The following is a 65,371-nucleotide window of genomic DNA, read 5'->3' as shown; positions in this document are numbered from 1 at the left end:
TATTTGCTGGAAATGTAAAGAAAAAGAAGGGACCTTTTATCATATGTGGTGGACTTGTAAGGTAACAAAAGCTTTCTGGGAGATGATATGTAATGAAATAAAAAAAAAATGCTTAAAATAACCTTTGTCCAAAAAACAACAACACAGAAGTTTTTTTATTAGGAATCATAGGTTCCAAAGGAGCAGAAGAGACTTTTTATGTATGCGACAACAGCCAATCGGGTGCTAAGAAAGAGTCCCTGCCAGAAAGGAATGGCAAACTAAGCTGATGGTCTATGCCCAGATGGCAAAACTGGAAAACTCAGAAATCAAGAGGACAATAACTTTATAAAAGAATGGGGGGAGGGGTAAAAATTATGTAGAAGAGCACTGTAAGCAGATGGAAACATTAGCAGGATTTTGATCATGCTTGCAGTGTAACAATTACCATGGACAATATGGTTTGATGTAAAAATCGGAGTATGGAAGAATATGCAGTAATAAATGCTTAAAATGGGACTCCATGGAGGGGGTGGGAGGAAGTCCTGAGATTTGGAGGAATCTCTTTTTATGGATATTGTTATGGTTATATGGGGTTGCTCGTGAGTAAGTTGCCGCCACTCCTGGCTAGGTAGCCTGGTAAAACCTTTCCTGGCTGGACAGCCCTTCACTTTGTGGCTGTTCAGTCGCTAGCAGAATCCGTCTGTGGGCGTTTCTTGAACTTCTTCCAGCAAAGAAGTTCTTTGACGCCAAGTCCACGCCTACTTTCCCTGCGCGGAAGTCTTCTGCGCAGGGTGGGTGTGGGTAGCGGAGGACCTGTGCTCTCCCCGCTGGTCTCCAGTGAAGAGTTCTGGAGCCCCCTCTCCGATTCCCCCATCCGCCCCCCTTTATCCCTGGTGTTACGCTGATTTCCTTCCCCAGCTGATGAGTCCCCTCTCTCCCTGCTTGGCCCTTCTCCGGCATCGCTTGGGAGCCCTGCCTCCACTTCTGGCTCCAATGTCAGTTCCCTGACAGATATGTTTGTTTGTGTGTGTGTGTGTGTGTGTGTAGAAGTTTGTAAAAAAGTCTTCGTAAAACCAAATAAAAATGTTTCTCCCCCCAGAAAAAGACAAATAAAGCTCTGGAGGCAGGGCACATATTACACAGCCCAGTGGGCTGATCAGAGGGGGGCAGTTTTCCCTCCAATCTGCCCCAGGCCCTCTCCTACAAAGAAGCCATGCACACACATTTTGCTTTGAGGGATATATTGTGCCTTTCTTGTACCATATGTATTTCTCTGCATTATTTTCCATGTTTTTCTTTGAGTGTTCTTGCATGCTCAGACAACTCCCCCATTCTAAGATGCCAGGCTCGTCTTATGTGATATGGGAACCACCAGGCACATTGCATTGCACAACCCAGTTGCAAAAGCACTCCTTGCTGAGTATTTCATAATAAGGAAAAGTGATGTTGCAGAACTCACTTGCCCTGAAAGTGCTCTTTGTTTATGTATGAAAAACACCATAAAGCACCAGTACGGCATGTCAGATTGTGTCAGGAAAAACAGGTTATGTTCCTCTGAAATCTTCCACCTAAAGATTTATTTATAGAGTGGATTCCTTCCATCCAAGCAGCAGGGCTGATTGTCAACTATATTGTAGAACAACAACAACAACAATTTTATTATTTATACCCCTCACATCTTACTGGGTTGCCCCAGCCACTATGGGCGGCTTCCAGCACATATAAAAATATAATAAAGTGTCAAACATTTAAAAAATTCCCGATACAAGACTACCTTCAGATGTCTTCTAAAAGTTATGTAGTTGTTTATCTCGACATCTGATGGAATGATGTTCCACAGGGAAGGTGCCACTGCCGAGAAGGCCCTCTGCCTGCTTCCCTGTAACTTCACTTCTCGCAGTGAGAGAACTGCCAGAAGACCCTCAGAGGTTTGGGCGAGAAATGGAATGATACGTGAGTTGCCATGGAATGTCATAGTATAAGTGGGGAGCTAACATTCCCATTGGGACATGGGTGGCGCTGTGGGTTAAACCACAGAGCCTAGGACTTGCCGATCAGAAGGTTGGTGGTTCGAATCTCCGCAACGGGGTGAGCTCCCGTTGCTCGGTCCCTGCTCCTGCCAACCTAGCAGTTCGAAAGCACGTCAAAGTGCAAGTAGATAAATAGGTAGGTGGGAAGGTAAACGGCGTTTCCATGCTCTGCTCTGGTTCGCCAGAAGTGGCTTAGTCATGCTGGCCACATGACCTAGAAGCTGTACGCCGGCTCCCTCAGCCAATAAAGCGAGATGAGCGCCGCAACCCCAGAGTCGGCCACGACTGGACCTAATGGTCAGCGGTCCCTTTACCTTTACCTTAACATTCCCATTGGGGAGCATTCTGTACCTTACAGAATGATGTACTAGTATCGTAGATATGTATTATCAGCTAGTTCAGCTTCTTAAAGGTGAAATACCATCTACCAACTTGGACCATCGCTCAACCCATTTAGGCTACAATCACAAAGGATCTGATAAATATACCCTCTTAATTTTGAGATTTCCATACTGTGCCATGCAGAAAGGCATCTGACTTCTCAGGATGCCATAAATCTGCCCCCAGAAGAAAATATACATATCCCTGATCCCCAAGTATAGTGATCCATCGGACCTGGAGCACAAGAAAAACACATCTAGCAATTGTGAACAAAGGACATTAACTGGGCCCTTCCCTCAAGTTAACATCGTGGCCCTTCTTGTAGCAATTCCCGATGCCTCAGAAGAAAATGAAAACTTTTCTAGACCAGAGTGAACTGCAGGGGGGGAAAGTCACACAAACTTTCTGAAAATTGATACTACTCTTGAATCTGTTCCAGCTTTCTTTCAGTGTGTGACGCTTTTTAGCCTAAAGGGATTAACAGAAACTTATAGTTAGTTGCCAGTTTTAATACTCGATGATTACTTTAACCTAAATAGCTCAGCCCATCTTTTAAGTGTTTTATTTTTAATGCTCATGGTTAAATTCCTGCCACTGATGGTGCAAGGAGCCGGCTTACAAAGGATGAGGTCACTGCCCTATCTGTTGTTTAGTTGTGACTGACTCTTCGTGACCCCATGGACCAGAGCACGCCAGACCCTCCTGTCTTCCACTGCCTCCCTCAGTTTGGTCAATCTCATGCTGGTAGCTTCGAGAACACTGTCCAACCATCTTGTCCTCTGTCGTCCCCTTCTCCTTGTGCCCTCCATCTTTCCCAGCATCAGGGTCTTTTCCAGGGAGTCTTCTCTTCTCATGAGGTGGCCAAAGTATTGGAGCCTCAGCTTCAGGATCTGTCCTTCCAGTGAGCACTCAGGGCTGATTTCCTTCAGAATGGAGAGGTTTGATCTTCTTGCAGTCCATGGGACTCTCAAGAGTCTCCTCCAGCACCATAATTCAAAAGCATCAATTCTTCGGCGATCAGCCTTCTTTATGGTCCAGCTCTCACTTCCATACATCACTACTGGGAAAACCATAGCTTTTACTATACGGACCTTTGTTGGCAACACTGCCCTGTCTAGCCTAGTGCTATAAACTCACTTGTAATGGCCAACCTGACTTCTGGACAGAGGTCCATATTGTACAACTATTTTTAGACCCCAAACTGGGACATGTGTCTTCTGGGATGCGCTCCCAGGTGAGTCACATAACCCGTGCCTCACTCTCACCCCGAAAACCTCCTTTTTCGGGTTGAAAGTGCTACACGAGAGCAGAGCATCCAAAATGGCTGCTGTGATCTTGTGCTGAAAAATGGGATGTTCCATTTTTTCCAGGGCACTTGGCAGATACAGAGGTCTTTCCTAGTCTTGGTGCCACATTACTTCACCTAGAAGTTCCCAAGATTGAATCTGGAACCTTTTCCATGCAGAGATTATGCTCCATCACTAAGCTGTAAAAGAAAACGTTCAACCTCCCGGTTCATCTGGCAGAAATTTCATTCAGCTTCTGACATTATTCACAGTGCCGCAATGCTAAAGGCAGCTCTTCAGAGGCCACCAAGCATACATGCACAGAAACACAGATATCAAAGGTATAAGAAAAACAACAGCTCTCTTCCAGGAAATTTCGCACATAAACATGACCTCACACCGGATCCTAACGTTGCACTCCTCTCTAATTTTTATTGTGTTTCCGACTGCCTTCCAAAGATTTGATTGTACATCCTATTGCAGTGGCTAAATTAACCATTTCCAAGCACTGGAGAGCTTAAAGTTTGAACTTTGGCTCTAATGGGGAAACTGACTTGTGAACTTTGGGCAAGAAGAAATGAACACCCAATAGACACATTTTGCGCCTTATGGTCATATTTTATGTCAGATGCTATGACAAAGGAGTATGGTTTTCGCCCATAGGTGTTCTGCCAGATTGACCATGGAGAAGGAGGGAGGGAAGCTTCCTTATGTTCTGTACTTACCTGTGGAAGGAAGGAAGGAAGGAAGGAAGGAAGGAAGGAAGGAAAGAAAGAAAGAAAGAAAGAAAGAAAGAAAGAAAGAAAGAAAGAAAGAAAGACCAAACTCCAAAATCCACAGCTGGGCATTGCCTTTATTATGACCAACCAAAATGTTACAAAATACAAAAAGGAACTCTTCAGTAAGCAAGATGTTACACAATGCAGGAGGTGAAGCAAAAAGCAAGAAAAGCACAACCATGTTAAGCCATGAAGTCTGTTTTTATAAAGAGTTAAAAGTAAAGGGACCCCTAACCATTAGGTCCAGTCGTGGCCGACTCTGGGGTTGCGGCGCTCATCTCGCTTTATTGGCCAAGGGAGCCGGCGTACAGCTTCCGGGTCATGTGGCCAGCATGACTAAGCCGCTTCTGGCAAACCAGAGCAGTGCAAGGAAATGCCGTTTACCTTCCCGTCAGAGTAGTACCTATTTATCTACTTGCACTTTGATGTGCTTTCGAACTGCTAGGTTGGCAGGAGCAGGGACCGAGCAACGGGAGCTCACCCCGTCACGGGGATTCGAATTGCCGACCTTCTGATCTGCAAGTCCTAGGCTCTGTGGTTTAACCCATAGCGTTAAACTGTGTTTATACTCAGTCTCAAAAAGGACATTACAGGGGATGGTATCCATGCCCTCCAACATCCCTTAGATGAAAATAGGGAGATTTCTCACCCCCCGATGGCTTCGCTCACAAGGGTCATAGGAACGTGCAAGCCCAGTCACCACGACAAGGTGATGATCCAGCGAGTGAGGGCTGGAATGTAGCCTACTGCACAAAGGCAAGCGTCTCACAACCTTGGGTGTATCCACTTTTTCCTGCCCACTCGTGACACAGAAGATTGCCCAAGAAGCAAAGCAGTTGTCATGCAGGGGAGGGGGGGGGAAGATTCCCCATCCCTGCCTTAAGCGAAGTGCACAGCTTCCTGGTTAAGCACAAGGCAGAGATTTGATATTCGATTGGCAACAAGCACTTTGAAAGTGAAGGTTAATCTAATTCTTTTTGTGCTGTTGACAGGGAGCCAGATTTTGGGCTTGTAATCTATAACTTTAACCTTGTGGCTTGTAAACCAACATTTCTATTTCAATTTAAAAAATGGCGATTGACCGCAAAGCAGTGAACACTCCTTCGCTAAAAACATGTTTTATGGATTGTGGCTTGTGGCCTGGGTGTCTAGGCTTTTATTCATTCTAAATATAATCTCGGTGGTCCTCCGTGTGGTTGTCAGTTGAATAAATAACAGGCAAAAAGGCGCAGAATCAGGATTTACATCTATGAATTAGAGAGGACAAAACAGACACCCTCTGAATTACAGGAGAAGAAGTCTATTGAAGAGTTATTCTGGTGTAAGAACAACAATCCCAAAACAAAAATATGGGATCAAGCTTTACACATTGCATGCGAAGATAAAAAGAAACGTCTGTGAAACTAGAACTGATAATTTATTGTATTTGTGCTTTATTTGTTTTCTGCATTTCTTCAGTTACAGATAGGTAGCCGTGTGTGTATCTGAAGAAGTGTGCATGCACACGAAAGCTCATACCAAGAACTGACTTAGTTGGTCTTTAAGGTGCTACTGGAAGGAATTTTTTTTTGTTTTGCATTTCTTCAGATACTCTTGATAAGAGAGCAGCTTTTTGCATGAGGGCAGCCTCTGCAACTGAAAACACACAGACTGTGATCTAGAATATCTGCAACTAATTCATTTGTCTCCTATGAGAAGAGAAACTTCAGCATGCATTTTGGCATTCTCTTACTGAATATTCCAATGTTTCATTCAATCAAGAAGCACACAGGAGTCCAGAGTACAATATACAAGTGTATTGACTGCCCTTACACATGAGCAGGTTTTTATTTATGCAATTTTTTTGTGACAGTACTTAGTGGTAGGCATTCCAGGCTCCCTCTTGTTTTTGCTGCCATGGCAGCTGTTTTGTGCTGGCACCCATTGGACCTTTATCAAGATATAGAATCATAGAGTTGGAAGGGACCCCATGGATCATCTAGTCCAACCCTCTGTAATGCAGGAATCTCAGCTAAAGCATCCATGACAGATGGCCATCCAACCTTTGCTTCAAAACCTCCAATGAAGGAGTGCACCACCTCCTGAGGGAGTCTGCCCCAAACACCTTTTCCTGTCAGAAAGTTATTCCTGAAGTTTATTTGGAATTTCCTTTCTTGTAACTTGAATCCATTGGTTCCCAGAGGAGGAATAAATAAGTGTGCTCCATCTTCCACGTGATGGCTCTTAAGATATTTGAAGATGGCTACTGGCACCTCATTGAGTTGAGGAACTGTTAAGTTCAAAGAGACCCAAAGGGTCATTTAGCGCAACTACATACATGCAAGCTCAATTTAAATTGATTGGGGTATTATTTTATGCAGACAACATGCTTGTATCATTTGAACACAGATGGAAGCACGTGTGAGAAGAGGGAGTGTCGGTCAGTGGCCAATTAATGTATGCTGGCCAACAAACTTTTAAAAACTTCTCATGCTAGGCTGGTTTGCCCAGACCATGTATTTTGAACCGTGTTTTTTACTCAAAAGAAGGCTGCTTTCTTTCAAATGCTGAATCTCATTCTGATTGGCAAGCCCAAAAGGCTCGTGGTTTAGACACCCGCTAGGTGATGTAAGGTGAGGCAGATCTGGGCCATAAGAAGAGGGAGTCTCTTTGCCACCTCTCGTACTCTGTGTTGAAACACGAAGAGACAACTTTGGTTCTCATCTGTCATGAATTAGGTTAATGTTTGCTCCATGAATTGGGTCATGCAGGCTGATAGCTGCTGCCGTTTCAAAAATGGCATCAATCATAACCTTAGTTGTCTCTCAGCCCTTTAGGCAACTTGCTGCAGAGCCCCAGCAAGTTTGCCAGGCTTTGTTTCATTAACTGGGACAGGCGAGAGCTTTCATAATGTACATAAAAGGCATGTGGTTAATTGTAACAATAATCAGGCAGCAAAGCACTTCAGCCTTATTATATAAACTATGTTACATCAGCTTGTTGATAGCTCGGTTTAGATGGGGTTTTACACGGTGAATAGAAACGACGCTCAGAATTGTTCTCATTACAGTCAGCCACAAGCACAAAAATAGCAAGAGCTGACAAAGTCTTTATTGTACAATAGAAATGTTATCACTCTGTAAAATCCCGATCTGCAAGCCATTTGCACAGGAATATCTGGGCCAGAGCCAAGCCAATCTTCTTGACTTCAATAGGACTCCGATTCAAACTGGCTCCCACTCAGATACTTTTTCTTAGCGCTTTGCAAGCATGATCTCTGGCCTTGCACAGTTACCCCTCTCCCCTACCTCTTTAAAAAATAATAAAATAAATCAAATTCCACGTTTGTTGTGTTAGAGCTTTGTTTGAAGTTGTCAGATGACACAATATCTATGTTGATTGTGTTCCAAGTTTCTATTTTTGGACAGTTGGCAAATCTTTCGTCAGACGTAGGTGTGGTGAATTTTCAAGGAAGCGCGAGAGTTCTGCTTTTATTAAACAGCTTTAGGTTTCGTAACAGAGAACTTTCAACTCACTTTAAAGGTCTGGCTGCTTTAGGGTTGTTGTGTGGTGTGTTTTTTTGCTTCTTTATTGCTGGGAGGGTTATGCAACACGGTTTGCGAAAAAGGGCAGTGACTCATTATTCCCACCTCATTTTTTAATTCTTTCACTTACATAACTCTTCTCCAATTGAAACGAAGAAAAAAGCTAATGTTTCAGATGTGAATTTTTTTCTTTTTTCTTTTTACAAATGATAATAAGAAGCATACTTTTTTGCATATAAGCAAACACGAGAGATGTGTTTTGAATTTCTATGTCTTTTTCTTAGCTGAACTGTATTTTGCTGAGTCATTTTGGCTTCTTGTTTCAGAGATTTCTTGCCGTTAGGAGTGTTAAAGTTAAGCAACAGAACCAAGAGTTTCAGATATCCCTACCTTTGGCATATACAGTGGTACCTTGGGTTACATACGCTTTGGGTTACATACGCTTCAGGTTACATACGCTTCAGGTTACAGACTCCGCTAACCTAGAAATATTACCTCAGGTTAAGAACTTTGCTTCAGGATGAGAACAGAAATTGTGCTCCAGCGGTGCGACAGCAGCAGGAGGCCCCATTAGCTAAAGTGGTGCTTGAGGTTAAGAACAGTTTCAGATTAAGAATGGACCTCCAGAACGAATTAAGTACTTAACCCGAGCTACCACTGTACAGCACCAATTGCAGCTACAAGTACCCACAGAAAGAATGCTCTTTTCCTTCTGGTGTTTCTTCATTTGCAGTTACTGGCATTACAGTGCTAATTACTAGCCATTTGGGGCCTGTCAACACATTTGGGATTTTGAGAGTGTCATGGTCACCCTGGCAACCCCTGGTTGCATCCATGCCTCCGCTGCTGCCCTGACCAACAAGCAAAGTGACACACACGTTCTTTACTTTTCCACGAGTTTGGGTAAAAGTCAGATCCAACAAAATTAAACACATTTGTTTGAACGTACATAGTGGCAGACTTGGGGCTTTCAAATTTCAGGGGTGCCCTGTGTGACACCCAAATTTGGGTTCCCTTCTCCGTCATTGTTGTTGCATCTTTCGCATCACCCCCTTGGCTCAGCACCCAATACGGGTGAACCAATCACATTCCCCTAAGTCCACCTCTGATTTGATTGATCCCCCAAATCTGATGCTTGTTAGCAATGCCACAGACACATCAATGCAAGGCATGAATCCTCAAGTTTTTAAAATAGGCTAATGGTTGCGTATGATTGGATGGTGGTTTTGCAGAAATCCATAAGGGTTTTGTGGAGGTCCATAAGGATTCATCTTTTGTGCCATGGGAAGCACCAGATCTGTGCTTTGTGTGCTTGAGTCAAAGATGTGATCCATGCTTTAGGTTTGCAGTTTCAAATGGATATCTTTTACTAGATCCAGCCTGCATGTGTGTGTGTGTGTGTGTGTGTGTGTGTGTGTAGCGCTTTCTGCTCTCTGCCACCCCTCTGATCACTCTGATTTTCTTTCCCCAGTTTCTCAGATTCCTCACCTTTGGCTCCTGCCTACTAGGTTGTTCCACTTTCTGCTCAGCTTCCAATCTAAGTCTTGGAGACTGTATAAAAAGGAAGGTAAAGGGTAAAGGGACCCCTGACCATTAGGTCCAGTCGTGACCAACTCTGGGGTTGCGGCGCTCATCTCGCTTTATTGGCCGAGGGAGCTGGCGTACAGCTTCCGGATCATGTGGCCAGCATGACTAAGCCGCTTCTGGCGAACGAGAGCAGCACACAGAAACGCCGTTTACCTTCCCACCGGAGCGGTACCTATTTATCTACTTGCACTTTGACGTGCTTTCAAACTGCTAGGTTGGCAGGAGCAGGGACCAAGCAATGGGAGCTCACCCAGTCACAGGCATTCGAACCGCCGATCTTCTTATCAGCAAGTCCTAGGCTCTGTGGTTTAACCCACAGCGCTACCCGCGGAAAGCTCTTCCCAATTCCTCTGCCAACTCTATGTACTTTCAAGGGGGCTGGGGAGACAGGGCCGGCCCTACAATAAGGCAAAATGAGGCAGTTACCTCAGGCAGCAGTGGCTGGAGATGGGACGTGCCATGAGCCCTACACCACTAGTCTGCGGCCCTCAAGTACAGTAGAAGATACTGCCCTTTCACCTGTTAGATTCAACTGTTAATCCAGTTGGCATCTAGATGTGCCTCGAGAGATGGGCACCATCCTATCCTTTACTTTAGGCAGCAAAATGTCTTGAACTGGCCCTGGGGGAAAGTTGTCATTGAAATTCTACTCAATATGGATCCAGAACAGATTCCAACATATAGTTGGCAGAGTAAGAACTTAAACACGTTGCAGAATTCAAAAAAATATATATAGACCAGAGGCAATTATATTTCACCCAGCAGAGCTTTGCTGCTACTGAAGGCAAATGAGCATAATGGTCACAAATCCAATTCATTCAAGATTGGCCCTGTCCGTAAGAAATCCAGTTGCAGCAGACTTAATTAAACCTACAATAACTTATAATAAGTCTAAACCTTAACACTAAGCATACTATGTACAGAACACCACTCCAGAAGGAAAGAGAGATAGGAAGAAAGTGAAACCCAGGCTCCTTTTGGCCTTATTATTATAGTCAGCATGACCTTGACTGAAAGAGAAAGCAGAACCAGTTTAAGCCAGCTGTACTCAGCTTCTCTGAAGGAATAACCCAAACATCATGAACCTTCTGCTTGCTTCTTTCACACAGAAAAGCTTCCAGAACCTTCTTGAATTTAATAGAATAGAAAAGATCAGATCAGTACTTTCTGTACTATGAAATGCAAACTGACACCACCTCATGATGAAAGGAGCTATCAATATTGTGGTGGGGACAGAGAGTTTGCAGGCACTTAAAGAAGTCCTCAAGGGCACTATTGGGCCTACATGGGCCATATTAGAATTAAGAACTCTTCTGAAAACATACTAAAATAAGATTCTGGAACACAGAGCAGTGTTCATCATCCTGGTGCCTTCTAGTTGCTTTGGTATACAACTTCCATCAACCCCCACTAGCACACCAACGCCATATGAGATTGAGGGCAACTGTAGTCCAAAAAATTTGGAGGTATCAGGTGGCAATGTCATTATTTGGATTATTGTGACTCGAGTGGCACCATGTCTGTATATTTATAGTCCATCCTGTTCTGAAGGCCTAGGGTTAGCAACATATGGTGGTTACATGTTCCTCCTCACTAGAAGCTATGCAAGATAATCACTTTTTTTTTTTAATTTTCTGTTTTACAATTTCAAATAAACATTTTACATGCTTAAAATATTGATGACTTTCCTTCTTCTCTTTCCTTGATTCATTTTACATATCATACTCCCTGCATATTTTACTATAACCATTCAAAATCAGTTTTCTACTTTTACAGCCACCAAAAATTATTTACTCTGTTGAATTTGTCTTAGTGCTACCAGTGTTTTCAGCTGTACACAATTATTTTCCATATATTCAATAAACGTTTTCCAGTCTTCTTTAAGCATATGTACTTCTTGTTCTCTTATTCTATATGTGAAGTCTGCAAGTTGTGCATATTCTGTCAACTTAAGTTGCCATTCTTCTTTGGTTGGGACCTCGCTCATTTTCCATTTTGGGGCTAACAAAACACAGGCCGCAGTTGTTGCATACATATGGTAAATAACCTTTTCTGACACCTGGGAATTTAAGTCTGAATTTTCCCCAACAGAAAGGACTCTGATTTTGGGGGGAAAGTAATTTTAAACATTTTTTTCAATTCGTTATAAATCATATCCCAATACTCTTTTACCCTTTTACAAGTCCACCACATATGAAAAAACATTCCCTCCTCCTCTGTACACTTCCAGCACTTATCTGATTCTGTCTTGTAAATCTTAGCAAGCCTACCTGGAGTTAAATACCATCTGTGAGATAATCACTTTTATATCTACTTCACAGACCCAGAAACCTCAGCCACAAACCAGAGGCCACCCATTGTCTGTGGCTGAGTCAAGCTTTGAATCCGAGTGCCATTTGCAAGGAACCAGCCCACACAAATCTGGGATTAGGGAATTCTTATTCCTGCAATCAATGGCAAAATATCCACTTTCACTCCTCCATCTCCCTTTTAGATGCTAGCAGGTCAGGCTAGTACTAAGTATGTTGCAAATACTCCTTGAGTATGGCAAGGAGACAGGGACATTTTTTGCTTGGGGCTTCAGGCAACTCGCCCTGATAAAATTACAGACATTCTTGACGACACTTGGTGAACAGGAGGTCATCTCTATTTGCATCGCTTCGTGGAATCCTGTCTAGTTTGGTCCAGGTTTTAATAGAGCTCAGATAAGGCGGCAGATAAGCTACAGCTGGAATGTTGGTTTCTGCGTTTCATTCGTTAGGTATTACTCAATGGAACCCGTGCAGAAGAACCACACCTTTTTCTAAGCACAAAGGCAGAAGCAGTCTTGAGCTACCCGCAGGCTTCCCAGCCCACTTGAACCCGAATGTAAACTGGTTTAGCCGCTCACGTGCAAGAAATGCTTGGGTCATGAACCACATGTAACTGTTAGATCGGGTTGGTGCACACCAATGAGTCAAAGTATCTGGAGAGCCATGCACTGTCCGAATAACTGCACTAAACTGCTTTACACCTAAGGTGGTCATGTGTTACAGACAACAGTGCTTAAAGGAGGACTCTGTTTGAGAGAGTTTGACGTTTGAGAGACTTTGAAGTTCAGTTAGTGCAGAATTCAGCAGGCAGGTTGCTCCCCAGAACAAGACAGTTTGAGCATATTACACCGATCCTGGTCCGACTGCACTGGCTACCAGTTAGTTTCCGGGCCCAGTTCAAAGTGCTGGTTTTGACCTATAAAGCCTTAAACGGCTCAGGACCGCAATACCTCAAGGACCGCCTCTTTCCATATGAACCTACCCGGACCCTGAGATCATCTTCTGAGACCCGTCTTCATGTGCCTCCTTCCAGAGGTCTGGAGGGTGGCAACACGAGAACGGGGCCTTCTCTGCAGTGGCTCCCCGTCTGTGCTCTCCCCAGGGAAGTCCGCCTGGAGCCTTCATTATACACCTTTAGGCACCAGGCAAAAACATTCCTTTTTAACCTTTTTAACCAGGCCTTTGGTTGATGTGATTGACATCCTATGCCCATGTAAAATGTAAAATGGGTTATTGGGTTGTTGTTTTTATTTTGATTATATATATATTGTGGTTTTTATGTTGATTTTGTTCTGTGAACCGCCCTGAGACCTCCGGGTATAGGGTGGTATATGAATGTATGAATGAATATTGTTCGGTCCAGTTTAACGTCCACATCAAGGGTTGCATTCAACATAGCACTATCAGGTGTCAGCAGATTTTTTCAGCAGGGACCGATCCACTGTCCCTCAGACCTTGTGGGGGGCCGGTCTATTTTTTTTGGGGGGGGGTGAATGAACTAATTCCTATGCCCCACAAATAATCCAGAGATGCATTTTACATAAAAGCACACATTCTACTCATGTAAAAACACCAGGCAGGCCCCACAACTAACCCAGAGATGCATTTTAAATAAAAGTACACATTCTACTCATATAAACACACGCTGATTCCTGGACCGTCCGCAGGCCGGATTTAGAAGGCGATTGGGTCGGATCCAGCCGCCGGGCCTTAGTCCGCCTACCCATGCGCTAAATGGATTGTTACACGAGTGCAATAATTCCTCCTTGCTCCAAGAAACACTGCTGAACAGGAAAGGGTAACCTGAATGTGTCCCACCCAATTTTTGGCAAATCGTCCTTCTCTTGAAATCTTCAACAACATCCCATGGTGTTGAGGATGGTCTCCTGACATTCTGGGGATCTTGGGGGGGGGGGGTTGGAGAGGAAGGAGGAAAGGAGAAATGCTGCAGTCAAAGTGGAAGGAGATCTGGGTGTAGAAGCAGGAAACTGTATGCAATCTCGATGCATATGCAAATGCAGATTCTGCCCATTCTGGGGCAACCAATCACAAATAAGTCGGTGTGACAAGAGCTGGATAGCAATCATTTGCTACAGCGTTTAAACACCATCAAGAAAGAGTTAGGCTGCATACACAATGACACATTCGACCCAGAACGAACTCTCCCCGTTGCCAGAACTGCCTACATCATGCATAGGCAAACTCCAGCCCTCCAGATGTTTTGGGACTACAACTCCCATTCATCCCTGACCACTGGTCCTGTTAGCTAGGGATGATGGGAATTGTAGTCCCAAACATCTGGAGGGCCGGAGTTTGCCTATGCCTGGTCTACATCTTGTCTTCAAACAGACCCGCTGCAGAACCAATCCTGCAATCAGTTTAATTTTTGAAATCAAACCAGTTTCTCAATCAGCATTTTTCAGGGGCAAAAAAAAAAAAAAAAGCAATAGATCTAGATTGTTTGTGAGCTACGGAGAAAAAAATAGGCACTTTGTGTGCATTGATTCTAGAATGAATGTTAATGTGTATACAGCCTAACTAGAAGTTAAATAAATAAGAATAATGAAATAAATAACTGGCCATGGAAATGAACATTATCGCTGACAACACAGCTGTCAGAATACAAGGATGCTATAGCCATCCTTCCATTCATAGGGATACTTTGAACTGAGAAATATAAAGTTAGACTGCTCTTCTTTCACAAAGTTTAACTGGACAGAGCCTCATTTAACACAGTGGATCTTAACTCTCCATAAATATGCATAAAGAGAACAACTTAGCCTACTATATTTAATACTGGAGCGACTTGATTATACAGTATACCGAAAGCTATTAGGCTTCTTGATCATGTTAGAAAGTCAATACTCATATTTGCATAACATTCTCCATTTATGGCTTTAGTTCATGGGAACCGAAAAGAAAAGCCATTTCAAGCCCTCTTGAGAATGTCACAAACAAGAAAACACTCGCATATAAAATGTTTGAAATATTTTTCTTCAAAAGCCAGACGTAGTAGCAATTAAGCTAGGATAATTAAAGGAACAGTGCTAATTTTAGTGGAAATTAACAGTGCATTTCTCCAGGCAGTCAATCATGGAGCTCAATTGTCTCTTTATATTATGCAAATATGATACACGTTAGTCAAACATAAGTGGTTGAAGGCTCACGTTGCCAAACGCCTCTCGAGAAAGAGACATATAATGAAGAGTTTGCATTGTTGTTAATTCAAATTAATCCTACAAAGGCAGTACAGGCAGAGAAGGAGACAGTGGGAGTCTCATGTGATCTGGTTTTATATTTATTGATTGGTCATTTACTGGAAGCCAAGTGTTTGTTCAGTATAATTGTACAGCTAATAGCCTTGGCTAAGCCAAGCAAAAATTGTCAACTGTTCGCTTATCTATGGCACAGAGTGATTGTATGCACTGAGGGTGGGAGAGTCCTGTGATTTGCATTTTATTATTTGCATTTTATATTGTGTTCGGCTCTTTGTAATATATTAAAGACTGGTATTCAGGATCTATCATTTTTAACCCAACAGCCACAGGCTACCTTGAATTGCTCCTGTTATTATCACCATGATTAATAATTGCATTCACTGGACTGGTAACATATGATGTTTTATTCTGTTTTTAGTCTTTTGGGAGCCACCCAGAGTGGCTGGGGAAACCCAGCTGGATGGGTAGGGTATAAATATATTAATAAATATATTAATTTATTATTATTATTATTATTATTATTATTATTATTATTATTATTATCACCTTTTGGTACACATTATGATATAAAATACTATTTATAAGATTTCTAAATAGTCAACAGGTGTTCAGGTAAGTTATTGTGTAAAATTAAACCAAATCAAATAAAGACCATCAGTAGTGATGTTAATATATATATAGTGGATGCTCGGGTTGCATAATATCAGCAGTGACATAACATGGTGGCAGTATCCTGCCCCAGAGATCAGTCAAACCTCCCCATCTTGAACTTGCTACAGCTTCTGGGCCAACCTCAAGGGCAGCCCCGCATGGAGTATACTGCAGTAATCCAACCTGGCCATTATCAGTGCATGGATTACAGTGGCCACAAACTGCCATAGCTGTCTCAACAACCTAAGCTGGTAGAAGGCAAAAGGTAAGATAAAAGACCCCTGGACAGTTAAGTCCAGTCAAAGGCAACTATGAGGTTGGGGCAGTCATCTCACTTTCAGGCCAAGGGAGCCGGTGTTTGTCCATAGACAGCTTTCCGGGTCATGTGGCTAGCATGACTAAACCACTTCTGGCACAATGGAACAACATGACGGAAACCAGAGCACACAGAAATGCCGTTTATATTCCCACCGCAGTCTATCTACTTGCACTTGTGTGCTTTCGAACTGCTAGATTGGCAGGAGCTGGGACAGAGCAATGGGAGCTAACCCTGTCACGGGGATTTGAACCACCAACCTTCTTATTGGGAAGCCCAAAAGTCTCAGTGGTTTAGACCACTGGGCCACCCGCTTCCTGAATAAACAAGCACACAATCACTGATAGGTCCATCTGCCACTGTGAGGCTCAAAGCAATGACGTTGATGCCTCCCCAGCTCTTGCCATTGGCTGTGGGTTTCTTGTGATGTCACAAAAGCACTTGGCAACTGAGTGGATATAAAGGCAGGCCAAGGGGAAAGCCCTTTTCTGTTTCCAGCAGGACACACCTGGCAATGGATGAGACATTCAGCACTGCCCAGGTTTCTTCCACTTGGAGGAGGCAAACTGGTGAATGGAAGGAGGCAATCCTCTGGCTAGGGAGCGATAATAAGGCAAGTTTTCTTGCTTGAGGGCTGCTGGTATCCATGGTTGGAAGCTGGCTGATATCTCATGATGGACCTAAGAGAAGCTGGCAGATGTTGGTGGATGGAAACCAGTGGCTTTTGGATTTGGAAGTTGGTGGAGGCTACAAGGCTAAAGCAGATGGATGTTTGTGGATGTCGGCTAATGGGAGTTCACCTTTGGAAGACAGTCAACAGAAGCCAGTGGATATTTGTGGATTGCAGCCAGGGCACGAACGTGAATGGATGTTGGCTGGAATATGTTTGTGTGAGTAAATGGGAAGTTTCAAATGTGGTTGAGGCAGAATGGTGTTTGCATGTGCACAAATGTGATGTGTGAAAGTAGATATTCATGAATAGATGGAACCCAGGGGAGGGGGAATATTGGTTTCATGGAATCAGAGAATCAGGGAATCAAGTTTGGGAGGGACCATGAGGGTCATCTAGCCCAACCCCCTACAATGCAGGAATCTTTTGCCAAATATGGGGCTCAAACCCACTGGCATGCTTTTGAACTGCTAGGTTGGCAGGAGCTGGGACCGAGCAACGGGAGCTCACTCCATCATGGGGATTTGAACTGCTGACCTTCTGATCGGCAAGCCCAAGAGGCTCAGTGGTTTAGACCACAGCTCCACCCGCATCCAACTTTGACTAGAGATATCACCTCATTGACAAGAGGAACCCATCCCAGTTCTACCATAGAGAATTATGGTAAATATTAAACAAGACCCTACAGCTGAAAGAAAGATTTTGCAACGGAAAGCAGCTGGCATGTTTCAAACAAGAGGAAGGGACTCGTTTTGGGGAGGTTTCAAATGTGTTTCTGAGAGACTCCCTAGAAAGCACAGGCTCCAGTTGAGCCACGATCTTGTTTTGCAAAGTCAAGTTGAGCTTGGAAGGATGGAAATCCCACGGATTTCCTTTTAACAGGGAATGCTGACGTCGCAGCACCTCTTCCAAATTGTGGACATAAATTAGCCTTGCATTAAATAACCGCGGAGCTTTTGGGGAAGGGGGGCTGTGAACGTGCACCCGGGCCTTAGAAGCCAACCGACATGTCCCTTTTCTTGAGCCCTTTGAGCTTTTGTTCAAAGTTTGAAGGCTGCTCGCTGACAAGTGATTTGTTTCCATTAGAACATGCCTCCTTCCAGCCGTCCGTGACCATCTTGTACTTAGGGCTTTATAAGCAGCACGTCTCAACATTCCTAAAATCCCAGGGAGGATCTGAAAATAGAAAAAGAAATGAGCATTTAAATTAAAAGCAACGGCCCTTAAATAGAGCTGCCATGTTTTGAGGCAAGATAGTGTCTCTTTCCCCCTCCTTCTCACTTCCCTCCCCCCTCCCACGGGGTTGCAAGTTGCTTTTTCCAGAATACAGTGCAAAGCCACCGAGATTTGCATTCCCTCTTCTATTTATAGGAGCCTCTTTTAAAATGAAACAGGTGTCAAGTTGAATGAGACTGAAGCTGGCTTACATGTCCTATATGGCTGGAAAAGCAAGAGCTGGGGTGTGTGAGAGAGGAAACAGGGCGACTTGGGTGATTGGCAGATCGGTTGCTGAATGGAGCGAGCAGCCGAATGGGGGAGAGCTTGAGCTGAGCTGTTTATCTGCAGGGCTTCGGCCATCTTTAATTCAATCGATTTAGGAGAAGTTAATGACAGGGGAAAGGACCAGCTGGCTTTCACTGCAGAATTAAATCCTCCAAAGATCGAGAGAGAGAGAGAAAGTGAGAGTTAACTGTGCAATGCAAATCCCCTTTGGGTGGAGAGCAGCATTGGGCAGGGGGGCAGCCCTGGCAACCTTCGCCAGCTCGCCCCATTGCCAGCAGAGTGTGCCAATCCACCGGCACAGAGCTCCCCCTTCCACTCACTGAACAGGCAGACAGGAGTGATGTTGTCTGGGACACTGCCAGTGGGAACCATTGGAAAGCCCTGGAATGGGGCATTCAATGGGCTGGTGGGAAGGCCAAGGGTCCAGATAATGGATCGATTATTTGCTTTGGCTAGTGTCATGCTTCCCCTGAAACAGCAAGTTAGTAGTCTGGGGGTGCTCCTGGGTGCATCTACCTCTGTGGCATTCTACCATAGTCGCCTTTGAGTGGACTTAACTGTGATCCCCTTCATGGATCACTGCCTTGCTGTGGCGAAGGGGCTTGAGTAACTCAGAGAAGCCACCCAAGATGGACAGGTCATAGTGGAGAATTTTGACCAAACGTGATCCACCTGGAGCAGGAACCGGCAAGCCACTCCAGTATCCCTGCCAAGAAAACTCCATGGACAAAGACAAAAGGCATATAAAACTTATGACGCTGGAAGATGAGCCCCTCAGGTCAGAAGGCGTCCAACATGCTACTGAGGAAGAGCGGAGGACAAGTACAAGTAGATTCAGAGCTGATGAAGCAGCTGGGCCAAAGCCGAAAGGACGCTCAGTCGCGGATATGCCTGGAAGCGAAAGGAAAGTCCAATGCTGTAAAGAAAAATATTGCATAGGAACCTGGAATGTAAGAAGAAGACAGGAGTGCCTGGCGTGCTCTGGTCCATGGGGTCACAAAGTGTCGGACATGACTAAATGACTAAACAACAAACTGTCCAGGGGTCCTTTCCCTTTCCCTATCTCTAGTCTAAGGGAGAAGGCAGTCCAGTCGTTAAGAGAGTCTGATGTCCAGAACTTCAGATAGATCTTGGCCTCAGTCATTGTTTATTTATTGCAATAGGGAGATTAGCAAGTGTCATTTTAGCACTGTTTTGGATCACGTCCCACTTCTAATGGATGCTCTTCAGTATCTTCCTAACTTCAGTGACAGAGTTGACTATTGTAAACACTGTTCAGGAGCCCCCTGGGAGAGGCTATTGCCAGTAGAAGTGGCAGGTGAGTGTGGGCCCGGCTTTTGAGGGTTGGGCCCTAGGTCACATGATTGAGCAGAAGAGGGTTTGTTGTGTCCCGCCCTCAGCTCTCTGCTACAATGTCCCTTTGGGGGACTTATACTGGTGCGAGCTGCACAGATTTCAGTTGTCCCAGATGAGCTGCAGTGAGGGACTTCAGGCCAATGTAGCTAGGAAAGCCCAATGTCAGCCAAATCCAGGCTCTCTCATCCTGCTGGATCTTGGGTTTGGATTGTGCTGTTGCCTCTGTATTAAATGAACACAGTGAGATTTTTAACAGTGAAACTAGGATGTGGCCTGATTTTGCATGGAATTATTACTATTATTATTATCATCATCATTACTTTATGCCTCTGTGTGTATGGTTTTTCTGCACATACCCTTTAGTCTGCCCCAGCAGATTTTCCTTCCTACTAGACAGAAGTACTGTTTTTGGGGGACAGGAGGCAGGCAGATGTGGGGGACTCCCTGGTCCTGAATGGGGTAACTGTGCCCCTGAAGAACCAGGTGCGCAGCCTGGGAGTCATTCTGGACTCACAGCTGTCCATGAAGGCACAGGTCAATTCTTTGTCCAGGGCAGCTGTTTACCAGCTCCATCTGGTACACAGGTTGAGACCCTATCTGTCCGCGGACTGTCTCGCCAGAGTGGTGCATGCTCTGGTTATTTCTTGCTTGGGCTACTGCAATGCGCTCTATGTGGGGCTACCTTTGAAGGTGACCCAGAAACTACAACTAATCCAGAATGCGGCATCTAGACTGGTGACTGGGAGCGGCCGCTGAGACCATATAACACTGGTCTTGAAAGACCTACATTGGCTCCCAGTATGTTTCCAGGCACAATTCAAAGTGTTGGTGCTGACCTTTAAAGCCCTAAACGGCCTTGGTCCAGTATACCTGAAGGAGCGTCTCCACCCCCATCGTTCTGCCCAGACACTGAGGTCCAGCACCGAGGGCCATCTGGTGGTTCCCTCACTGTGGGAAGCGAGGTTACAGGGAACCAGGCAGAGGGTCTTCTTGTGGTTGCACCCGCCCTGTGGAACGCCCTCCCACCAGATGTCAAAGAGGAAAAAAACTACCAGACTTTTAGAAGACATCTGAAGGCAGTCCTGTTTAGGGAAGCTTTTAATATTTGATGAATTACTGTATTTTAATGTTTTGTTGGAAGCCGCCAGAGTGGCTGGAGAAGTCCAGCCAGATGGGCGGGGTGTAAATAAATTATTATTATTATTATTATTATTATTATTATTATTATTATTATTATTATTATTATTATCATCATCATTATTATTTTACTCATCAGCAACCATAGTCTGTCTTATTAAGGCACCTTTTTAGTGCCGTGTGTTTGTGTGTGTGTGTGTGTGTGTGTGTGTGTTTACGCAAACACCCTGGTCTGTTCCAAACAATTTTTTATTTTTTGAAAAATTATAATCAGCCTAGCCATAGTCAACCTTATTAAGTTGTTGTTAATTTTAACACTATTTCTTCTTAGTGTCTCTGTGTCTGTATATGTGGCTGACCCATCTGAACCTTAACTGAACAGCATTGTTAGTACTGAAGTGACTGTCATACATCAGCTCAACTGGTGACTGGGGAGCGGACGCTGAGACCATATAACACTGGTCCTGAAAGACCTACATTGGCTCTCAGTACGTTTCCGAGCACAATTCAAAGTGTTGGTGCTGATCTTTAAAGCCCTAAGCAGCCTCGGTCCAGTACATCTGAAGGGGTGTCTCCACCCCCATCGTTCAGCTGAGATCCACCTCTGAGGGTCTTCTGTCAGTTCCCTCATTGCAAGAAGTGAAGTTACAGGGAACCAGGCAAAGGGCCTTCTTGGTAGTGGCATCCACCCTATGGAACACCCTCCCATCAGATGTCAAGGAGATCTGAAGGAGAAGACATCTGAAGGTATAAGAAGGTTTTTAATGTTTAATGTTTTATTATGTTTTTGTATATGCTGGAAGCCACCCAGAGTGGCTGGGACAACCCAATCAGATGGGCGGGGTATACATAATAAAATTGTTCTTATTATTCACCCAGTGTGAAAGGGATTGCCCTGCAGGTTGCTTATGGGAGAGGTAGGCCAAAATTGATGCTCTTTTTACAGAAAATGTGGGGAGAGAAGCACTCTGCTTTGTAAGTGTTGTCTACCATATTGAAAGTACACCGATAAAAGAATGAAAATGGTTTATTGAATATTTACAGATAAATTGGCAGGAATATTGTAATAACCTGCAGTTTCATAAGTGTGTGTATTTAAAGAAGATGAATAAATGAGCAAATTAAGTTAATTTGGATATGCCGAAGATATTTAAAGCAAATTTAAGGAACCGCAGAAAGAGGGGGAATGGAGTAAAGTTTTGAAATGTTAAAATCAAGTGCCTCCAATTGCCAATATTGGTCCCTCTGGCAAAGACTGGCCGGCGACTACTTGCCAACCACATATGCTTGATATATTGGAGCCCTGCCATAATGTCTCTGAAGTTTCACCAGCTTCCATCTGCAGTAATCCTATGGTCATCATGACCACAGTTGCGCATTTGATCCTGTGATATATCTGACCACTGTTCCTTAAATCCTTTTTAGAGGTGGCAGCCTGGCTGTGAATCACCCTGTGGAAAAGATGTCAGGCAGATGAACCTGAGTTACCCAGCATCACTCATTGCCAGAGAGTCTCAGGTTGCAGCCGTTCCTCCTCGAGGCTGCAATCATGCGCCCATCAGCCAAAAGGAAAGAATATCGTGAGCAAATCAGAAGGAAGCAGCATGGGGTATTTGGAAGTCTGTCCAGAATGCCAGTTTGGGCTGTTCTGGCTGTCCCCAAGTACCCCAAGCTGTGTGCAAACTGCTGGCTGTCATTCTCTTTCTCATACAATTGCATACAATTCCAGGATAATCAGGTGCCCATGGAATACTTGCCGGTAGTTTTTATTGTGATACCCCTCAACCTCCCACTTGTCCATTGGGTCTCTTTCTTTGAAATTCATTCCCATTGCTTCCCATCCCTCTAGCTTTCAGTTGATACTTATGTTTATTTGTCAGGGCATTTACCGTATTTTTCGCTCTATAGGATGCACCGGACCATAGGACACACCTTGTTTTAGAGGGGGAGAACAAGGGGAGGAAATTCTCCCCCTCTCTGCTCAGCGCCCCTTCAGCGAAGTGGCAGGAGAAACGGAGCCCCTTCCATTTCTCCTCCTGCTTGGCTGAAGGGGCGCTGCGCAGCTCTCCCTCTCTGCTGAAGCTGGGAGAGCAAGACTCTCCCGGCTTCAGCAAAAGGAACCTGAAGCCTCCAGAACACAGCGGGAACTTGCGCTGCGCTCCGAAGGCCTTCAGGCGGCTATCCCTGATGCCTGGAGAGTGAGAGGGGTCGGTGCGCACCGACCCCTCTCGCTCTCCAGGTTTCAGCGAAAGCAACGCGAAGCCTGCGGAGTGCGGAGGGAGCATTCCCTCTGCGCTTTGGAGGCTTCGCGTTGCTATCGCTGAAGCCAAGGAGCCTGCATTTGCTCCATAGGACGCACACACATTTCCCCTTAATTTTTGGAGGGGGAAAAGTGCGTCCTATAGAGTGGAAAATACAGTATTTATTTTGAAAAAGAGGTTCCAGAACTTGTTGGCTTTTTTTTAGGGGGACCAGCCAACCAAACTTTGTTGAGCATGCAGTTAAGGTTGTTGAGCTATTTTTTTGGAGGGGAGAGATTGTCCCTAAGTAATCTCTTCTTCACCCACTCACCCTACCAACGGTTTTGGCACCTTATGATGGCTCCCTCTTCTGCACCACACCAATTGCCGTGCTGCTGTGCTGTAATACTACAGAGGTGCTGGAATACACCAAAGAGTATTCCACCCGAAAAAAGCCTTGCCTACACTCACCTTGAAGGTGCAGCATTTTAGACCAGGTCCTCAAGGTGGTTTTGAGTACCACCTTTGCTTCTAGCAGAATGTCCTCCTCATCAGTGGTGTAGCATGGGTTGCCAGTACCCGGGGCCGCATGGCGAGAGGGAAATGGATGGAGTACGCATGCGCATTCAACTGCCTAATGACATCCATGTCACCCAAGAGATCGAAACTGCAGAGATAGGAAAAGAAGAGTCGTTCCGCTGTCTGCAGATGTTACTTCCTGGTTCGCATGGAGAAGCCGTTTTGAACAGAGCCCAGTGTCGGAAGCACACAGCTGTATTGAGGCAGCATCGGATGTTGAAATTTTGCACCCCTAACAAATTGCACCTAGGGAAACTGCCCCTCCCCCCCTGCATGCTATATTACTTCTCCTCATGATGGGGAGCTGTTCCAGCTGCTCGGTTGCCGCTTTGCTTAATGACTCTTTCCAAAATTCAGGATTCATGCTGGTCAGTTGACACGATGCCCAAGGGTAAAAAAAAGAAATCCATTTGTAATCAGAAAGCTCTCTTGGGGAGGACTGCACAATAATGTGAGTTAACAAAGAGCTGGTTTGCAAGCATTGAAGGAGGGATTGATTGAGGCTGGAGGAACATGGCTCAATTGATAGAAAAGCATTACCAAAATCATTTTGTTGGGTCTCTTTACCACTTCCACCCAAAATGATATGTCAAAGGTAGCCTAGGGGAATGGCATAGGTTTCAAAGAAATAGCTTCACTGCAGAGTGCTCTTTCTGGATGCTTTTCATTCACCAAGTCTCATCTTGCATATTGACAGCACGTCGTCTCGTTCAAGACTCATTGCAGAGCATTCCAGAGGAATATTACCTTACCCACTGGAAACTTGGACCAGTGAGTCTATCATGCCTTACAGTATTGACAGGGTTGTCTGGGTCACTTCTGCCTTCTTTGCTGGCCTAACAGTACGTGGAGAGATGGTTCTTGCAACCTGTGAGTGCTTTGTTGGGAGGGCGTTTTGAATACCAAGGTTTATTCAACTTACGAATTGCTTCCCACAACAAAAAGTCCTGGTGCAGTTTGCAACAAGGATAAAAGGCAGTAATGAAAATACATAACCATATTAAAGACATCATCAGAGTACACACACACACACACACACACACACGGCATTCAATCACTGATGCAGCCAAAATGTTGGGGAAAGCAAAAACTTCTTTGCCTGGCACCAAAATAATGACAAAATTATGCCTGATGGGTCTCCCTGGAGAGCAACTACAGAAAAGGCCTGTTCTCTCATCACCACCCTCTGGACCGTCCTCAGAGGTGGCACACACAGAAGTGCCTAAGATGATGATCTCATAGTCCACACTGGATCATAAACTTGGGTACTACCACAAAAGGCCTTTGCTTCAGCCACCACTCACATGGTAGAAGGTGGGGCTCTCAAAAGGTCTCGATTGATAGGCTCAGGTGGAAGTAGACACTCATTTCAATACCTGGGCCAGGCCATCTACAAATCTGAAGGCAAAACCTGGCATCTGGAATTGAACCTGGAAACAAATTGGCAGCCGGTGAAGCGCTTTCCATTCTGGTGTGACATTTTCTCAGTTGTGAACCACAGTCAATCTGTCCACCACATTTTGGACCAGTTGAGGGTACGGTTCACAGATGCTCTTCTGGGTCAATCCCATGTACTGTAGAGCAGCCAAAATTCATGAAAGTCACTGCAAACTGTTAACACCACCTGAATGCCCAGTGCTGGACTTAGTGATATCCTCAAGCTGTGATCTGGGTCAAAAGACGAGATTCTGTCCAGAGCCAGGCTTCCTAGTGTTCCTCTCTTGCTCCCAATAGCATAGAGCCCTTCTTCATCTTAAGCATTGTGAAGTTTCTTTGGTTTCACCATCTCTTTTTGTTTCTTGAAGTCTCCTCCTTCATCTCTCCATTGTGTAGTCATCTTTCTTAGCATGCTGCCTACTATGGATTCTTCCTTCAGCATTCTCACTGCTGGTTTGCTGTCCCCTGAGAGCCAGCGTGGTGTAGTGATTAAGAATGGTGGACTCGTAATCTGGTGAACCGGGTTTGCTTCCCCACTCCTCCACATGCAGTAGCTGAGTGACCTTGAGCTAGTCACACTTCTCTGAAGTCTCTCAGCCTTACAGAGTGTTTGTGTGGGGGAGGAAGGGAAAGGAGATTGTTGGCCGCTTTGAGACTCCTTAAGGGGAGTGAAAGGCAGGATATCAAGTCCAAATTCTTCTCCTCCTCCTCCTCCTCCTCCTCCTCCTCCTCCTCCTCCTCCTCCTCGTTTCCCTACATCCCGGGACAAATGCCCATAGGACATCCCTATTTTCATTGAAATGTTGAAAGGTATGTAGCCATCAGGGACGCAGGTGGCGCTGTGGGTTAAAGCCTCAGCGCCTAGGACTTGCCGATCGAAAGGTCGGCGGTTCGAATCCCTGCGGCGGGGTGCGCTCCCGCTGCTCGGTCCCAGCGCCTGCCAACCTAGCAGTTCGAAAGCACCTCCGGGTGCAAGTAGATAAATAGGGACTGCTTATCAGCGGGAAGGTAAACGGCGTTTCCGTGTGCGGCTCTGGCTCGCCAGAGCAGCGATGTCACGCTGGCCACGTGACCCGGAAGTGTCTCCGGACAGCGCTGGCCCCTGGCCTCTTGAGTGAGATGGGCGCACAACCCCAGAGTCTGTCAAGACTGGCCCGTACGGGCAGGGGTACCTTTACCTTTACCTTTATGTAGCCATCATCTGGGTGAAGTTTAAATCCTAGCCAAACAGATGAATTTCCCTCCCCTCATAGAAGCTGGGCTGTACATTGTCTTGTTCCCTGAGCAGCTTCTGAGTTACCCATGAGTTCAGACTAGTCAGCATCAAAAGCTTTTTGGCCATGTGTGCAATGAAACAGAGATTATTTCACCCATTCTGCGTCCATATGGGACGTGGGTGGCGCTGTGGGTAAAACCTCAGCGCCTAGGACTTGCCGATCACATGGTCGGCAGTTCGAATCCCCGCGGCGGGGTGCGCTCCTGTCGTTCAGTCCCAGCGCCTGCCAACCTAGCAGTTTGAAAGCACCTCTGGGTGCAAGTAGATAAATAGGGACCGCTTACTAGCGGGAAGGTAAACGGCGTTCCGTGTGCTGCACTGGTTCGCCAAATGCAGCTTGTCACACTGGCCACATGACCCGGAAGTGTCTGCGGACAGCACTGGCTCCCGGCCTCTAGAGTGAGATGAGCGCACAACCCTAGAGTCTGGCAAGACTGGCCCGAACGGGCAGGGGTACCTTTACCTTTACTGAGTCCATATAGAATCAAGTCTGGGATCAGGCTGGTCTAGTGTCTAGCCTCCAGATAACCTCCTCTTTCATTTTGGTAAAGATATATTTTGTAGTTCACGTGATTTTGCTGGCACTGTTTTTGGTTTAGACTCAAAAACCCAACATGGCCTGGGTCAAGACGTTCAGTGTCCAAAGGATGAGATTGCTCTATACAGTTCCCTTTCTCCTTCTGGTTTTTATTGTCAGTTGGTTGAATAAATATTCTCAATTGTTTCTCCAGAATGACAAAATTTCAATTCTTTGTTTTGAAACCAGAATCTGTTGTGGATTTTAAAATGCTGAGTATATTTAGCCCTGGCTGAAGTGTTAACCCACAGATGCAAACAATAAATTCCAAGATTCACCCAGCATAAGACAGAATACATAGCAAAAAAAATAAAAATAAAAATCCTCTTATGTGGTCTATAAATGTACCTGGTTTGCTTTGGGGGCTCAGTTCTTCCAGTATGGTGAACAGTCTTCTTATGTAAGTTGTGGTCACTGCAGAGGGTGGGTTGGGGTAAAGGTAAAGGTAAAGGTACCCCTGCCCGTACGGGCCAGTCTTGACAGACTCTGGGGTTGTGCGCCCATCTCACTCAAGAGGCCAGGGGCCAGCACTGTCCGGAGACACTTCCGGGTCACGTGGCCAGCGTGACATCGCTGCTCTGGCGAGCCAGAGCTGCACACGGAAACGCTGTTTACCTTCCCGCTGGTAAGCGGTCCCTATTTATCTACTTGCACCCAGAGGTGCTTTCGAACTGCTAGGTTGGCAGGCGCTGGGACCGAGCAGCAGGAGCGCACCCCGCCGCAGGGATTCGAACCGCCGACCTTTCGATCGGCAAGTCCTAGGCACTGAGGCTTTAACCCACAGCGCCACCTGCGTCCCGTGGGTTGGGGAGAGCCTCTCAAATGTCCTTAGAAAACATTGTGGACTATTTAATATCTGGCTTGGTAAGCACAGTAGTTATGAAACAGCTTTTTAGAATAATTTTGGAACTCTGCCTCTGTTTCTGTTTATTTTAAGGCTTATTTGCAAGGGATAGAGTGACCGTGTCCTAAAGTATACCCCATGCGAACCCTCTCAACCTAACAAATTAATACCCTACCAATAAGGTCATTCCTTGAAGCGAAGACCCAATGTTAACGATGCCCACAACCGTTGCCAGCGTTTTCATCATCCATATAAATTTACTCTCAATTTCAGGAGGTGAGATCAGGACATGGTGGACCAAAGAGGCAAGAGGGGTTCACAAGGGTCAGTCTGCCCTCAGTGCCACATATTTAGGAGACCCCAGGCAGGTCTCCAATACTTAGGTCACAGTTCTCAAATGTCAATAGAATGAAGGATCTCTGGGCTACTTTGCTCCCTGCCTCTGGAAACTTCTAGGTAACGATGTTCCACATTTGTGTTTTAACGCTTTGTAAAAATGTATTGCCAGGTTTGTTTACATGTTTATAATGTGTGTCATTTGCCTGTTTTGGCTTCACGAAATTAAGACCATTTGCACAAACAGGGCAAAACATTTGTTCTGGAATACAAAATTGTTAAGCTCAATAGCCTTAACAGTGCCTGCTAAAATAATCGAAATAAGCTTCAGAAACCTGGGTTCCCTGACACAATTAAATATTCTCTTGTTTTGTTGTTGTGAACCTTTTGAAATACGTACCCTCTCATTTTTCAAACTTGCAAAAGCTTGAGGCCTAGAAACAACTACATTATTATTGTTTTTAAAAATTCTTACAGTGATTCCAAAAGCCACATGTACTGGCTGGGTGTTGCCAACCAATTTCTGAGTTTGTGCAGTAAAAGGAAATGGTTTATGGTTGTGCTTATACAACATTTATGGTTGTGCTTATACATGTGTCCTACAGATAAAATGACACAAAAAGGTCCTTACATATTTATGGCAGGTTCATTATCCCTTAGCTATAGAAAGCAAAAAGAGAGCTGATGTAGCATAATCTTGGATTATAAATAATCCCTATGATATGGGTTCTTTCTTGCCACAATGTCTGTCACAGGATTATTTTTTGTTGTTGTTCTTATCACCGTTAAAGATTTTATTTGTTTGCTTTCCGTAGAGGTTGTACCAGGCTCGTGCAGTTGGGCATTCCTGCCTTACTGAAGCCCCATTCTTGCGCAAATCTATGCTGCGCATTAATACAACAGCACAAGGGGTAGAAGGAGAACCAACTTGCTTGCTAATTTATTTGTGACCTCAGGTATTCAAAATACACACTTGTTAAATGTAACAAGTTGCTCCCACACTGATTCTTAAGTACTGTCTGTATACCAGTGCAACAAGGCAGCATCTAGTTATGTGAACTTCACTCAACTCAAAACCTTTCTCTTGCCAGAGGAAACCCAGTAACCCCAGATCTTTTAAACACAAGAACTAGGGACATTGTGTCACAACTATGTATTCATTTCACCAGTAGAGCCAGGCGGGGAAGTTTGGAAAAGTGGTACTTTCCCATATCTGTTTGCTGTGAAGGTACACCCTGTTGAGTGTCTTGGGACATCATGTGCAGTGCCAGAAGCAAGTGTGAATTCTTTCCCTGTACTTTGCAGGAATGATGGCAGGAACACGAGAGGCTGTTGCAATGGAGGAAAGAATGTGGTAAGAAAGACTCAGTACGGTCCGTACGCCAATAAAGGTTTGAGAATCTGACTCAGTACAGCTTGGCCATTCTTGTTCCAGTTTTGCAATCCCAGAGGTACTGCTTGCAGAATTAGCTAGCTGGAGCGTTGTTGCGCATCACTACGAATACTCAACAAATGGCTACAAATCAATTTTGCCTGTGTCGGTGTAGGGGACAAGCCACAGAAAAGGAATGCTTGTGAATGTAAAAAGGTGAAATGCTTCTAGGAGATGATATATAATGAGTTGAAAAAAATGTTGAAATATACATTTATAGAGAAACCAGAAGCATTTCTCTTGGGTATTGTTGGAAACGATATAAATAGAAAGGAATGTAAGCTTTTTCTATATGCTGTAACAGCAGCAAGAATACTATTGGCCCAAAAATGGAAGCAAGAAGAATTACCAACGATGGAAGAATGGAGGATGAAATTAATGGACTATGCGGAACTTGACAAACTAACAGGAAGGATCCGAAACCGGCGGGACCAGAAGTTTACCAAGGACTGGAGTAAATTTACGGATTATTTGAAAAGTATTTGTGACGACCAGACGATGTTTGTAGGTTTGCAAGACGTTCTGTGAGGAATAATATTAGAAATATTGCAAAGATGGAGAAGGAGACGTGACATGTTAAGAATGTAAAGGCAATATTAAGTTAGGAAATGCGTAAGAAGTGATTAAGACGGAGGATTATCAGAGGTGCTGATGGAAGTCCAATAAGAATGTATTTGTGATAAATTGTGTGGTATGTTTTATAATTTTGTATGTTAAAAACCAATAAAAATATTTTAAAAAAGAAAAGAAAAGGAATGCTCGCAATAACAGGTTGTGAACTGTATACAACAAACGACTTCCATTAAATAGGTTTAACAAGTCAGCCAGTCCCTACGGAATAAATGACACAGGATAGTGGGAGAGGCTGTGATTATGTAGCCTACAGGGATTGGTGTCTGTTTTTAGAGCAAAAAAGGCACAATATCCCAGTGCCAGATACTTCAAGTACCAGAGTCCACCGGGGGGGGGGGGGGGAGTGGACCGAAAGTGGGAGAGAAGCCATGCACCTCTTTTGCTCTAAAAGTTGAGTCCTCTCATCCATTTGGTTAAGTCAGGTCTTGTTGGTCTAAGACGACAGCCCCCCACCCCCAGTGCTGGGACCAACTCAGTGCCTCTGGTGTGTAAATAGAAATATAAACCAATCTGTCTTTTTAAATAATAATAATAATAATAATAATAATAATAATAATAATAATAATAATTTTTATTTGCTTTTACAAGTGTAAAGATACAACAATACAAAATACATATTTAAAGATTTCTTGGAATCGCCAGACTTCCCATCATACCTTCCCTGGATCCGATTGCCAACGTTTTCAGCTACATATTATTTCTCATCCATATTTTATATCTCTCCATATTGTCCATAGTAGTTGTTACATTACAAGTGTTATTAGAATCCTGCTAATGTTTTCATCTGGTTACAGTGGTCTCCCTTAAATAAATTATAAATATTTCCCATCCTTTCTTGAAGTTTTGGTCTTCTTGGTTCCTGAGCTTTCCGGTCAGTTTTACCATTTTGGCATAATCAAGCAGCTTGGTTTGCCATTCCTCTCTGGTCGGGGACTTTATCTTCTTTCCATTTCTGGACTAATAGCATCCGTGCTGCTGTTGTCGCACACATAAAGTTTTTTGTGCTCCTTTGGGATGTCGGTACCTACAATTCCTAACAGAAAGGATTCTGGGTGTGTTTTTTTACAAAGTTTATTTTAAACATTTTTCCTCAGTTCATTATATATCATTTCCCAGAATGCTTTTATTACCTTACCCGACCACCACATATGATAAAAAGGTACCTTCTTTTTCTTTGCATTTACAGCAGGTATTTGTACTTGTCATATATTTGCACTAACTTACTAGGAGACAAAAGGGATGCGGGTGGCTCTTTGGGTTAAACCACAGAGCCTGGGACTTGCTGATCAGAAGGTCGGCGGTTCGAATCCCTGCAATGGGGTGAGCTCCCGTTGCTCGGTCCCAGCTCCTGCCAACCTAGCAGTTTGAAAGCACACCAGTGCAAGTAGATAAATAGGTACTGCTCCGGCGGGAAGGTAAACGGCATTTCCGTGCGCTGCTCTGGTTTGCCAGAAGCGGCTTAGTCATGCTGGCCACATGACCCGGAAGCGGTACACCGGCTCCCTCGGCCAATAAAGCGAGATGAGCGCTGCAACCCCAGAGTCGGTCACAACTGGACCTAATGGTCAGGGGTCCCTTTACCTCTACTAGAAGACAAATACTACAAATACATCATTTTCATACAATTTTCTTTCAGCATACAACATGCCGAGAATTTCTAAAGCAATCTGTCTTTATTCTCCAGGGGGATGTTGGATGGGGGGATTTCAGGGACCACATCTGGCCTGCAGACCAGGGGTTCCCCACTCCTGATCTGCTTCATGGCACCAGACTGCATAGGCTGTGTCTGTTTCGTAATGTTTAGCCCCAGTGTCCCCAAACAGCATGTGTTGGGGTCAAGCCGGTTTACTGTTCAGGCTGCCTCGAAACAGAACCGGAATGGCGCCAAGTCATCAATGGAACCACCCAAAGCTGCATTTCTGCCACACAGAAAAGCCCTTCATGTGTTCCCATCTTCTCCTAAAAAAAACCCCCAGAGCCAAAAGCTACCACATCAGTCAGGCTTGCTATAATGAACTCCAGCTTCTCCTCTGTTTGGTCCTGGCAGCGATGCTATACATATCATAGGAAACCACTAACCCCAACCACAAGACGAACGCCTCCGTTTCTGTGCAACGTTTTCCTCCTGCAGGGTGCTCACATTATCAGCACTTGGGTGTCACAATGCAGACGCTATTAGAAGGCACCTGTTCGATACAATGGAAAGGCAGTCTCCTGTGATTAAAATATCTATTTTATGACAAATGCCGCACAACTGTTTGGCTGCAACTATAAAGCAAACGGGCTATTTGCATATGAAAGGGGATTCTTATACATTTGGGAGTGATGGAATCGGATCTCTATGTGGCCAAGGAAGCGGGGATAGGAACTATTTTCTCTCTCCTTTTATTTCCATGGATGTTGATAGGGAAAGGCCACGGTTTTGCATCCGCTGTTCTGGAGCTATTGATCTGGGCAGCACTGATTGCTGGAATGTTAAGTCTGTCGTCTCAGCAAGGAATCAGAATTATGCAAGATGTGCCAAGAGGAAACTTACTTTCCAGTGTGTATGTGTGTTCGTGTGTGTTCGTGTAATTTGATACCAACTGAGCAAATACAGCAAGTGAGAATTTGAAGTCTGGAAATAAACATGTATATTCTTTGTGATGTTATTAGCAGTGAATACTTGAAAACAAGCTGGGTTTCAGTTCAGGATCCCAGTATGAATTTAGTGTATTAGGAAGCCCCACAGATATCTGCCGCGTACTCTGAAGGACATATGCACGCACACACGAGCAAGTAAATATACAAGCAGAACTGCATTTGGTTTGTGAGCGGGGACACTGCTTGCCCCGTCTTAAGAAACTGTTCTTACTTCCACTTTCCTAATGTAAAGATCAGCATGCCATTGGGGGTCTGGTACTGAGCATGGATGCGGGTGGCGCTGTGGTCTAAACCACTGAGCCTCTTGGGCTTGCCGATTGGGAGGTTAGCGGTTCAAATACCTGTGATGGAGTGAGCTCCTGTTGTTCTGTCCCAGCTCCTGCCAACCTAGCAGTTTGAAAGCATGCCAGTGTGTATAGAAGGTAAATAAGAATCTGCAAGAGAAGATATATACTAAGAAAACCGAGGCAGGGAAGGAAGGAAGTCTGGGCGTGAATTTACGCAGTGTAAATAAAACGACATAAAATGATGACTGTAAAAGATTAAGTTTTATTTATGTTTGTGAAAAATTCAATATAAAGCATTTTTAAAAAAGAAAAAGAAAGCATGCCAGTGCAAGTAGATTAATAGGTTCTGCTGTGGCGGGAAAGTCGTCGGCAGCAGTGTCTGGTGTAAATTGGTGAAAATGTCCTGGAAAATCCATGTCTATGGCAGCCTGTGCCAATTTTGCCGTTTACCCCTAAAAAAGCTCAACAACGTTTCTGTCCGGATTTTCACTGTTTGAAATATGGCAATCCCAATGCACTGGGAAGTGTGGAATAACGCTTGCTTTGATCCAACACCTCCTAACTTCCCTGCAAAAAAATCAAGAATGGATGCTCAATATATAGGTCATCTGGAAGCCCCATGTTGCTCCCTGCAGCCCCTGTTTTGCATCTGGGTCCTGTTGGTGGACTTTAAGGTTCTGGTAAAGAGCAAAGTTGATCCTGCAAACTAGAAAGCCATTCGCCCTCCTTCAGCATCTCTTTGGGATTGGGTCTTTAAAAATAGTGTTCCATGGCAAAATCTGTTCAAATGTAATGTTGATACTTGTTAACAGACTTGAGTAATTTTATGAAAGAGGCAGGAGATCAAGAAACAAGACTGTCGAGAACTTAGCATAAAGGCTAATCCAACTGTGTACTGAGAACCGATCCAATTAAATCATACATTTGCTATTCATCCCTTTTAATTAATGCTTCCCTGCCTCGTTTACGCCCACATTAAACCATCCCTGAATTATGGTTCTTGGCTCATGCAAGTTTGCATGACACAAGTCTCTATTAACCTTGCAAAGATGATGGTGGGAGGAACAAAGTGGGATTTATGTAACAAGGAAACACAGAACTCGTAAGTGAAGATTTAGCATGCTGCCTCACCCAGGCATTCCACATCACCATGCCTTCCAACCTTGGTTGGAGGAAAACTGTTACACTTTTTAAATGGGCAAGAAAAGCCCATATTAGGTAAATAACAGGAGCAAGAACAAGGATCTATTTCTAAAGCAAACAAACAAACAAACCAATCTACATGTGCATTTCTGCACTATATGGAAAGACAAAAATTACATTTAGGATTTGCAGGCTCAGTGGGCTTGTTCAGCTCATCTGAAGGTCACAAAAGTCAGTGACACCAAAAATTGAGCTCCTCTGCTGATCCTCATCCCATCTGAAATGGTGGGTGAGGATCTCCAGTTATCTATCTGAAGATGTGCTTTCTCTGGACCACCCCATTGACTCTGTTGACCAGTTTTGTCCATCAGGCTCCTCCTTTCATCAGCCCCCAGTTTTCCACAAGGCTGCAGCAGAGTGAGAGAGGAGAAATAGGAATAATAATACAGTGGTACCTCGGGTTAAGTACTTAATTCGTTCCGGAGGTCCGTTCTTAACCTGAAACTGTTCTTAACCTGAAACACCACTTTAGCTAATGGGGCCTCCTGCTGCTGCTGTGCCGCCGGAGAACAATTTCTGTTCTTATCCTGAAGCAAAGTTCTTAACCTGAAGCACTATTTCTGGGTTAGCGGAGTCTGTAACCTGAAGCGTATGTAACCTGAAGCATATGTAACCCGAGGTACCACTGTAATAATAATAATAATAATAATAATAATAATAATAATAATAATAAATGTATTAATATTATTTATACCCCGGCACTCTGGGTGGCTCCCAACAGAATATTAAAAACACAATAAAACATCAGAGATTAAAAACTTCCCTAAACAGGGCTGCCTTCAGATGTCTTCTAAAAGTCAGATAGTTGTTTATTTCCTTGACATCTGGTGGGAGGGCATTCCACAGGGTTGGTGCCACCACCGAGAAGGCCCTCTGCCTGGTTCCCTGTAACCTCACTTCCCAGAGTGAAGGAACCGCCAGAAGACTCTCGGAACTGGACCTCAGTGTCCAGGCTGAACAATGGGGGTGGAGGTATACTGGAAGCTATGCTGAGAAGCCAGCTAGTTTCTCACAGCCCACAGCCCCCGTCTAGCCTCCATTAAGGCAAGGAGGAGGCATGATCAGAGTTTTAAGGACACATTTCAGCCAGGCAAACACACTCCCAGAGGGTCTGAAGCAGGACTGGTGAGAGGGGTGGCCTGAGGAGAGAGCCTGTGGAGCTCCAGTGGCCAGACAAAGAAGTCCAGAGGTTCCCCACCCCTGCTTTGAATGAACAAATAAATACATTGTATAATGTTAAATATAGCAATCAGCATGGAAGCAGCCGCTGCATCACACCTCACAAAACGTACTCCATCAGTGCTCTTCCCTCCCTCCTGAGGTGACCAGGAGTCTCATGTTGACCCATGAAGCCCTAGTGGTGGCCAAGAGACTTATAATGATGAACTGGAAGAACAGAGATATGATTCACCTTAACCAATGCCTTGACAGCATGACAACGTTGGCAACATATGAACGGACAGCTTATAGATGCAGACTTTCTTTGGATAAATACAATGGTATCTGGAAAGAGTTTACACAGAATATCTTTCCTTTTTTGGTGATTGCTCATAGCTAATAATAATAATAATAATAATAATAATAATAATAATAATTTTTATTTATACCCTGCCCTTCCCAGCCAAGGCCGGGCTCAGGGCGGCTAACAAGCAATAATAAAAACAAGTTGAATGAATACAACTTAAAAACAAGATTAAAATACAACAATTAAAATATTGAAATATTAAAATATTAAAATGCAGCCTCATCACTGGAGGAGAAAGTAGAATTGTCTCCCATGAACATGGTCTTAACGGTGAGTCCGCAAGTGACTGTGGAGGCCAATTCTGGATCCACACGTCCTTCCACAGTGGGGACATAGGTTCACGGTGAGGGTTTTCCAAATGTGCCTTTCTCTTAGCATATTTCTCATCCTGGGTCTGAGCGTCTTCAAAGTCCATGACACCTTTGGTAAAGGTTGTTCTCCAATTGGAGTGCTCGCAGTACAGTGTTTCCCAATTGTCAGTGTTTAATTTTTAGATTTGCCTTGAGGGAGTCCTGAGGGAGTCCTTTAACCTCTTTTGTTGACCACCGGCACTGCGTTTCCATTTTTTAGTTGAGAATAGTTGCTTTGGAAGACAATAATCAGGAATCCGTACAACATGACCAGTCCAACGAAGTTGATGTTGAAGAATCGTTGTTTCGACACAGAATGTATTAGCATATGAACAGTTATATTAGGTTCTTGAACATATTAGGTTATTGACTCTCCTTCCTTTAAGGTTTTAAAGCACAGGTTAGATGGCCATCTGTCATGGATGCTTTAGCTGAGATTCCTGCATTGCAGGTGGTTGGACTAGATTTGAATAGTCTGATTTGAAAATACGAAAGAAAGAGAGAGTAGGGAAGGTCTTGAAATTGCCTCCAAAACAGCACCCGGGCAGCAGATTCAGCAGGTACACAAACCACCCGGCTACAGTCTCCCCCTTGATGGTTTAGGTGTATGGTGCTTTGATTTAATTTATAATAATTGCTTCTGCATTTGCATCTATTCATATGCAAGGTTTATGCAAAATTCATACCATACACAAAATTTATGCAAAAATGATACCTTCTTTTGTCCTCATTTGCTTGTTTGGTGATGCGTTCATACCCACTTCTCTGCCAATGTGGATCTACGCACCTCAGATTTGTGCTTACTGAACAGCAACGCAACACAGCAAACTGAGAGGAGTGTAAGGTAAAAGGTAAAGGACCCCTGGATGGTTAGGTCCAGTCAAAGGCGACTATGGGGTGTGACGCTCATCTCGTTTTCAGGCTGAGGGAGCTGGCATTTGTCCACAGACAGCTTATCAGGTCATGTGGCCAGCATGACTAAACTGCTTCTGGCACAACAGGACACTGCGACAGAAACCAGAGTGCACGGAGACGCCACTTACCTTCCTGCCACTGCGGTGCCTATTTGTCTACTTGCACTGGCGTGCTTTCAAACTGCTAGGTTGGCAGGAGCTGGGACAGAGCTCACCCCACTGTGGGGATTCAAACCGCCGACCTTCCAATCGGCAAGTCCAAGAGGCTCAGTGGTTTAGACCACAGCACCACCCACATCCCTAGAGGAGTATAAAAAGTAGTGATGCCTTTGGTGCCTCAGACGGAATCCTAAGCATCAGGTTCACCAAACTGAGTTCCACTGGAATCAATAGGATTTGTGGCCAAGTAGGCAAATATTTTGACAAACCTAGACAGCATCTTAAAAAGCAGAGACATCACCTTGCCAACAAAGGTCCGTATAGTTAAAGCCATGGTTTTCCCAGTAGTGATGTATGGAAGTGAGAGCTGGACCATAAAGAAAGCTGATCGCTGAAGAATCGATGCTTTTGAATTATGGTGCTGGAGAAAACTCTTGAGAGTCCCACAGACTGCAAGAAGATCATACCTCTCCATTCTGAAGGAAATCAGCCCTGAGTGCCCCCTGGAAGGACAGATCATGAAGCTGAGGCTCCAGTACTTTGGCCACCTCATGAGAAGAGAAGACTCCCTGGGAAAGACCCTGATGCTGGGAAAGATGGAGGGCACAAGGAGAAGGGGGGTGACAGAGGACGAGATGGTTGGACAGTGTTCTCAAAGCTACCAGCATGAGTTTGACCAAACTGCGGGAGGCAGTGGAAGACAGGAGGGCCTGGCGTGCTCTGGTCCAGGGGGTCACGAAGAGTCGGACACGACTAAACGACTAAACAACAACAGGCAAATATTTCCCCCACTTTACTGAAAACTCCCAGTGCAGTCCTCGGAAGTAAGCCTCAATGGGTTTGACAGCACTTACTCCCTGGTGATTGTGTCTTGGATTACAGCTTCAGCATCCCTTCTGCCCCCCCATGCCCCTGAGGCAGCAATCTGAACACCGAATCCACTGTGGTCAAACACTGTTATCTCAAAGTTAATAATCTGCTTTTACAAAAGCACTTGAATAGCTTACTGTTTCTGTAGAGATGACGGCGCAAGAGCTATTTCACCCAGTAGGTCTGCAAGAAAAAACATTCAGACATTCTCTGTAATGGAGCATTAGATTATTCTTTTCTTAAAAGGGAAACACTATTAAGGAAAATTTAAGCTATGGAACTGTTAAGGTCACCGTTGGACATTAGATGCCTTTTCTTGGAAACACAAACTCTGCGAAAGCGTCTCTCCAACAAAGAAGGGGAGAAAAAACAGCGTTTGATGGACTTAGATCTCAGTAATTTAAAAATCCTTCTGAACATGTCAGTGTGAGTTCAAAGTAGCTAAAATAGCTGCAAATGTGACGTGCTAGGAATCTGTGGCAGGGCTGAAACAATCAGAAGAGCAAACAAGTAATGAGAGCAAACCTCTAATCAGAAGCATTATACGCTGCTGTGTTTCTCCTTGTAGCTGCAGGAAAAGATGTTGTAAGGGATCTTTAAATAGAAAACCTGAGGCTAAATTCCACTTCATCTATCAAAAGCAGCTGCTAGGAGATGACCTAATTTTAGCAGCTTATCAGTTCCTTAGTGCTTGTTGGTTGATGTAACTTTGATCCTCTGATGCTAGATGACTTTTTGTGCTGAATATAGCTAGAATTTAATGTGAATCTTTTGGATGGCTGCCCAGCCAGACTGCATAATCCAAACAAAGTGGGTGGGTGCGTGGGTGGGTGGGGGAGAAAGAGCAGGACATGATTCGAGCTACTCACGTGTACAATAATACAGCCCTTTACGTACGCACACATGTGCACACACAGCCATTCATGTCGCCGAGCACAGATTTTAAATATAGTGTTCTCGGTTGGTTTCCTCTCCCCTCCCAAAGAACGCTTTGCTTTTCACATGGCAAAGACCTGAGCGTTTTAGGATTTAGCTGCTGCCAAGCTGTAATGATAATTGCAGGATGCCTGTAATGAATGTTTTCCAACCAAATCATTGTCATTTCATAGGGCTGTTATTTCTATTTATGTACAGATTAGCCAATGCCTTATCAAAGGGAGAAAGGCTTTGTTTTTGCTTTTTCCCAGTAATCTGCATTGTGAAGTTCCTTTTGTCTCCCTTTCTGTCCCCCCTCCCCTTTTCATGTAGATTCTCTAACTTGTTTTTCTGTTCTTTTTCTGGCTCCTCTATAAATCCATCTGGGGCACACATGCGACTGGCTGGGCATGTAGCCGATGCTTCGCACCGACTTACACACCCTCCCTGGCCTTATTTGTTAGTCATCAGGCCAGAGGAGGAGTTTGGTGCCCTATTTTCCCCCTTAACGTTATGAATAACACTATGTAAAGGGGGGGGGGCGGGTGCAAGGCTGAGGTCAGCCTGATTCATCGCTTTCCCTCAGACCAAGGAGGCAGCTCTCTCTTCTTCCAGGATCTCTCAGGGACCCGGGCCATTTTGGGGCATTGTTGACACTGAAAAGGCCCATGACTCACTGCGTTACCTTGAGCAAGTGAGCTATTACTCATTTACGTTTCTTAGTTAAGGCATGCAAATACAGTGGTACCTCGGGTTACATACGCTTCAAGTTACATATGTTAAGTTGTGGGTGAACATACCAGACGACACAGCGATTCTTCAAACAGCTCTTGTTTATTCACAGGCCAGGACAGAATTGAACTGAAGGGTTCAGTCAGCCTGCTTATATAGAGCTCCAGTACAACAGTACTGTAACAACTTTCTAAAACTATCCAATCACTGAACGTCACTTTTGATCCCTTCTTTGCATAACTATCTACAGTATCCCCCTGCTGGCCCAGGGTGAGAACATAACAACATACGCTTCAGGTTACAGACTCTGCTAACCCAGAAATAGTGCTTCAGGTTAAGAACTTTGCTTCAGGATGAGAACAGAAATCGTGCTCCGGAAGCGCAGCAGCAGGAGGAGGCCCCATTAGCTAAAGTGGTGCTTCAGGTTAAAAACAGTTTCAGGTTAAGAACAGACCTCCTGAATGAGTTAAGTACTTAACCCGAGGTACCACTGTATAGAACTATGAGGGAACTGAAGCTCATGCAGTCCAACCCAAAACTTTTACCTGATCTGCATTTCAGCACTCCCATGAGAAAAGTTAAGGATGCAGGTGGTGTTCTGTTCTAAACCACTGAGCCTCTTGAGCAGTTCGAATCCCCATGACGGGGTGAGCTCCCATTTCTCTGTCCCAGCTCCTGCCAACCTAACAGTTCAAAAGCACACTCCCTAGCATCCCACTGTCAGAGGATTGCCTCCTTCCATTCACCAGTTTGCCTCCTGCAAGTGGCAGAAACCTGGGCAGTGCTGAATGTCATATCCATTGCCAGGTGTGTCCTGCTGGAAACAGAAAAGGGCTTTCCCTTTGGCCTGCCTTTATATCCACTCAGTTGCCAAGTGCTTTTGTGACATCAGAAGAAACCCACAGCCAATGGCAACAGCTGGGGAGGCATCATCTTCATTGATTTGAGTCTCACAATGGCCTCACAATGGCGGGGGAACCTATCACTGACTGTGTGCTTGTTTATTCAGGAAGCGGGTGGCCCAGTGGTCTAAACCACTGAGACTTTTGGGCTTCCCAATAAGAAGGTTGGTGGTTTGAATCCTCGTGATAGGGTTAGCTCCCGTTGCTCTGTCCCAGCTCCTGCCAACCTAGCAGTTCGAAAGCATGCCAGTGCAAGTAGATAAATAGGTACTGCTGCGGCGGGAAGGTAAACAGCGTTTCTGTGCACTTTGGCTTCTGTCACGGTGTCCCGTTGTGCCAGAAGCAGTTTAGTCATGCTGACCACATGACCTGGAAAGCTGTCTGTGGACAAATGCCAGCTCTCTCAGTCTGAAAGAGCGATTTGCACCGCAACCCCACAGGGGTCCTTTACCTTTACCTTTTTATTCCCATGAGAACAACTCACACAGCGTGTGTACTTCATGAGAGTGTGTGGGGAGAACAGTCTTCTCTATGCTATTGTGCTCCAGAGATTTGTTGGGTAAGTTACATTTTATTTTGGTATTTTGTTTTACTGTTATTTATTATTTTTTGTTAATTTTTTATTATCTATCTATATCTATCATCTATCTATCTATCTATCTATCTATCTATCTATCTATCTATCTATCATCTATCTATCTATCTATCTATCTATCTATCTATCTATCTATCATCTATCTATCTATCTATCATCTATCTATCTATCTATCTATCTATCTATCTATCTATCTATCTATCTATCATCTCTATCTATCTATCTATCTATCTATCTATCTATCTATCTATCATCTATCTATCTATCTTTTGGTACTGTACAATTACCTTTCCCCTTTTGTCTTCCTATGGTAGCAGCAGAGCTAAATTTCATGACCACCATTGAATTTTCCCAGAATGCCACATATATTTATTTTTTATTCACCATTCCACATGTGTCTCGTGATGTGCAAAACTCAATAAAACAGCTTAAAAAACCCCAAAGAAAATAACATGATATAAAATTTAAAGCAGCACAATGTAGTCTCTATTCTCTCTCTCTTTTAGTTTATTTATTTGGTTTTTCAGTTTAAAGTTTTACAATCACATACAACATAAAAACAAGATTTCAAAGAATCACCTGGACTTCCCTCCTCCCTTTTGCTAATCATGTCCTCCTGCATCTTTTATGATAATCCATATATTTTACATCTCCATTATGTCCAAAATTCACCATTACACTACAAGTGTTATTCTAATCCTACTAATGGTTTTTCAGATAAATTATAAATTTTCCCTATTCCTTATTAAAATTTTGGTCTTCCTGATTTCTGATTCTTCCGGTCATTTTAGCCATTTTGGCATAATACATCAGCTGCATCTGCCATTCTTCTCTAGTCAGGACTTTATCTTCTTTCCATCTCTGGTCCAGTAACATCTGCACAGCCATGGTCGCACACAGAAATAGTCTTTTCTCTTCCTTTGGTATTTTGGCACCTAAAAAGTAGTCTCTATTCTCTCCCTTTAGTGATGTATGGAAGTAAGAGCTGGACCATAAAGAAGGCTGATCGCCGAAGAATTGATGCTTTTGAATTATGGTGCTGGAGGAGACTCTTGAGAGTCCCATGGACTGCAAGAAGATCAAACCTATCCATTCTTAAGGAAATCAGCCCTGAATGCTCACTGGAAGGACAGATTGTGAAGCTGAGGCTCCAATACTTTGGCCACCTCGTGAGAAGAGAAGACTCCCTGGAAAAGACCCTGATGTTGGGAAAGATGGAGGGCACAAGGAGAAGGAGACGACAGAGGACGAGATGGTTGGATAGTGTTCTCGAAGCTCCCAACATGAGTTTGACCAACCTGCAGGAGGCAGTGGAAGACAGGAGGGCCTGGCGTGCTCTGGTCCAGGGGGTCACGAAGAGTCGGACACAACTAAACAACTAAACAACAACAAATTTTCTCCCCTGGCTCTCTCACACAAAAAGATGCTGGGCGGCCATCTGTCATGGATGCTTTAGGTGAGATTCCTGCATTGCAAGGGGTTGGTCTAGATCAGGGCTGGATTTAGGTTTGATGAGGTCCTAAGCTACTGAAGGTAACGGGGCCCTTTATATGTCCAGCTGTCCTTTGTCAACAACAAATTGTCACTGTTTTTTGTGTTGAATATATGCTACATGGTAATTTGCGTGGACAGGCGGAGTCCCCAGATCCCGAGCGGTCCCCCCCCCCCGTCATGTGGAATAACGACTCAAGACAACGTGCTATGGGATTAAATTGGCCACAACTGTATTAAATTTCAAATGTTGGTAGACCTTGGCTCAAGCATTGGCCATTCTCCCTCCCCAGTCCCCAGCCGGGGACCTAGGGAGCATCAGGGTTATCCAGTTTGTGTGGGGGGGGATGGGCCGGCTCTGGAGAACATATGTTCAAGCAGAGATAGCCGCCCCCGTTACGCCGCCGCTGCAGGGGAGAGCAATGATGACCTTTCAGCGTATGGTCAAAGTCTCCCTTCAGAAACCCCTTTAATGGGGAACCCTGGTATCGCCGCCGCAAAGAGGAAGATGGACTAAAGGATTCAGCCCAAGGCCTGATACCGCCAAAGTTGTGACGTTTTGCTACGGGAAAGGCGAAACTTGCCAATCCAGGGAAATTCCTTTCCGGCCCTTTAACAGCGACCTTAACGTCACAGCACGCGCATACCTGTGAAGAAAAGTTAACCTGCAAAACCTGTGAAGGAAAGTTAACCTGCAAAATAAGACATTAACTGAGGGTGGGAGAAGCTCTGGAACCAAGTGAGGATTCCCAGGTAAGATCCTCCCTCTATTGTGTGGGCAGGTAATCCCTCCCCTACCTGGCCTGGTCTCCTTGGCAACGCTTCCCCCAGGTGGGATTGGACAACTGACTGAGGTAGGTGGAGACCTCCAGGTATCCCACCTGAGGGAAGGCAAAGCCAAGCCTATGCTGTTGGAGCCGCTCCAGATCCAGGGGCTGTGCGCGTCCATGCAAAGGGCGCCCCCCGTTTTATGTGGGGAGCGGTCATTATGGACCTAGTAGGTATCTAAAGCCATTTGCACATAACAAATAGGAGCCTACACAACACAAAACAAAACACTGTTGCTGTATGTAGGTTTTGTTTTATTTGTTTTTTATCTTATATTTTGAAATGTACATCCAGGTGTGTGTGTTTTTCCTTTACATTTTTGGGGGGACCCCAAGAGAATGGGGCCCTGAGCCATAGCTTGTTTAGCTTATGTAAATCTGGCACTGGTTTAGATAACCCTTGGGTCAAACTATATGATTCTCTAGTTCTATGTCCCAAAATGATGCAATGTTTGGGGCATTTGAGGGGAATAAAGCAGCTCTGTTATTGTTGCTGCTTGGGATAAATATGCTGTAAATGAGAGATGACTAGAAATTATGCACCTATTTGGTACTCAATGAATTCATTGAAGAACAAATAAAAATGCAGCCACAGGGGCCCCGTTCAGTTCCATTTTTTATTTGTTTCGAAATGAATGCAAACACCTCATTATATGTGCCAATGGCTATCAGAGCAAATCTAGGGGATGCTAGCGGCAGCACAAAGCCTTACTTTGAATGCACAAGTTTTCACAAGTTTGGAATGGCAGCTTTGCACACCGAGTCTAGTTCAGCTCACTGTGAAATTGCCTGTTGATTCACCTGACCTGCTGCCCGTGTTACCGCTGTTGTTGTTGTTTAGTCGTTTAGTCGTGTCCGACTCTTCGTGACCCCATGGACCAGAGAACGCCAGGCACCTCTGTCCTCCACTGCCTCCCGCAGTTTGCTCAAACTCATGCTGGTAACCTCGAAAACACTATCCAACCATCTCATCCTCTGTCGTCCCCTTCTCCTTGTGCCCTCCATCTTTCCCAACATCAGGGTCTTTTCTATGGAGTCTTCTCTTCTCACGAGGTGGCCAAAGTATTGGTGACTCAGCTTCAGGATCTGTCCTTCCAGTGAGCACTCAGGGCTGATTTCCTTCAGAATGGATAGGTTTGATCTTCTTGCAGTCCATGGGACTCTCAAGAGTCTCCTCCAGCACCATAATTCAAAAGCATCAATTCTTCGGCGATCAGCCTTCTTTATGGTCCAGCTCTCACTTCCATACATCACTACTGGGAAAAGCATAGCTTTTACTATACGGACCTTTGTTGGCAAGGTGATGTCTCTACTTTTTGAGATGCTGTCTAGGTTTGTCATTGCTTTCCGCCCAAGAAGCAGGCGTCTCTTAATTTCGTAGCTGCTGTCACCATCTGCAGTGATCATGGAGCCCAAGAAAGTAAAATTTCTCACTGCCTCCATTTCTTCCCCTTCTGTTTGCCAGGAGGTGATGGGACCAGTGACCATGGACATCTACATGGACATCTAAGTCTTGATCTACAGGGTGGCAACTGCAGTGATCATGGAGCCCAAGAAAGTAAAATCTCTCACTACCTCCATTTCTTCCCCTTCTATTTGCCAGGAGGTGATGGGACCAGTAGTAACACTTAATATAGCACTTTGAATTCAAAAGGCCGCCATTTTCTGCTGATTTCTTCCATACAATACATACCTGCCAAATACACTCTTTATATGTATATAGCCGTAATCTTAATAATTATGAAAATGATGATGATGATGATGATGATGATGATGATGATGATTTATATCCCACCCATCTGGCTGGGTTTCCCCAGCCACTCTGGGCGGCTTCTAACAAAAGATTAAAAATACATTAAAGGCTCAGTCATTAAAAACTTCCCTAAACAGGGCTGCCTTCAGATGTCTTCTAAACGTCAGATAGTTTTTTATTTCCTTGACATCTGATGGCAGGGTGTTCCATAGGGTGGGCGCCACTACCAAGAAGGCCCCCTGCCTGATTCCCTGCAACCTCACTTCTCACAGTGAGGGAACCAGAGAAGGCCCTCAGAGCTGGACCTCAGTGTCTGGGCTGAACGATGGTGATGGAGACGCTCCTTCAGGTATACTGAGCCGAGGCTGTTTCAGGCTTTAAAGCAGGGGTAGGCAAACTAACACCTGGGGGCCGGATCCGGCCCAATCACCTACTAAATTTGGCCTGCAGACGGTCTGGGAATCAGCATGTTTTTACATGAGTAGAATATGTGCTTTTATTTAAAATGCATCTCTGGGTTATTTGAGGGGCACAGGAATTTGTTCATTTCCCCCCAAAAAATATATTCCAGCCCCCCACAATGTCTGAGGGACAGTGGACCGGCCCCCTGCTGAAAAGGTTTGCTGACCCCTGCTTTAAAGGTCAGAACCGACACTTTGAATTGTGCTCAGAAACGTACTGGGAGCCAATGTAGGTCTTTCAAGATCAGTGTTATATGGTCTCAGCAGCTTAGGGCAGCCTAGGGCAAAGAGAGAACCCAAACTCAGACTTCCTAACTCCCCTCTGCCTTGGCCCACTTTGTTTTGCACTGCTTAGGGCAATTTCATTTTAATTCCTAAAATAACCGGAAGGTGTGAACCAGCCTATAAACTGCACATTTTAGCAGTTGTTTGCCCAGCTGGCACGTATTGGTTAGGCACATTTGAACCTGGAGAAAGGAATGAGGGCTGCATACCTCTCTCCTGGCCCACTGGAAAATGCTGCTAGGCAACATGACTAACTAGTTCAGTTGACAGATTTATACAATAAGCTGGCAAGAGTGATTTGGTAACCTAGATGCATCTCATTAACCTCAATGCAGCAGCTATCATTCTTCCACTTATGCTTAACCCAGAGACTTGCTATCCAGGTCTGTGGGTTAATTTAGAAGCTTCCAAGCCCTCCCTGTGGATTAATCTGCAAAGTGCATTTACAGCCATGGGCGTTTATGGCTAACTGAACATGGCTTTTAAAAAATGCTAACCAACCAGACAAAATGCATCCTATTGATACAGACCAGGTCCAAATAATTCTAAGGGATAGATTTTCTCTAAATCAGAATAATGTCCATAGAGGCCTGCACTCCATATGGATATTTAGGAACCCATGTGGCGTATCTGAGAGCCTATCAGCTTTAGAGATGAGGCATGTTAAAAAATGGTCAAAAAACATGAGCAATCAAGGGTGTTGACTGGTTGTAAACTGGTCACAGCCTGTCCTGTACTGGGATACCAACACAGATATGGTTACAATGAAGTGTAGAGACTAGGGGCACCAACTTGCACCCCCCCCCCCAATTGAGGGGGCCTGGCCACACGACTTGTCACATGACGCCGCAAGGTGGGTGCGAGATGGGTGGAGGGTGATCTTCACCCTGGTGGGGAATGTCATCCCCCTCAATATTGGCAGAGCTCAACCCACCGAGAATGCCGAATTCCCTTTTGCCCACTGTAGTTGGCACCCCTGGTAGAGGCAGCTATGCCAACAGAATGTCACAAAACAATATCGCACCACTTTTGTGGGAAGCGACTTTGGAAATGGGGTTAGGAAGGTGAAAAGTGATATTAGAGTTTGCATGGGTTGGGAAGGGGAAGTTCTATGGGGTTAAACTGGGGTGAATGACAGGGGGGCTAGTGAGCCAGCTGAGCAGGGGTGCAGCCCCTAACATGTTTATATTTGCACACTGTGTTCAGTTCAGGGCGTCTTCATCTGCAAAAGATTTGCAGCCGAGTCACAAAGAGTCTTCTCTTGCTCACAGCTTACAGTATTTGCAGTTTGTCTGCTTGCAATGACAATTTTTTTTTTTTTTTTTTGTAGAATTCATGGTTTAGTAATGGAGCATGAAATACGGGCACTGATATCTTTGGCACATTCTTTTGTTTTGTTAAGTTTTCAGCCCCGGTACACCATCTATTTAAAGACCTTGCCATAAATATATCTACTGAGCAGAAATATGCTGCAGCAGACAAATGACTGTTGCAGCTGAGGGAAGGCAAAAGAACATTTCCAGTGTCAATATAAATAAATGGAAGAAAAGGACTGCTCCTTCTTCTGCCAACTTACAAGGTTGACACTGGCTGGAGCTACTCATTCTGGCAATAGAAACTGTGTCACTGAAGAGAAACAGCCAGCCCTATTTTGCTCATAGCATGGCTAGAATAAATTCAGATGAATCCAAAAGGTGTAACTGAATGAGTAAGCCCCTACAGTTCTTTAATTTCAAAAGATCAACCGTGTCTGAAATGACACATTAATGGGCAAGTACCACTGACTTCAATAGAATGTATTCATTGTGATAGACCATAGCTCAATATTAGATAATATGCATTGCATGATAAATGTGTGGGATAACCAGCCTCATATAATCAACATGCTTAAGTCTAATTAAAGTATGAAGGGGTTAAGACCATAGAGCAAGCTGTCCTGCCTTAGCTCCCCTTGAGGAGGACTAGGCAATCAAATCTTTGGCTCCTCCCACCCTGTGAAGCTCAACGTGTGAGGAGATCTGAGCAGGTTATCCCCGTGCAGACCACATGGCACTCGCAAGCCACTCTTGAGTTTGTACACCGATAATTTAGGAACTTTCACCACTTTGGAACTAAACGAAGCTTTACTGCCTGTGCAACTTTTTCTGGATGCTGCATGGAAAAGCACATGAATTTGGAGAGCTTGTAAGTAAACATTTTTTCAACTTTCCACATTTGTGGTCTTTTTCTATGCTAGGTGAAGAGGGAAGGTTTTGCAACTCATGCTTCTTATAAGATATTCACCAGCCAATGCTATTAATGCTCTGCACCTGCCTACCGCTACTGCCGCCACCTCTACCTGCTGCCACTGCTTGCTGTCAAGTCCTCCACACCTGCCACTGCCTGCTCCTCTGCAACCTCCTTTTAATCCATTCTTCTTTTGTTGGTACTTCTCCATCCTTCCATCTCTGGGCTAGTAGCATTCTCGCTGCCATCTTTGCATACCTGGGCAGAATTTTTAATTTAATAGTTAATGTCCGGGTGTTTCTCTATTCTAGGCCAGAAGCAGAAGTGCTGTGGCGAAGTCGCTTCATTGTTGGCCCACTTGTTGGTTGCCTCTGTTGTAAACAAAAAATGTCCTTTTCCCTTATGGGGTATCCAAGAGCCCATATAGAGTCCTAACATAGTTCCCTATTGGTAGGAGAAGATAACAGGCCAACCAGAGAATATTGAGAAGCAAAGCAGCTAGTAAGCTTGATCTTTATTGATCTGTTACAACAGGGTGCTCCCCTCACCCATAGGAGAGGAGGAGGAACCCAGAAAAATGGTGCACGAGGCCTTATAAAGACTTTTGAAATTGCCACCCTGTAGATCAAGACTTAGATGTCCATGTAGATGTCCATGGTCACTGGTCCCATCACCTCCTGGCAAACAGAAGGGGAAGAAATGGAGGCAGTGAGAAATTTTACTTTCTTGGGCTCCATGATCACTGCAGATGGTGACAGCAGCTACGAAATTAAGAGACGCCTGCTTCTTGGGCGGAAAGCAATGACAAACCTAGACAGCATCTTAAAAAGCATAGACATCACCTTGCCAACAAAGGTCCGTATAGTAAAAGCTATGCTTTTCCCAGTAGTGATGTATGGAAGTGAGAGCTGGACCATAAAGAAGGCTGATCGCCGAAGAATTGATGCTTTTGAATTATGGTGCTGGAGGAGACTCTTGAGAGTCCCATGGACTGCAAGAAGATCAAACCTATCCATCCTGAAGGAAATCAGCCCTGAGTGCTCACTGGAAGGACAGATCCTGAAGCTGAGTCACCAATACTTTGGCCACCTCATGAGAAGAGAAGACTCCATAGAAAAGACCCTGATGTTGGGAAAGATGGAGGGCACAAGGAGAAGGGGACGACAGAGGATGAGATGGTTGGATAGTGTCTTCGAAGCTACAAACATGAGTCTGGCCAAACTGCGGGAGGCAGTGGAAGACAGAAGTGCCTGGCGTGCTCTGGTCCATGGGGTCACGAAGAGTTGGACACGACTAAACGACTAAACAACAACAACAACAGATCAAGACTACTCCCAGAAACATCATACATACATCACAGAAGGGATGTAACCTAAGACAACTCCTCAGATACATCATACCTACATCACAGAAAAGGCAGTCTTAAAACAGAAATTTTAATGTTGTTTTTCTCCTGTCTGTTTATCTCCTGTCTGGCAGGTTACTTGATTGGATACCCTGGGTAGCCTGGCCAGTCTTTTGTAATGATAAATACTTAGTTCCTGGGCCAGGTCACAGGCTCACACCCTATTCATATCTTAAATGTGCCCTTAAGACAGGATTTGTGAGAATTTACAATGGGAGGTTTCCCACTTTGACCTTGCAGAGAAAACATTTGCTCAGTTTAGGAATCAAAATGGCTCCAGGTTGGTCTTCCTGTGCTGATTTATGTACGTGCTTGGTTGGTACACTTATGAACATTACCATATATCTAAGACCATAAAATTCCTATCACCCCCCCCCCCCCCAAAAAAGCACAACAACTTTGGAAGATCGCTCAAAAAAAGCTCAGCAACTGTGTCTGGATTTTTACTTCTTGAAAGATGGCAGCCCTAAAGCTGTCTGCTGGAATGTTGAAGCCACGCCTCTTCCTATGCTCTGTCTGTTTATTTGCCATCAAATATCCCGCCGGACATTTATTACGGTCGTAGATCAGCACGATGCAAGTGAAGCCACGTGTAAAACATTAAATGAACTCAAATATTACAAGATGCATTAATGGACCTTCTTCCACAGGAAACCAAACCGGGGTAAGTGTTGCTTGCCTAGAATTCCCCACCACTCAGAGACATGAGATGAGCAATGTTGTTTCTTTGAAGGCACCTGAGAGGAAGCCATGTGGGCAGATGTGCCCCCCTTCCTTCTCCCTCCCCAACCTCCCAGAGGCCTGCTCCATATCTGAGAATAGCATTAAGTTGAAGAGATGAAGGCAAGAAGCGATTGCTATGCTTTTAAAAGTCCGAGATGAGACTTCTAACACGGGCGTCTAAGAAGCCAACTCGTGTGTGTATGCTTCCTTCACTTGCTGGTTTCACAGGCAAGATCTCCTTCGGGAATAATGATGGGAAAAGAGCAAAGCACTCAGGCAAGGAAGGACTATATTCACACTGTAACAACCGAATCGTGCTCTTTTCCTGTTTGGTCTCTCTACACCCACCCTACTTTTGCAGATATGCATCAGTGTCACTTCCAAAATCTAAGTGTGCAGGCTGGCTCATCTCATGGCTGGGAATAGCTACAAGTCTGAGACCTTTTCAAGTACAGTATGTGTATCTTGTTTCACTTCGTTGCTCTGCTTCATTACTATGGTAATCTCCGTGAGTGTTTATATAAGGCTTGTTCCCTAGGTTAGAAAGCAAGAATTGCTTTCATTGTTGGGCTTCCTCCAATATCTCCATCATTAATTATAAACACATTTTCCCCGTCAAATCTTTTCACACCCTTTGATCTCCAGCTAGCTATTTAAAGACCTGGGTAACAGTACAACACCAGCATTTGGCAAGAGCCATGACGTCTGAGTGAGGAAAATGTCCTGGATGGAAATACTTATCTTTTTTAAACATATTATTATTCTACAGCCACCTCATACACCTCACACTGGGTTTCTCAGTGGTTTCTGACCATTCCTCTGAGCAGTTGGATTTTTTGTTGTTGTTATCAGGAGATTTCACACAAAGCACCCTGATTTGGCAGAAAGGGCCCATGGATAAAGTTGGGTGTGTATTAAGGCTGACTCTGTGTGCTCCTGGGAAGTTGTTTGCTGCAATCAGATGGAAGCAGAATTTAAAGTGCAAATCTATGCATCTCTAGTCAAAAGTAAGCCCAAAGTGAGTTCACTGGTGTTATGTACTGAAGTTCTCACCCTGGGCTAGCAGGGGGATACTGTAGATAGTTATGCAAATGAAGGATCAAAAGTGCCGTTCAGTGATTGGATAGTTTGTGTGCAAATGACGGATCAAAAGTGACGTTCAGTGATTGGATAGTTCTAGAAAGTTGTTACAGTAACAAGGTACTGGAGCTCTATATAAGCAGGCTGACTGAGCCCTTCAGTTCAGTTCAGTTCTGGCCTTTGAATAAACAAGAGCTGTTTGAAGAATCGCTGTGTCGTCTGATATGTTCGCCCACAACCTAACAACTGGGACTGTGAGCACATCATTTATTTAAATCACACACCTCTCCTCCTCAAAGAAACCTGGGAATTGTCGTTTGTTAAGGGTGCTGGAAATTATAACTATGTGAGGGATAAACTACAGCTCCCATGATTCTTTGGCAGTAGGGATTATGCTGTCAATGTACACAGCCTTGGGCTTACACCCAGCTAAGTGTGGACAGTAGTGTCTTTGTACTTTAACAGCTTGGCTCCAGAACAAATCAGCTCCCGAACGCCACAAACCCAAAATAAAGTGTTCCAGTTTGCAAAAGTTTTTTGGAAGCTGAATGTCCAACCGCTGTATAGGTGAATCATAAAATAGTAGGTTTAGAAGGGATCACAAGGGTCGTCTTGTCCAACCCCCTGCAATTCAGGAATCTTTTGTTCAACATAGGCTCGAACTCACGTGTGTTTGCTCTACCAACTGAGCCACTGGTTGGGATGGTGCAAAGCTTGAAATGGTTGCATGGTTCACAATTGCAATTCAAGGAGGAGGAGGGGAAGAATTAACGGGCAGTTGCTCTGGCTGCGACGAGGAAACCAGTAATTAAAGCACCCCCTAAGTAATTACAATTAAGACTCTGTTCAAGAATGCCGAGGCAACACAAGCTGATAGAAAGAAAGTAATTAAGACCAGAAGCTGTCTTAAAAGAAAGGGGCAAGGAGGAAATTCCTAATAAAAGGGTCAGTAGTGCTTTGCTGAAGGGATGCAGGTGGCGCTGTGGGTTAAACCACAGAGCCTAGAAGGTCGGAGGTTCGAATCCCCGTGATGGGGTGAGCTCCCGTTGCTTGGTCCCAGCTCCTGCCAACCTAGCAGTTCGAAAGCATGTCAAAGTGCAAGTAGATAAATAGGTACCACTCCAGCGGGAAGGTAAACGGCGTTTCCGTGCGCTGCTCTGGTTCACCAGAAGCGGCTTAGTCATGCTGGCCACATGACCCGGAAACTGTACGCCGGCTCCCTCGGCCAATAAAGTGAGATGAGCGCTGCAACCCCAGAGTCGGTCACAACTGGACCTAATGGTCAGGGGTCCCTTTACCTTTACCTTTACCCCTGCCCAGAGAGAGAGAGAGAGAGAGAGAGAGAGCGAGCACATGGAAAACACTAGAATGGAATGGGTTGGCATCTATGTTGTCTGGATTCCCTGTAAAAACGAATGAACAAATGATTTTGGAGGAAATGGCTACAGTCTCATCAGCCTTAAGATTCCCAGCTTCTGCTCCAGTGGCTGACTCTGGGCCAACCAAGTTCTGCCCAACATTGCGGGGGAACCCGTTGCACACGTGTGATGCCTCACGCATTGACACACAGTATCATGTCATGATTGCCACACCGCCTGCCACGGGATATAGTAAGGTCTGCTGCTGTGAGACTTGGCTCCTCAGGATTGATGGAGCTCAACCCCATCCCAACAGACTTTGGCGGGGGAAGGGGCTGAAGACATCTCAGTTCTATGGAGTTGGCACCTATAACTGAAACTAGAGTACTACCACTGTGTTTTTCTTGCTCGTTCTCCAGTGGTGGGGTGCGGGTGGTGCTGTGATCTAAACCACTGAGCCTTTTGGGCTTGCTGATCAGAAGGTCAGTGGTTGGAATCCCCGTGATGGGGTGAGCTCCCGTTGCTTTGTCCCAGCTTCTGCCAACCTAGCATTTTGAAAACACACCAGTGCAAGTAGATACAGTGGTACCTCGGGTTACATACGCTTCAGGTTACATACGCTTCAGGTTATAGACTCCGCTGACCCAGAAATAATACCTTGGGTTAAGAACTTTGCTTCAGGATGAGAACAGAAATCGCGCTGTGGCGGCATGGTGGCAGTGGGAGGCACCATTATCTAAAGTGGTGCTTCAGGTTAAGAACAGACCTCCAGAACGAATTAAGTACATAACCAGAGGTACCACTGTAAATAGGTAACACTGTGCTCTGGTTTCAGTCACGGTGTCCCATTGCACCAGAAGTGGTTTAGTCATGCTGGCCACATGACCTGGAAAGCTGTCAGCCTGAAAGCAGAGATGAGCGCTGCAACCCCATACTGTAGTCGCCTTTGACTGGACTTAACCATCCAGGGGTCCTTTACCTTTAGCATTTCCCTTTTATCCAGTGGTGGTTTGAGATCCACTGATGTCTGGAAAACATGGAACAAAGAGGTTGTCATCATCCCTTTCAATATAAACTAGCAGGTGGCACTAACAGGTGACAACATGCACAACCTTACATTTAAAGCACCATGATGCCAGTTGTGGCTGTCCCCAAAGAATTCTGAAAACTCTAGTTTATTGAGGGTGCCGAGAGTTGTTAGGAAACCCCTGATCCCATCCCACAGCTACAAATCCCAGAGTTCCTTGTGAAGAGGGATTGATTGTGAAGCCACTTGGAGAATCGTAGCTCTGCAAGGGGTCCAGGACTCCCCCCTACAACTTCTCAGCACCTTTAACAAATTATAATTCCCAGGATTCTACGGCTGTTGAAAGTGGTATCGCAGTACTTTAAATGCACAATGGCAAAAGTCAGAATCCTTAGTGGTGCTTTTTGGAATTATTAGGGGAATCAGTTCTGTGTTCTTTTCTGACACTGATATTAGAGACAGGAGTTTTTGTTAGGATCTTGCTGAACTTAATAGCAAATCAGCCTTTTAATGGAATTAGACTTTCACTTTTTTCTTCTTTTCTTTTTAGTATAAAAGGGCATGCTTTCATTACTTGACATTTCAACTCTCTCTGCTTGTTTTAAGACAGTGCACGAGATTATTACAAGTGATTATTAGTTCACGGTAGTGGGAACAGGACGAAAGCGTAATCACATGTCTTGCATATTGTCAGGACTGCCGCTAGGTCCCAGCTCACAGAGGACCAACGCCCAGTGGATATTATATACAAAAGTCTTTATTGAAGTTTAGTTTCCATTTCCAAGCTCTGGGCGCGCAGGCCCACGTCTTAACGCTAGACCGGCTAAGTCCCCTCTGACTCACTGCTCCACCCACACCAGTTTAAGATTCTAGCCCGGCTCCACCTCTTGCGCTGCTCTTTCCTGCGTTGGGTCCTTCTGCCCTCTGGGGTTCCCTCCTTCCTGGACTCCTCTGACGCGGAGCCTCCTGAGTCTTGCCCCTCCCTCCGGCGGGCTTAGGACCTGGCTCCCTTCCCGGGCTCCCCGCTGTGCCGCGCTCCTGTACATTTGAACTTGGCGCGCGCGCCCAGCCGGTGACTTTCCTTCTGACCGTTTCCCCGCTTCCTGATGTGGGTGTTGCCAAACCTGACTCCTCTCCTCCCTCTGGTGGTGAGGACACTGGTCCCGACTCCTGGGACTCCCCCTCCCCACTGCGCTCTGGTGGAGACGCTGGCCCTGATCTCCAGCTGCTGTTCAGGGACTCCCCGCTGGCCCCTCCCTCTTGAGGTTTCTCCCTTGGAATCTCCCTTGCTCTGGCCACCGGCGCTCCCTTCTGTGAGTCCTCCGATTCGCTAGAGAGGCTTGTGGAATAACTCTGGCCACTGTCACTGCCTGCGCCCCCCTCGTACTCCTCCTCCTCACTCTCCATTTGCTCCCCCTCCTGTGTCTCTCCTTCTGAACCCCTGACATCCATCCCCCCCTCGAAGCCCCCCCTTCCCCCCTCCCCCTCTTCCGGTGCGGGTTCCGGGTGCTCCATTGTTGTAGGGGTGAGTCCAGGATACAGCTCGTCCCCTGAGGCTTGCAACCATCGAGATAAGTCCGGGAAGTCCCCCATGGGCTCGTCGACGACGACCTCCTCCGCTTCCATCTCCTGCGCGGTGTGCTCGAAATCTGCGCTCGACCCCAAATCACCCAAGAACCCTCCTCCCCCTGTTGCTTGATGGGGGTCCACCTCCCAGGGCCCCTTCGGCATGTCTCTGCGCCAGCCCACTTCGGGTTGGTCCTCCCACCAATAAGATCCCCCCGTGCCAAAACCTGAAAGTGATCCCTCCGGAGAGCTGCCTCCCGGAGCCGAGTCCTCAGCTGACGAGAAACCCCGGAAAGTGCTGGCCGAGAGTGTGGGTGTGAACAAACAATCCTCGAAAAAGCCCGCCGGCATAGGCTTGTGCGGGAAAAGTGTGTGGAATTCTTCCTTGAGCAACTGCTCTTCCACTGCGTAATCCGGCACCCACCTGTTGGCGCTGGCCGGGGTGTCCTCTGTGGCGAGAAGATATTCAATCCCGTCCTCCCCCCACCTTGAGTCTAAAATCTCAGTGGCTTCATTAAGTGGCTCCCCTTTCGGCGACCCCCCTTTTTTGGGCGCTTCTCTGAGCGGGTCTGGCGCCTTCCCCGGTGCTTGAAACCTGTGGGGCTCTCTGTAGGGCGTGAGCACTGATCTATGAAAGACCGGGTGCATTCTGGAACCCTCCGGGAGTGTCAACCGGAAGGCCACTGGGTTGATCTGCGCCTCTACTTGGTAAGGCCCTAGCTGCTTGTGCCCTAGTTTCTTCTTGGCTAACGATCTGGCTGGAACTGCTTGTGCTGCCAACCAGACCCAGTCTCCCACCTGGATGTCCTCCCCAACCCTCCTGTGTCGATCTGCCTGCACTTTGTAAGCCTGTTTTGCCAACTCTAACTGCCTCCTGAGCTGCTCGTGGATCTCCTGCAACTCCGCTGCCACTTCCTCTGCTCCCTGTGGCTCCCCCTCCCGCACTGTGTCCAGACCCGGGAAGGTTCTGGGATGCCTCCCGTAGTTGGCAAAAAATGGGGTCACCCCCGTGGACCCGTGCTTCGTGTTGTTGTAGGCAAACTCGGCCAACGGTAGATAGTCCACCCAGGTCGATGGCTGCTGGTTCGCGTAGCATCTCAGGTACTGCTGCATGATGGCGTTGACCCTTTCCGCCTGCCCGTTAGTTTGCGGGTGTCTCGTCGACGCCAGGCTGACCTTGACGTTCAGGAATCCCATCAGCTTTTGCCAGAAGTTGGAGATGAACTGGCGCCCCCGGTCGGACAAAATAGACCGTGGTAGGCCGTGCACCTTGAACACGTGGTCTATGAACATCTTAGCGGTCTGCTCGGCCGTGGCCACCTTCGCGCACGGAATGAAGTGGGCCATCTTGGTGAACAGGTCCACTACCACGAGCACTGCCGTCTTGCCCCTTGAGCTGGGTAGATCTGTGACAAAGTCCAGGGCCACCCTCTCCCACGGTACGAACGGTGTCTGTAGCGGTTCCAACAGGCCCGCCGGCGGCTGGTGCACAGGCTTAGCCCTTTGGCAGGTGTCGCACCTATTGACATAGTCCGCGACATCCCCCCGCATCTTAGGCCACCAAAAGTCTCTGGCTACTAAGTCCACCGTCTTCTCCTTGCCGAAGTGCCCCGCGCTGGGCGCGTCGTGCAGCTGTTGCAGGACCTTCGCGCGGAGGCTGTCTCCTGGTACGTAGAGGACTCCCTTGCGTAGGAGCAGGCCGTCGCGCACTTGGAATTCGTCGCCCCTCGCCTTGCCACTGCACACCTCCTCCATCTTGGCTCGGGCGAACGAGTCCGTTTGCAGCGCGCGGCGCACCGCGTCCAGGTCCACCGTGGCTGACGCGCATGCCCACGCCTGTGGTGTGAAAATGTGCTTGGCCGCCGCCGGTGCCTCTGCCTCCAGATACTGCGGTTTTCTGGACAGCGCGTCCGCCAAGACGTTGCTGTTTCCTGGGATGTACTCAATTCTGAAGTCGAAATCTGCAAAGAACTCCGCCCAGCGGATGTGTCGCTGGTTCAGGAACCTCGCCGTGCGCCAGTACTCCAAGTTCTTATGGTCTGTGCGGACCTGCACCGTGTGCTTGGCTCCGACGAGGAAGTGCCGCCACGCCTTGAAGGCTGCATGTATGGCCAGCAACTCCCTGTCCCAAATGGTGTAGTTCTGCTCCGCTTTGCTGAGTTTTCTGGAGTAGAAAGCGCACGGCCTCCAGTCCCCCTGGTGGTCTTGCTGCAACAGAACGGCTCCCACGGCCCTGTCTGAGGCGTCCGTCTCCACTCTCATGGGCCTGCTGGGATTTACGTGCAGTAGGTTCTCTTCGGAAGCGAAGAGCTGCTTGAGCTTCTGAAAGGACTGCTCTGCCTGCTCCGTCCAGATGAACCTCTTCTTCTTGGAACTGAGGGTGTCGGTGATGGCCGCTGTCTGCATGGCGAAACCCTTGATGAACTTGCGATAAAAGTTGGCAAAACCGACAAACCTCTGTACTTCCTTCCTATTGCGTGGGCTCTTCCAATCCAGTACTGCACGTACCTTGGCACCGTCCATAGCCAGTCCCTTGTCGGACAGTTTGTAGCCCAAGAAATCCACCTCCGTCTTGTCGAACTGGCACTTCTCCAGCTTGGCGTACAGCCTGTGCTCCCGCAGCCTCTGCAGAACTTCCCTAACATCTCTCTCGTGAGCCTCCGGCGATTCCGAGAAGATTAGGATGTCATCCAGGAAGCAGACGCACTTCTTGTAGAGGAGACCCGCCAAGACATGATGCATGAAGGCTTGAAAGCAGTGGGAACCATTTTTTAATCCAAAAGGCATAACTCTGTATTCATAAGTGCCCAGCGGCGTAAACATGGTTGTTTTCCACTCGTCGCCTTCCCGTACGCGAATGAGATTGTACGCTCCGCGCAGATCCAACTTGGTAAAGATGCGACCCTTCCTCACCGTCGCCAGCAGGTCATCGATCTTGGGCATAGGGAAGGCTGAGGGCTTGGTCTTGAGGTTCAAGAAGCGGAAATCAACGACCAGCCTCTTTTGGGGCGTGTCCCGCTTCTTTACAAAGAACACGGGACTGCCTCCTGCCGCCTTGGACTCCCGGATGAATCCCCGCTTCAGGTTGTGATCTATGAACTCCCTGAGCTCTTGCAATTCATCCTCAGACATGGAGTACAGTTTCCCCGTCGGGAGCGTCGCCCCGGGCAGGAGGTCGATCTTGCAGTCGTAGGGTCTGTGGGGTGGCAGCTTATCCGCCTCTTTCTCGCAGAAGACCTCCAAAAACTCCTTGTATTTGTTAGGCACCGCTTGCAACATGCCCAAGTTCAGCTGTGGTCCATCCTCGTGCCCCTCATCTTCCAAGTCCGCCAGGATGCAGTGTTCTGCGCAGTAAGAGGAGCCGAAGGTCAGTTGCCGCTGGTACCAAGCTAATGCCGGGCTGTGCCTATCCAGCCAACTCATTCCCAACACTATGGGCGTGTCTGACAGGCGGGTGACGTTGAAGCTGATGACCTCACGGTGGTTTCCAATGCGCATCACCATTGGCGGCGTCTGCTGTAGCACTTGCCCTCCCAGTAGCTCCCTGCCGTCCACTGTGATGACTTTCAGAGGTACCGCCGCTGGCAGAAGGGCTATGCCATGTTGCTGGAGGAACTGCATGTCTATAAAATCTGCATTGCTCCCCGAGTCGATGGTGATGGGAATTTCCACAAGTAGCCCATTGGGGAGCTGAAGGGATGCGGTGAGCTGCACTACTGGTTTGGGTGGGAGGGGGTCGGTGGGCTGTAAGATCCCTGGGGATTGCTTCACTGACTTGTCTGGCTGGTCCCCAGAGACGCCATCTCCAGCCAGACAGTGGAGTTTTCCTGCTGCGACTCCCTCTGCTGAATTGCGTCTGTTACTGTCGCTGCGGCTGCAGTATGCTTGTGAAACCGCTGGGGACACTCTTTTGCCATATGCTGAGCACTGTCGCAGATGTAGCACTTCCTGGTTCCTCTAGGAGGCTTCATCTTGACTGCTCCCGGAGTTAGGGCTCCGACTGTGGAGTGAGCCTTAGCACCACCTATCTCCATCGGCTCCTCTCCCCCTCCCAGCGGAGGCATGGATCGAGCGCGCGCCGCCTCCTTGGGGAAGGGAGGCAGTCCTCTCGCTGGCGTGCGTCCCAAATGCCCTTCCTCCCTGCCCCAAGGGCGTCCTTCCAACCGAACCCCAATGGAGAGTGCCCGTTCCACCACTTCCTTGGTGGTTTGGGGTCTTCCCCCCCTTGCGATCTCGTCTTTCACAGCTCCGCTCAACCCCTCCCAGAACAGGTCTCTGACGGCAGGCGATTCTTTCTCCCAGGCTAGTACATTCACCAATCCGAAAAAACGTGAATGATATTGCCTCACAGTGGCTTTACCTTGTCTTAGTCCGTGAATCTCCCTCCTAGCGATATCCACATCAATCTCAGATAAAAAACACGCATCCATCACTTTAATGAAGGCAGCCGCATTTTGGAGGGCTGGATCCTTGTCTCTCCATAGATTGCGCAGCCACGATTTTGCCTCCCCCCGTAAATGCGAAATAATAAATCCCACTCTCTCTTCCTCATTTTTAAAGTCTTTGTCAAGCAGCTGCAATGCATAAATCACATCTGCTCTGAAGTTAGGATACTCCTGCAGGTCCCCATTGAAGTGAGATACCAGACTCCCTCCTCTGTTTCCCAGCCCAATCCCTTCTGGTCTGGTGGCGGGTAGCCTCTGTGTACTTAGCACTTCTAACCTGGTTCGCAGATCCTGGCAGGCAGCAGCTGCTTCCTGTTCTTTCTTTCTGGAAGCCGCAATTTCTGCAGTCAACTGCGTCACTGCGTTTTGCAAACTCGCTATCCTCTCTTCGGTAGTCATTTCCCTGTGTTTCGTGAGCTCGCGAAGCACCAATCTTCACCCCTCGCTGCTTTCCCGCACTCCACGAGGTTGCAAAATTGGTGAAAATAGAGAGGGGACTTACTGTCAGGACTGCCGCTAGGTCCCAGCTCACAGAGGACCAACGCCCAGTGGATATTATATACAAAAGTCTTTATTGAAGTTTAGTTTCCATTTCCAAGCTCTGGGCGCGCAGGCCCACGTCTTAACGCTAGACCGGCTAAGTCCCCTCTGACTCACTGCTCCACCCACACCAGTTTAAGATTCTAGCCCGGCTCCACCTCTTGCGTTGCTCTTTCCTGCGTTGGGTCCTTCTGCCCTCTGGGGTTCCCTCCTTCCTGGACTCCTCTGACGCGGAGCCTCCTGAGTCTTGCCCCTCCCTCCGGCGGGCTTTAGGACCTGGCTCCCTTCCCGGGCTCCCCGCTGTGCCGCGCTCCTGTACATTTGAACTTGGCGCGCGCGCCCAGCCGGTGACTTTCCTTCTGACCGTTTCCCCGCTTCCTGATGTGGGTGTTGCCAAACCTGACTCCTCTCCTCCCTCTGGTGGTGAGGACACTGGTCCCGACTCCTGGGACTCCCCCTCCCCACTGCGCTCTGGTGGAGACGCTGGCCCTGATCTCCAGCTGCTGTTCAGGGACTCCCCGCTGGCCCCTCCCTCTTGAGGTTTCTCCCTTGGAATCTCCCTTGCTCTGGCCACCGGCGCTCCCTTCTGTGAGTCCTCCGATTCGCTAGAGAGGCTTGTGGAATAACTCTGGCCACTGTCACTGCCTGCGCCCCCCTCGTACTCCTCCTCCTCACTCTCCATTTGCTCCCCCTCCTGTGTCTCTCCTTCTGAACCCCTGACACATATGAACCATGTTAGTATATTTACTAGCAGTGAAATTGGTTAGGGGTGACCCATGCTTGTTAGAATCTCATTTTATTTTATTTCTGCCTCTGACTGTAGCCAGGGAAAAAGACATAATCTGTAGAGAGTGCTTCAGCAAATGTGAGGAATTTGAAATATCTATGACAGACATGCATGAGAAAGTATATATTATCCATATGAAAGTTATTTGGCTGAACAAATCATTTTGGGTTGTGAACTTGTCTCAACCAAGACCATGGGTAAGGTTGGAGGTTGGCCTAAATAGGCATCCCCAAACTTGGCCCTCCAGATGTTTTAGGACTTCAATTCCATCATCCCTGACCACTGGTCCTGTTAGCTAGGGATGATGGGAGTTGTAGCTCCGAAACATCTGGAGGGCCAAGTTTCGGGGTGCCTGGTCTAAATGATCACTCAGGGACCACCCAACCATGTGACTCTCAGGTAGGTCAAACTAGGTTTGGCTTGGCCAAATCCTTTTTGCTTGGGAAATTGAACCTGATGGGCCTTTGCACAATTATGAAAATGATTGGAGATTCCTTCTGGGATGGGGCATTTCCTTCTCCCCCCCAGCTGCCTTCTGTCTGCAGGTAAAGGTAAAGGTAAAGGGACCCCTGACCATTAGGTCCAGTCACGGACGACTCTGGAGTTGCAGCGCTCATCTTGCTTTATTGGCCAAGGGAGCCTGCATACAGCTTCCGGGTCATGTGGCCAGCATGACTAAGCTGCTTCTGGCGAACCAGAGCAGTGCACGGAAATGGCGTTTACCTTCCCGCCGGAGTGGTACCTATTTATCTACTTGCACTTTGACGTGCTTTCGAACTGCTAGGTTGGCAGGAGCTGGGACCAAGCAACGGGAGCTCACCCCATCATGGGGATTTGAACCTCCGACCTTCTGATCGGCAAGTCCTAGGCTCTGTGGTTTAACCCACAGCGCCACCCGCGCTGCAGGTAATGATATCATAAAAGCTGCAGATTTAGACTGCATCAGGATGAAAGAAGGCCACAGGGCTGAGTTGTTCTTTGTAGGAAATTGTGAGTAGATCACAGATCTCCTAGAGGTTCCCCCTAGAAAATACGATGGGGAGCAGTGGACTCTATCTGTTGGGGTGTTTTATGCTGTGAACCTCTCTCTACTTGATTTCCTAAGCATGTGCTTATTTTACTTAATGGTTAATCCAGCCTCAGCTCCCTCATTTGCAGAGCGCAGCGATCAATGGGCAATTTAAGGAATGAGATTATCTTTCAGGTACTCTGGTTCCAAGCTGTATAAACCTTTCTAAATCAAAACCAGTCCCTTGAACTCAGCCTGGGCAGCCATTAGCTACTTGAAGCAATTACATTCTCACAACTTGGCAAATTGGGGGCACAACTCATAACAGTATGAAGCACTATTGGCAATACTCTTCTTTTATACAATTTAATAGTGACAGACTTGCACTAATTTCCATGGCACCATACATACAGAGCATTTCTATGTCTGCCATTAAGCCAAGATCAAAGCACAGTATTTTGATATAAGAGTCTGACCAATAATCTTAATCTCTCTGTAGTTCTGACATTTTGTACACTTGCTTTGCATCGTCAATATGTTCATTGCTAAGCAACCGCAGGCAATATAAGGTTTACTCATCTGGTGAGCCCACGGGCAAGTTCCACGCCACCTACATATTGACTGAGGTCAACGAGAATGCAAAAGTCACTGTGATCCATATTTTGGAAGAGTACCATTGTCCTAGAGTTTATCAGTTCAGTGTGCTGGAGGAAAGAAAATGCCAAGGTGCTTTCATTTGGAGAGCAAACAATTGCTAAGGAAGCCTTTGAGCTGAAGAGAAATTTTGCAGGGTCCTTGGTTGAAGGGTGAGTATCTTAAGCTAGGAAACTTTGGCAGCAGAATTTTTCCCCTCCTCTTTCTACTTTTGGAAAAGCAAAGAAAAATCTCATTCTTAGAATTGTACCCATGTCTCAAGATCCAAGACAAATTAACACCTGTGCTCTAACACAATTTTCCCTATTATAACACATTTTGGGGAATGCCGTTTTCACTTCTAAGTGCATTACTATGCACATTTTACCCTGGTATATGCATTAACAACAACAACAACAACCACCCTTGCCTGCATTGCAAAATTCAGAGAACTGCCGAATGCTGGTTGTGTGTCTGTTCTCATATTGTCCCAGCCACTCTGGGTGGCTCGCAACAGAATACTTAAAAAAATATAAAACATCAAACATTAAAAACTTCCCTAAATAGGGCTGCTTTCAGATGTCTTCTGAAAGTCAGATAGTTGTTTATTTCCTTGACATCTGATGGGAGGGGGTTCCACAGGGCAGGCACCACTACTGAGAAGGCCCTCTGCCCGGTTCTCTGTAACCGCACTTCTTTCAGTGAGGGAACTGCCAGAAGGCCCTTGGAGCTGGACCTTAGTGTCTGGGCTGAACGATGGGGGAGGAGATGCTCCTTCAGGTCTACTGGGCCGAGGCTGTTCAGGGATCAGGAACAAGAGTGGAAGCCCAGGCATGTCTCAGTCAGAGTTAAGTGTAGGAATACTGCATAGCCCAAACAACTTGAGCCTGCTTCCATCGGACTTCTTTCTTGCTTCTGAATCTGCCTGCCCTTGGTTCTGGTTTAAGCGAATGTTGGTCTTTCAGCCTTCTAAACATTCCAGCCAATGAGCACCAACCACCACTGGACAGAGGGAAGATACTGACAAACATACTGGAAATTACACTGCAGTCAGAATAATTATGCAATCCCAGGATCATGAACCACTAAGGCCAGAATGCTTCATGGTCAGCAGCCACCCCTGTAAAATCTGAAATGACGAAAACAGTATATTTATTGGGACCCTGTTACTTTTACAGCTGCTGCTAAAGTTCCAAAACAACGAAGAATGAGACAGAGGGATGTAGTACTTATGAAACAACAATGGGATATTAGCTCCGCCCAAGGCATGATGGAGAACAGCAATATCAGCAAAAAATCTAATGTTATCCAATCCACTCAAAAATGGAGCTTTTATCACAGGACAAGCAATTAGCCCTCGACGTCTTAACTTGTGGAAAAACATTTTTTTGAAAAAATCCCTAAGCCGCGCGGTCACAATTTCACCAAAGATCTGACGTTCTCCAATTCACTCCAAAATGATTCCAAACTGTTGGAAGTGCTCCCCTGAAAGGTTTGGCGGTGGAAAGAGAAGGCCTTTTATCACAGGACAAACAATTAGCCCTCGACGTCTTAACTTGCAGTGAAACATTTTTGGGGGGGAAATCCCTAAGCCGCGTGGTCACAATTTCACCAAAAATCTGACGTTATCCCATTCACTCAAAAATGGTGCCAAACTGTTGTAAACCCTACTCTGAAAGGTTTGGCAGTGGACACAGAAGGGTTTTTATCACAGGAGAAACAATTAACCCTCAATGCCTTAATTTGCGGAAAAACATTTTTTTGAAAAAATCCCTCAGCGGCGCGGTCACAATTTCACCAAAAATCTGACGTTTCCCAATTCACTCCAAAATGGAGCCAAACTGTTGCAAACGCTACTCTGAAAGGTTTGGCGTGGAAACGGAATGGTTTTTATTACAGGACAAACAATTTGCCCTTGACGTCTTAACTTGCGGAAAAACATTTTTTGAAAACTCCTGCAACTCCTCCTGTCATCACCTGCCACTCCTGCCTGCTCTGCTGCTGCATCAGCCGCTAGTGCAAAAACAGCACCACCATTGGTGCCAATTTGGGGCAAGATCATGCTGATTTGGGTGCAACCAAATTCATGTGAGATCTTGCACACTCCACTTTTTTTTGCAATATATATATTTATCAGACATCTTTATTGAAATTTTAAAAGTACATAATTATATGCGCACTAAACATGGTGGGACATAAATAAAAGAAAGAGAAAAAGAAACAGAACCGTGTAGAAGGGAAAATTAAGGAGGGGGACCCAAAACTGTATATTTTACAAGGTTGCTATTGTCCTTCACCAGATCTTAACCTATTACAGTGTTTGTAAGAATGGATTCCAAATATCATTGAATTTGTCCATGGCAAGTCTACATTTATATGCAAGTTGCTCATATGTGAGTTTGTATAGATCTTCAATCCAATTTTGCAATATTGTGTTGATTTGGGGTGAGATCATGCCCAAAATCAGTGCCAATGGCAGCAGCACTTTTCTGCCACTATGAGGACTGAGCTAAAGTGTCCAGAATTCTTTGAGGGAAATAAAGTGCTTTGAATGTTCTATAAACGGATTGTATG

General features: G+C 45.9%; 2 long non-coding RNA genes across 2 annotated transcripts; both read right to left on the bottom strand.

The window, feature by feature from the left end:
- Positions 1-16,598: 16,598 nt before the first annotated feature.
- LOC310826827 lies at positions 16,599-27,275 on the bottom strand. The gene is made up of 3 exons (XR_014556001.1): positions 27,190-27,275; positions 23,444-23,639; positions 16,599-17,912 (listed from the first exon to the last, which is right to left on the bottom strand). It is a non-coding gene; the product is annotated as an uncharacterized lncRNA (long non-coding RNA).
- An 8,241-nt stretch (positions 27,276-35,516) lies between these two features.
- On the bottom strand, positions 35,517-38,671 carry LOC310826864. Its single transcript, XR_014556043.1, has 3 exons — positions 38,175-38,671; positions 36,810-36,897; positions 35,517-35,605 (listed from the first exon to the last, which is right to left on the bottom strand). It is a non-coding gene; the product is annotated as an uncharacterized lncRNA (long non-coding RNA).
- Between the last annotated feature and the right edge of the window lie 26,700 nt (positions 38,672-65,371).

The sequence above is a fragment of the Podarcis gaigeae genome (genome assembly GCF_964106915.1).
Source record: "Podarcis gaigeae genome assembly, chromosome: 11".
Taxonomy (NCBI): Eukaryota; Metazoa; Chordata; class Lepidosauria; order Squamata; family Lacertidae; genus Podarcis; species Podarcis gaigeae.
Note: the sequence above shows the minus strand (reverse complement) of the source record. Positions and strands in the feature narration are given on the sequence as shown.